This window comes from Aegilops tauschii, chromosome 2, assembly GCF_002575655.3.
Source record: "Aegilops tauschii subsp. strangulata cultivar AL8/78 chromosome 2, Aet v6.0, whole genome shotgun sequence".
In the NCBI taxonomy this organism is placed as follows: Eukaryota; Viridiplantae; Streptophyta; class Magnoliopsida; order Poales; family Poaceae; genus Aegilops; species Aegilops tauschii.
The window spans coordinates 333,932,870-334,004,958 of record NC_053036.3 but is presented as its reverse complement, the minus strand read 5'-3'; positions in this window follow the sequence as shown (position 1 = coordinate 334,004,958).

Sequence of the window (72,089 nt, the reverse complement as noted above, 5' to 3'; positions counted from 1 at the left end):
CACGGTGGGCGCCAACTGTCGTGGAATTGTCACGCAGATGTCCTCGAGCTAGGACTTAGTCGTGGAGCCATCGCTACTAGGAAGCTTGAAGGGGTTATCCGGGAGAAGGAACACGAGGATTTATACTGGTTCGGCCCCTTACTGTGAAGGTAAAAGCCTACGTCCAGTTTGAGGTGTTATTGATTAGGGTTACGATCGCCAGGGAGCTAAACAGCTATGCCCGGCTTTCGATGAGATTGTTGTCGTTCCTAAACCGCTGCCGGGTCCTCCCTTTATCTAGGGAGGCTGACGCCCAGCAGCCCTTAGAGACCCGGCCGGCTCATAAGAGCGTCCGGCTTGGACTCTAAACAATACTTGCCTTACACTACAAGTCTACTATAACAATGATAGTAACTACGGGCTTTAAACCATAGCCGGGTCTCAGCCCATCTCTGGCCCATCATCTTAGAACTTAACTCCGGGCTTCTGGCAATGACCCTTAGAGTAACCCGGCCCTCCTGGCGGGTGACTCCAAGGTCTATATCCTCAACAACTTGTCTGAAGTCTAACTAAGCAAAATGTTTGCCCAAATCCTTTCTTAAGAAATACAACAGGAAAGATGTATCGCTTGAAAATTTATTGCATGATGCAGGTTATGATATTGTTTCGAATCCAGGATTTTAAATTTCAGAAAATCAAAAAGTGACCAGAAATTCATGAAACTGAGCATGGTCACGTGATATGGCACAAATATTCCTACATAATGTTTTTCTTCAAATTGAGACAAGCTGCTTATGAGAAGTTGCACAAATGAAGAGCCAAGGTATTTTGGAACAAAGACCTGTCACATTAAGGCGAACGCTTTCACTATTGAAACCGTGGGCGCTTCTCATTGGCAGGTGCCGTCCGAGCAAGCGTGTGAGTCGATAGGAGGCGTGCGAGCAGACCTCTGCGCCGGCTGATAGGGAGGTTTGCGAGCAGACCGCTATGCAGGCTCACCGGGAGGCGAGCCCTTTGACCAGGCTCCGCCGCCCACCTTCGTCCCAACTTCTCCCACTTTTAATGTCGCCGGCGCCGCAGTTTAAAATCAACCCCGCACTACCCGGTATCACTACAATCTTCTCTCTTCCCCTCCGACTCTCCTGTCGTCTACCTCCAACCAGCCTGACCTAACTGCACGCCATGCCGCATCACGATGGTCTGCCCTTAGTCTTCCAGTTTCCTGAGGAAGACACCCAGCCGGAGTCTCAAGAATAGAAGGCGCTCTGGGAAGAGCTTGAACCGGCCTTGCGGGAAGACGTCGCGCCTGTCCCCGCTCCCGTTCTGGCTCCCGTCGCCCCGACTGCGCCAGCACCCATCCCCATGGCATTGATGGGCTGGGAGCCACACATTGTCGCCAAGCTTGATGCCGCGGGGTTCCACGAGGTCCCCGCTGACTTTCACGCTCCCGTGCACCTGCCAGCGCATGCGCCTGAGCGTGCACTGACGTGCGCGCCTGTGCCGGTGCCCGTGCACACGAATGTCTCCGCCGCGCCGTTGCCAGCGCCTGTCCCCACGCGGCTGCCAGTGCCCCCCTCAGCGGCATGGACTGCCGTCGTCGACCGATTCCTTGCACCAACGCCAGTCGCCTCCTCCCGCCAGTTGACTCGCTCCTAGAGACCGAAGTCCAGAACATTGTGGCCTTCCTTGAAGCTAGGGCCAACGTCCAGGAGTACGCCAACCACGGCGCAAGACGCCGCTGTCACTGTCGGTCAGTGGCCCGACGACACACAGAGCACGGCAGATGAGCCGCTTCCCACCGCAAGACGCCTCCACCGCCGCCGCGTAGTCTAAATTTCCCATGAAAAACTTTCGGATTGCCATGCTTAAAATCCAAACGTTTATCATTTCCGTTTATTTTAGATCGATCATCGTATGAATGTAAAGTCGGAGTTAGAATGAATGAAATCTATGGTTTGATCGATTGAATGTTCTGCTAGAGCCGTATCAAATTAAATATAAAATGTCATCAAGCCACATGTATTCCTTCTCATCCAATGACCTAGACTGCTTCAATGTCCAGCGCTCAACACGTTTAGCGTGCAGTTAATTTCATGCCAAAAATAGTGCTAATCACATAATAACACGCAAATAATATCCTACTTAATATCTGCATGCACTTAATATACTTCCAAATTAACGTGCATTGCATGTACACATTGACTAGTACTACTAGTACGTGAAACCGGTGCCGTAACTTGTGAATGCGTCCAGATATGGTCAACGGCAACATCGCCCGCGAGTTCTTCATGTTTGCCCGTGCGTCTAAACGCAGAAGGGGAGGAGAGAGAGGGAGCACATGGAACCCACCAGTAAGTGAAGGCGAATAGTATGTGCTAACGAGCCGGTCCCACTAATGTACTAAAAATAATATTACATGTTATCCATTAAATAGGCTGTGGTAATATAAAAACATTATATGAACAAAGGGGGGGTACAACAAACATTGTTGTTCTACTTATGTTGCCTATTGACGTGCGGCTTGAAGGCCGTGGTTGCATGTTCGATCCCCATCCTTTATTTTTTAATTTGTATATGGGTCCAAATTTGTTTCATGACAGGTGGGCCCCTCGGTGTGTAGTTTGTAGCACTTTAATTTGTGGGTCGAAATTTGTTCCATTCTAGGTGGACTATCGGTGTGTAGTTTTGTAGCTTATTTTTAATAATTAAAGAGAACAACAGAGTTTTTTGCAATAATACCATGGTGCGACGTTGAAGGCGAGAAAGGACGTGCGAGAGAGCGATGACCGAGCCAAGAGGGAAAACAATTGGGGGGAGGTGCGGGGGTTGCAACCGTGTTTGGATTAGTTCTGGGCCGAATGCTACGAAAATATAATCTAAACCCACCAGAATAAAATGCCTACACAAATTAATCCAAGGTTGGAGTCCCCCTCGCAATGTAAATAGCTCCGGCTTTGTGAGGGATGGAGAGGTAGCTTCAATTTGTGGAAGATACGGCGTGAGAAAGCGAGGTCAAGCGAGAGACATATAGATAGAGAGACAAAGTGAGTGTGGTCCGACATTCATTGAAAAGATATATCTGATCTGGAGAGATATTGTACGATTGAGCCTTTGGGAAGGGCGAGGGCTGTAAGATAGAGATTAAGAGATGATCCAGTCACAGACATGTAGATATATTTTGTGTTTGGGAGGAACCAAGGTCAATCGAGTACATATATAAAGGGAGAGAGATTGAACGAGTGTGGGTCGTTGTGCGATTGAAAGAGTGAGACGGGTTGGAGAGAGTGACCTAGATAGACAATATGCGTGAGAGAGTATATAATATGAATATGTCGAATTGGGCTCAAAATGGAGATATATCGTTTGTGTCCGAGAAAGAGCTAGGTCAATCGAGACATACAAAGACAGAGAGAGAGAGAGAGGGAGAGAGAGAGATTGAGCGAGCGTGGCCCGCCATGAGGTCGAAAGAGTGGGGCGCTTGGATGGACTGACCTAGATAGACAATCTGCGTGAGAGAGTATAGAGTGTGTCGATCGAGGCCCGAACAGGGAGATATATCATTTGTGTGTGAAAGAGAACGAGGTTAATCGAGACTCAGATAAAGATAGCGAGATTGAGCGAGTGTGGCCCGCCGTGCGGAAGAAAGAGTGAGACAGTCTCGAGGGAGTGACCTAGATAGACAACGTGCGTGTGTGCGCACGAGAGGTTGGGGGGCTAGATAGGCAATGCATGTATCTAGCGAGAGAGGGTAGGAGGGAGAGAGAGAGAGCTCGGCATGGGGTGCAATGGCGGGTGTGTGAGGTAAATACATTTGGTAATAGAGTGGAAAAAGGGGGTTGTGTAGTTGAGAGAGCTAGAGATCGAAACATGGAGAGAAAGAAAGAACGTGTGTTGGAAACCGATAGCTTCCTAAGGTGGTTAGGAGAAGAAGCTGACCGATACAGGAATTATGTAGCGTGTGTGCCGAGGGGGGGTGGGTGGGGCTAAAAACAACATTTGAATGTAGATAGTACGAGACTTAATATCGATGTTTCAATTCGGTGTACATTGTAAGATTTGAACCAAGGACCCTGCATATGGGTAATTATTTTGAATTAGTGCCATACTAGGTTTGGAAAAGTTGATATTAACTCGATTGTTGTGCTATTTTGTAGGTCATATGTTTGAATCCATCCAAAGTTTTCTCACTACCATGGTGTTCATCATATACATATGAATTTGTATGAAAAAAGTAGCGTGGATACCGTGAAATGTGAAATCCACGTCAGAATTGGAGATCACTATGTGACACACACTCTAATTCAAATAACTAATTATGTGACACACACTCTAATCCACGTTAGTGTGGATACCGTGGGTACCGTTTCGATTTTTTTCAAATAACTCCTCCTTAATTAATTTATAGTATCTCGTTTCAAATGACTACTTATTTGCAAGATTTGACTTGTCACACGTTTCCCACTACAGCGCATACTGAGGAACCCCGAAGCCACTGGCAAGATAGTTGAATGGGCGCTAGAGCTGTCAAGCTTTGGCTTTGAAGTATGGAAGTACCTCAACCATTCAGAGCAGAATGCTGGCAGAGTTCATTGCAGAATGGACGCCCACTCCAAATAAAGAAATACCAGAGACAGTTATCCCCAACAAGGAAGCGCCTCAGGAGTGGATCATATATTTTGATGGTGCTTTCTTGTTGTAGGGCGTTGGAGCTGGCGTGCTTCTTGTTGCGCCCATCGGAGAGCATCTCAAGTATGCGGTTCAAATGCACTTTCCCCGGGAGAAGACCACCAACAACACTACTGAGTATGAGGGGCTCCTTGCCGGGCTCAGAATTGCGGTGGAGTTAGGAATCAAGAAATTGATTGTCTGAGGAGACTCAGAGCTCGTGGTGAGACAAGTCAACAAGGATTACCGGAGTCCATTGATGGAGGCATATGTAGTGGAAGTGAGAAAGTTGTAGGAGCACTTTGATTGATTACAAATAGAGCATGTGCCACGTGTAGAGAACAATATTGTTGGTCATTTGTCAAAGTGCGCTGCACAAAAGCTCCCCGTGGGACCAGGAACTTTTGTCCTTCACTTGACTCAACCATCAGTGTCCCCTTCAATGATGGCCAGAAAAAGGAGGAATTTGGACTCCATTAAGTATCTCCCAGCAGAGCTTCTCTAAACCGCTGGTAGAGAGGCTACTGGGAACAACTCTACTTCAGTTAGTGAGCAGCACCCTCCCGCGAAACAACAAGTTCTTGCGGTCGAGGTTAGCGCTCCCACAAACGAAGAGGTGCCGCTAGTCCTTGTTGTTGAGCCTCAGGCTCCAACTTGGGACGCAGCACATATTCAACTACCTTCAAAGAGGAGAGCTTCCCAAAGAGCAAGAAGAAGCTGAAAGAGTAGCTCGGCGGTCCAGTATGTATCAGTTTGTCGATGACACTCTGTACAGAAAAAGGCCAAATAGTGTGAAATTGAAGTGCATTTGCCGGGAAGATGGGCAAAGGCTGCTAGCATAGATACACAAGAGCGTGTGCGGCTCCCACATTGGATCAAGAGCCCTGGTTGGAAAAGCTTTCCGACAGGGTTTCTACTAGCCCGCAGCCCTCTAGGATGCAACTGAGCTAGTGACCAGATGTCAAGCCTGCCAGTTCCACTCCAAGAACATCCATTAGCCAGCTCAAGCTCTCCAGATGATCCCCTTATCCTGGCCATTTTCAGTGTGGGGGCTCGACATCTTGGACCCTTCCCCCGTGCTACCGGGGGCTTTGAATTTTTTACGTTGCAATCGACAAGTTTACAAAGTGGCCAGAAGTGGAGCCAGTGAGGAAGGTAACCGCACAATCAGCTATCAAGTTCTTAAAAGGATTGGTGTGCCGATTTGGAGTACCCGCCAGAGGAATCACTGATAATGGCACCCAATTCACAAAGCCGCGCCTTCATGCAATACATCCAAAACCTCGGAAGCTAGGTCTCCTTTGCCTCTATTGCTCATCCCCGGAGAAATGGACAAGCTGAAAGGATGAATGTTGAAGTGCTGCGTGGACTCAAGACAAGAACTTTTGATAAGTTGTAGAAGTGCGGCAGACGCTGGATCGATGAGTTGCCAGTTCTTTGGTCCCTCCGTACGACACCAAATCGAGCCACCAGCAGACTCCCTTGTCCCTAGTGTATGGGGCAAAAGCAGTGCTCCCCACGGAACTCATATAAGGGTCACCTCGAGTACTTGCCTACGATGAAGTAGAGCAAGAGCAGCTCTGGCATGACGATGCCATGCTCCTTGAGGAAGATCGTCTCCGGGCCGCTATGTGTGCTGCACGCTAGCAGCAAGCCTTGCACCGCTATCATAGCCACAGGATTCCCGCCCGGAGCCTTGTGGAAGGCGACCTTGTCCTTAGGCGTGTTCAATCTGCCAAGGGTTCCAACAAGTTGATGCCGAAGTGGGAAGTCCCTTACAGGGTAGTATGAGTCACCAGACCTGGCGCAGTCCGTCTAGAGACCGAAGATGGCACTAAGGTGCAAAACTCATGGAATATTGAGCATCTTCGCAAGTTATACCCATAAGGCGCGACTGTCGGGCTCAGACCCGGCAGCCACCTTTTGTAAAAGCCTTGCCGAAGCGCATGTAACCCTTTGTACAAAGCCAGGCACAGACCCTGTGTAAAGATAATAAAATGAAGCGCTGGCGCCTAAAATTTGCATGCATGATTATTTTAGCATAGTTCTGCTATGATCATTTAGAAAGGGTTGTATGCTGCTATTTCCCCCTGTACTAACTACAGGGCCCCTGCCCTGGATAACATCTCAAAGAGGAGAAGTGAAGAGCAAGCTTACATATCGGGCCCCGACAATGCAAAGCAGATAAGTTCCCTTTAGACATCCATAATGTGTCTCTGTGTGGAAAACTTGTGCGTAAGAAAACCTTGTCGCCCTCGAACACTTGTGCTCGCATCTTTTGATTTGAAGGTTACTTCAGTCAGGATGGTCGCAGTAGCATTTGGTAAAAAGGGGTTGACAAGGGGCCGGTCCTCTTCCATGCTCCTATATTACCGGGCTAAACCCTGCGGTAACAACGGAAGGGACCGGCAAGATATCCTGCCAGAGAACCTTGTTTACTTGAGAGTATAGACGAGTCGTTCCTCTGCATGGGTATGATACATGCACAAGTGCTCGGCAAGCTTATCGTTTTTCATTAATACGCTGATAAACAAGTACAAACATTGGAGAGTACAAATATGGTTGAAAAGATTACATATTTAAGACTAAAGCTTGGCAAGAGCCTACATGTTTTAGATTGAAAAAAGTTAAGTGTCCCGTAATCCCTTTATTGTCCCTATCCTCCTAGGGGCTACAGTGGGAGGTGAAGAGGGCAAAAGGAGTGCCTGGGAAGAAGCCCGGCCTGACCACGTCAGGGCCCGTGGGACGCAGTCTGGCAAGATCGGGAGGGTGCGGACGAAGGCGATGGACGGAGAGAGAGGCTAGGCGATGCCCTGGTCACCACTGCCAGGACCAGTGAAACACGGCAGGAGCGGCACCGGCAGGGAAGACGAAGCTGGGTCCTACTGGAGGAGGCGGACACATCCACACCCAACACCCCGACAAATCGCTCTACCACGGGAAGAAGACCCAGGTGCAGATGATGGTGATGTCGGCGCCTTGCTGACGGTGACGGTGCGGTCGGTGCTCAGCTGGAGTCCGAGCTGCCGTCCTCCCGCCCAGCGCCGTCGTCATCGCCGTCATTGTCCTCTTCGTCGCTGTCGCTCGAGGAGGAGCTTTCATCGTCAGTTGAGCTCTCCGTGTAGCACCCTAAGCGAGCACCGGAACGCCTGAAGACCTTGATGGAGAGCAAGTTGGCCTCCATTAACTTAAAATGGAGAACGTGCCCTGCTGCCAAGCTATGGGCATGAGCAAAGGTTTTCCAGCCACGCCGGAGGAGCATAGCATGAGGCTCGGGGAACTCCACATCGGCCCGCATGCTGCCATTACAGCAGCCCCTCATGTGCAGCTTCAATCCTAGCGGATGTTCTACCTCCATCACCCTTGCGAAAGGGGTAGGAATACGAAGGCGGCTGCGCAGAGGCCCGCGTAGCTTGACGATGAACTCCAACGGCAGGTCCCCGACATGGCCTTCCAATGGGGCCAAGGCAGCTACGGGAGGAGCGATCAGAGCACCACCACGCCCTCCTCGGCGCCAAGCGCCGTGACGGCTGCGCCCATATCCTACAGTGCCACCTCGTGCGCTAGACTCTGCCCCTGCATCCCCAATTGGGGGAGGGAGGCGCTACCCAGAAGAGACCCTCATTGCCACTGCTGGAGCACTACCACGTCCTCTTCCCCTCACCATAATGGAAGAAGGATGCGGGAAGGAGAAGGAGGAGATGTGGGTGTGTGGGTGAGCCCCCCGTTCACGCCTCCTTTTATAGGGGAACATGGTCGGGAGCTGGCACCTCACCACCCAGGAGGCAAATGCCCCACTCCACCAATCCAGTCCCTCGGCGTCGCTGACAACATCCATAATCGATCACCACCGTCCTGCACCTATCCACGGTACTGAGCTTCCTGCCATGTCACTCATTTCCGTGCCTTATGCCTCCGCCACCAACCCTGCGCAATGCATGCACCGTATGTGGCGAAAACGGCAGGAGTAGTGGGATGAGTAAAATGGCAGTTACTTCCCCGTGAGAGTGGGCGATCCACGGGCCACTACGTGGGTTACCCCACGTCGTTTTGCACGACCCACGGGAAAACCGGAAACTAATTCATTACAGGTTAATGAAGAAGCAAGGAAGATATTAAGAGAAACATGAATCCCATTGTGGTTTGGCCAAAGTGTGCGCCTGTGTATTTGTTTGGGACCTACCCCAATGATGCCAGGCGACAAGTATATGGGCCAGTCCCCGGGGCTCCTGTCGGTGCAACAAACATTTACGTTTGCTGCCCAGACATATACACAGGCATGTAGCATTGCATGGCTACACCAACATGAGAAACAAAACCAAGCCAGGAGGACCACTCTTGGTGACATCAAGGAGCAGATCAAGAAGACCAAGTCAAGACAAGACAGTAGAGCATCACCTTGGGAAGGCCTCTCTTGCTGGGCAGGAGAGCCTGGTGGGGTTGAGGCCACCCTAGAGACAAGTCCAAGATTTCCCCGGCAGGCTTGCCGGGCGAGACAAAGGCGAGGACTCCCCACCAAGGCACCACCGCTCCATCACACCACAATGCAAATCGCTTATCAATGTGGTGTCGAGCCCCCAAGTGATTAAGTGGCTTCCACTAAGCATGTGGCAACCCCATGGAAGACAGATTACCCTCATATGACACCCGTCCAGAGGCGTGTTGAACAGATAAGTAGAAGCTGATTAAGCGGCACGGCAGGCTTGCCGAATTTCGCCCTCAGCATGACACCTAAGAGTGAATTTAATGCACTTTCTCCTAACTGCCAGAGTTAGGTATGATAGCACTGTTAGCTATCTAATCACTAGATAAAGACTGTTTTTCCACTGTGGTTACCCCTTAAGCTATAAGAGGAGGTCCAACGCAACCTAGCAAAGGATTCAGACCCTCTTGTACGTTTGTACGCGCGTAGGTGCCCTCCCCGAGGCCACTTTGCCGGGCTTGAGCGTTGGTTGTTCATCATGTTCCTCCATCCAATCCACCAAAGCAGGAATAGGGTTTTACGCTTCCTAGCGGCCCGAACCTAGGTAAAAACCACAAGTGTCACCACCGTCGTGTTGTTTCATGGCCTCCGCTCTTTGTGCAACGTGATCTTCCCCTTTGCCAAACCACGAGGGACCGATGGCCCCATAGCTGATCGTGTTCACCCACGACACCAATATATCTATAATTATTTATTGTGCCATGCTATTATATTATCCATCTTGGATGTTTTATATGCATTATTATGCTATTTTATATCATTTTTTGGGACTAACCTATTAACCTAGTGACCAGTGCTAGTTGTTGTTGTTTTTTCCCATGTTTTTGTCTTTTACAGAAAATCAATACCAAACGGAGTCCAAACGAAAGAAACTTTTTGACGATTTTGCTTGGACTAGAAGACACCTAGGAAGCTTCGAGAGGAGGCCAGAAGGCCAAGGGTGAGCCACAAGCTCACAAGGCGTGCCCTACGGGGGCGCGCCCTATGAGCTTGTGGGCCCCCTGTAGCTTCTCCAACCCTAATCTCAGCTCCATAAATACCCAAATATTCCCCATATACCAGAGGGCACACTAAAAAAACTTTTCCCCCACTGCAAGCTTCTGTCCTCATGATATCCCATCTTGGGGCCTTTTCCGGTACTCTGCCGAAGGGGATTCGATCATGGAGGGCTTCTACATTAACCTTGTTGTCCTTCCGATGATGTGTGAGTAGTTTACCAGATACCTATGGGTCCATAGCTACTAGCTAGCTGGATTCTTCTCTCTCTCTCTCTCTCTTTGATCTTCAATACAATGTTATCCTCGATGTTCTTGGAGATCTATTCGATGTAATCATCTTTTGCGATGAGTTTGTTGAGAACCGATGAATTGTGGATTTATGATTAGATTATCTATGAATATTATTTGAGTCTTCTCTGAATTCTTTTATGCATGATTAAGATAGCTTTGTATTTTTCTCTGATCTATTGATTTGGTTTGGCCAACTAGATTGATTTTTCATGCAATCGGAGCGGTGCTTTGTTTTGGCTTCAATCTTGCGATGTCTCCTAACCTAGTGACACAAGGGGTAGCGACGCACGTATTTGTATTGTTGCCATTAAGGATAAAAATATGGGGTTTATTTCGTATTGATTGGATCTATCCCTCTACATCATGTCATCTTGCTTAAGGAATTACTCCGTTCTTGTTAACTTAATACACTAGATGCATGCTGGATAGCGGTCGATGTGTGGAGTAATGGTAGTAGATGCAAAATCATTTCGGTCTACTTGTCACGGACGTGATTCCTATATTCACGATCATTGCCTTAGATATCGTCATAACTTTGCGCTTTTCTATCAATTGCTCAATAGTAATTTGTTTGCCCACCGTATGCATTCTTTCAAGAGAGAAGCCTCTAGTGAAAACTATGGCCCCGGGGTCTATTTTTATCATATTATTCTCAGATCTATAAAACCAAAATCCCACCAATACCTTGCTGCAATTTATTTATATATACTTTATTTTGCACTTTTATTTATCTTTTATACCTATCTCTATCAGATCTCATCCTTGCAAGTAACCGTGAAGGGATTGACAACCCCTTTATCGCATTGGGTGCAAGTATTTGTTTGTTTGTGTAGGTGCTATCATTGGAGACTTGGGTGTTCCTCCTACTGGATTGATACCTTGGTTCTTAACTATGGGAATTACTTATCTCTACTTTGCTCCATCACCCTTTCCTCCTCAAGGGAAAAACCAACGCAACCTCAAGAAGTAGCATTGCCAATTTCATTGTTGATCATAATGCTTCCGGTAATATGAAGCAATGCTGATGTTTTAAAATTTCTACTATCCTTGTGTGATTGCCTTGAAGATAATGAAGATGCTTCTTTTCATTTGTGTATTTTTCATATCATGTTATTGACCAGTAACTGTTTTCTTTCTATCTTTTTGTGCAGATAGGGACATCCATTTCACCTCGTTGGTATTGTGACCTTTTGGTGAACTGCACAAAAAAACTTTGTTTTTTTAAAGAGTGTCTTGTGTAGTTCTACTAAAATGTCACATGGGCAACGTCTCTCGATTTTAGTGGAACTTCACAAAGGGTGATTGGAGTTCCTAACCTCTTCGGCTAACTCTGCCGGTAATCTTGTGCAATAGTTTATTAGCCATTGCAATATTAGCCTTCACCATCACCACAATGGCACTTTATTTTAGTGGAACTGCACAAAAGGATAAGCAAATTCTAGTTGCACCTTGCATGAGCATGACATCCAACCTTAATGTTGCTCAATTTTAGTGCTACTAATAAAGAAGCTGATAGCTCATGAGACCTAGTACTTCTTGCTACCTGCATGATGCAAACATTGCTTCATTTTAGGTGAACTGCACAAAAAGGTGGAATGAATTGAATCATCCAGTGGAGCTGCAGGTTCACCACTTGCATAAGGCATACCCAGGAGAATCGAATCCTAAACTGGCTGAGTCCATCATGCCTACCATTGTGGCGGCGTAGGGCCCCTTTCTCAGTTATGGTTCCCATGACCGGATATGTTCCTTGTGGGTTTATTTTGACTCTGCATCCAGCTAGTGATCTTGTGCTACTGTGGCATAACTATGGGAAAGAAATAATGATATTTTTTTGCATCTTAATTTAATGCCACTAATAATTTGAGGCAATATTGTTTTGTCACTGCTATTGCCAACGATAAATGAAGTAATAATACATTTAAAATAGAGCTACTTCTACTTCTTGAGCTTACGTTGGTTTTTCCCTTGAAGAGTAAAGGGTGATGCAGCAAAGTAGAGATAAGTATTTCCCTCAGTTTGAGAACCAAGGTATCAATCCAGTAGGAGATAACGCACAACTCACCGAATACCTGCACAAACAATCAAACAACTTGCACCCAACGCGATAAAGGGGTTGTCAATCCCTTCACAGATATTTGCAAAAGTGAGATCTGATAGAGATAGATAAACAATAAAGTAAATATTTTTGGTTTATAGATCGGAAAGTAAAAGATTGCAAAATAGTAGATCGAAAACTAATATGTTGGAAAACAGAAACTTATATGATGGAAAATAGAAACTTATATGATGGAAAATAGACCCGAGGCCATAGGTTTCACTAGAGGCTTCTCTCAAGATGGCAAATAATACGGTGGGTGAACAAATTACCGCCGAGCAATTGATAGAAAAGTGCAAAGTTATGATGATATCTAAGGCAATGATCATGAATATAGGCATCACGTCTGTGTCAAGTAGACCGTATTGATTCTGCATCTACTATTATTAGTCCACACATTGACTGCTATCCAGCATGCATCTAGAGTATTAAGTTCATAAAGAACAGAGTAACGCATTAAGTATGATGACATGATGTAGAGGAATTAACTCAAGCAATATGATGAAAACCCCATCTTTTTATCCTCGAAGGCAACAATACAATACGTGCCTTGCTGCCCCTACTGTCACTGGGAAAGGACACCGCAAGATTGAACCCAAAGCTAAGCACTTCTCCCATTGCAAGAAAAACAAATCTAGTTGGCCAAACCAAACCGATAGTTCGAAGAGAATTACAAAGATATCAAATCATGCATAAAAGAATTCAGAGAAGATTCAAATAATATTCTTAGATAAGCTGATCATAAATCCACAATTCATCGGATCTCGGCAAACACATCGCAAAGAAGTATTACATGGAATAGATCTCCAAGAATATCGAGGAGAACATGGTATTGAGAATCAAAGAGAGAGAAGAAGCCATCTAGCTACTAGCATGGACCCGTAGATCTATGGTAAACTACTCACGCTTCATCAGAAGTGCTATAGAGTTGATGTAGAAGCCCTCCGTGATCGAATCCCCCTCCGACAGGGTGTTAGAAAAGGTCCCGAGATGGGATCTCACGGGTACAGATAGTTGCGGTGGTGGACATGTGTTTTCGTGGATGCCTCTGGTGGTTTGGGGATATTTGGGAATATATAGGTGAAAGAATTAGGTCAGGAGGGTCACGGGGGGGGGGGGGGGGGCACAAGGGTGGGGGGCGCCCTCCGTCCTTGTGGCCGCCTCGTGTCTCCTCCGACTTCATCTCCAAGTCTCCTGGTTGTCTTCTGGTCCAAGAAAAATCATCGCAAAGGTTTCATTCCGTTTGGTATTCCTTTTCTGCGAAACTCAAAAACAAGGAAAAAAACAGGAACTGGCACTGGGCTCTTGCTTAAATGGTTAGTCACAAAAATAATATAAAATAGCATATTAATGCACATAAAACATCCAAAACAGATAATATAATAGCATGGAACAATAAAAAATTATAAATACGTTGGAGACGTATCAGGCATCCCCAAGCTTAATTCCTTCTCGTCCTTGAGTAGGTAAATGATAAAAATAGAATTTTTGATGTGGAATGCTACCTATCATATTTATCCGTGTAATTTTATTTATTGTGGCATGAATGTTCAGATCCATAAGATTGAAAACAAAAGTTTAATATTGACATAAAAACAATAATACTTTAAGCATACTAACAAGGCAACTGTGTCTTCTCAAAATAACATGGCCAAAGAAAGCTTATCCCTACAAAATCATATAGTCTGGCTATGCTCCTTCTTCATCACACAAAATATTCAAATCATGCACAACCCCGATGATAGGTCAAGCAATTGTTTCATACTTTTGACGTTCTCAAACTTTTTCAACTTTCACGCAATACATGAGTGTGAGCCATGGACATAGCACTATAGGTGGAATAGAATATGGTGGTTGTGGAGAAGAAAAAAAGAAGGAGATAGTCTCACATCAACTAGGCGTATCAAAGGGCTATGGTGATGCCCATCAATAGATATCAATGTGAGTGAGTAGGGATTGCCATGCAACGGATCCACTAGAGCTATAACTTTATGAAAGCTCAAAAGGAAAATTAAGTGGGTGTGCATCCAACTTGCTTGCTCATGAAGACCTAGGGAAATTTGAGGAAGCCCAACGTTGGAATATACAAGCCAACTTCTATAATAAAAAATCCCCACTAGTATATGAAAGTGACAACATAGGAGACTCTCTATCATGAAGATCATGGTGCTACTTTGAAGCACTAGTGCGGTAAAAGGATAGTAACATTGCCCCTTCTCTCTTTTTCTCTCATTTTTTCTCATTTTTTTCTCTTTTTTGGGCCTTTTTTATTCTGGACTTTTCTCTTTTTTTCCTCACATGGGACAATGCTCTAATAATGAAGATCATCACACTTTTATTTACTTACAACTCAAAAAAATACAACTCGATACTAGAACATAAAATGACTCTATATGAATGCCTCCGGCGGTGTACCGGGATATGCAACGAATCAAGAGTGACATGTATGAAAGAATTATGAACAGTAGCTATGCGACAAATACGATGTCAACTACATGATCATGCAAAGCAATATGACAATGATGATGCGTGTCATAATAAACGGAACGGTGGAAAGTTGCATGGCAATATATCTCGGAATGGCTATGAAAATGCCATAATAGGTAGGTATGGTGGCTGTTTTGCGGAAGGTATATGGTGGGTGTATGGTACGGGCCAAAGTTGTGCGGTATTAGAGAGGCTAGCAATGGTGGAAGGGTGAGAGTGCGTATAATCCATGGACTCAATATTAGTCATAAAGAACTCACATACTTATTGCAAAATTATATTAGTCATCAAAACAAAGTACTACGCGCATGCTCCTAGGGGGATAGATTGGTAGGAAAAGACCATCGCTCATCCCCAACCGCCACTCATAAGGAAGACAATCAAAAAATATCTCATGCTCCAACTTTGTTACATAACGGTTCACCATACATGCATGCTACGAGACTCACCAACCTGAATACAACTATTTCTCAAATTCACAAGTACTCACTAGCATGACTCTAATATCACCATCTTCATATCTCAAAAGAATCATAAGGAATCAAACTTCTCATAGTATTCAATGCACTTTATATGAAAGTTTTTATTATATCCCTCTTGGATGCCTATCATATTAGGACTAAATTTACAACCAAAGAAAATTACCGTGCTGGTTAAAGACTCTCAAAATAATATAAGTGAAGCACGAGAGTTCATTAATTTCTATAAAATAAAACCACCGCCGTGCTCTAAAAATATATAAGTGAAGCACTAGAGCAAAATTGCCTAGCTCAAAAGATATAAGTGAAGCACAAAGAGTATTCTAATAAATCACGATTCATGCGTGTCCCTCTCAAAAGGTGTGTACAGCAAGGATTATTGTGGCAAACTAAAAAGCAAATACTCAAATCATACAAGACGCTCCAAGCAAAACACATATCATTTGGTGAATAAAAATATAGCCTCAAGTAAACTTACCGATAGACGAAGACGAAAGAGGGGATGCCTTCCGGGGCATCCCCAAGATTAGGCTCTTGGTTGTCCTCGAATATTACCTTGGGGTGCCTTGGGCATACCCAAGCTTAGGCTCTTGCCACTCCTTATTCCATAGTCCATCAAATCCTTACACAAAACTTGAAAACTTCACAACACAAAACTCAACAGAAAATCTCATAAGCTCTTTTAGTATAAGAAAATAAATCATCACTTTTGGTACTGTTGTGAACTCATTATTTATTTATATTGGTATAATACCTACTGTATTCCAACTTTTCCATGGTTCATACCCCTAATACTACCCATAGATTCATCAAAATAAGCAAACAACACATAGAAAACAGAATCTGTCAAAAACAGAACAGTCTGTAGTAATCTGGCTAGTTCGAATACTTCTGTAACTACAAAAATTCTGATAAACTAGGCCAACATAGGCAATTTTTATCAAAATCTTGTTTAAAAAATTCAGAATTTTATCACGCTTCTGTGATTTTTAACAATTCTGGGACTGGCCTCAAAAGTTTCTGTTTTTCAGCAAGATCAAATCAACTATCACCGTATGCCATCCCAAAGGTATTACTTGGCACAAACACTAATTAAAACACTAAAACACAATTACTACAGAGGTAATAATGTGTAATTTATTCAAGAACAGTAGCAAAACAAAAAACACAAAAATAAAATTAGGTTGCCTCGCAATAAGCGCTTTTCTTTGAAGGCTTTTAGCCAGGCATCGATAACTTTAATGATGCTCACATGAAAGACAAGAATTGAAGCACAAAAATAGCATCATATAGCATGTGAAAATCACATCTAAGTCTAACATACTTCCTATGCATAGGCATTTCATAGGAAAACAAATTAGCAAGACAAGCAAGATCTAGCATATGCAAGGAAGAAGAAAGAAACAACAGTAATCTCAACATAACGAGAGGTAATTTAGTAACATGAAAATTTCTACAACCATATTTTCCTCTCTCATAATAATTACATGTAGGATCATAATCAAATTCAACAATATAGCTATCACATAAAATTTTCTCTTCGTGATCCACATGCATGCAAAGTTGACACTTTTCCAAAATAGTGGGATTAACATTAACTAAAGTCATGGCCTCTCCAAACCCACTTTTATCAAAAATTTCATAAGATTGATCATACTCCAAAGTAGTGGGATCATTATTACCTAGAGTTGAAACTCTTCCAAACCCACTTTCAATATTATTTCAAACACTATTATCAATATCATATTCATCATGAGGCTCAAATAAATTTTCAAGATCATAAGAAGAATCACCCCAATCATGATCATTACAATATGTAGTGGACATAGCAAAACTAGCATCCCCAAGCTTAGGGTTTTTCATATCATTAGCATAATTGACATGAATTAAATTTATAATAACATCATTGCAATCATGCTTTTGATTCAAGGAATTATCAAGTATGGGTGCAATAGCAATAATCTCATGTTTAGCATAAGGAATTATAGCAAATTCATCTCCATAAATATTGGCATCATGGCCATAAGAATAGCAAGCATCATGTTCATCAAGGGATATTTCAATCAAATCATCAGAATCATAATTATCTATAGATTCATGCATATCATCATTTTCTTCCAAAGCAACGGTCATTCTCTCCATAAATTCTTTGACATAGACATTATGAGGATAGTTTTCATAGCAATATTTAAGTATGTCATAATTTTTAGATTTGTAGAGAGTAATATCATACTTTTCAATCAAAGAAGCAACTTCATAATCACCCTTAAAGGCAATAAATTCTTCAATTTGTTCGGTATCATAACTATAAACACCCTTTTCATAAGAAGATAAGATTTCATTATCATTAAACTCACATAGGTAGGGAAGGTGTTTTTTAGGGTTCTTAGAGCAACAAGTAAAATCACAAAATTCACAAAGATTCCAAGCATAGCATAACAAACAATTTATTTGATTCCATAAGAGCTTCCCTTTTTTCAGACAAACGATGACACACAAAATGAGCATGCTCATCTAAAGATTTTCCCTCAACTAAACTAGTTGGGGTTTCAGCACGAGCACACTTGGATCGAAGATGATCCAGGTAGAAAACTTTGAGTGGATCCATATCAATAGATTTTTAGCAAGCAAAATAGGAGGCACATGGAAAACACAACCAAACATAAGATCGAACGAAAGAAGGGCAAAGAAAAGAGCAAATCTTTTCGGAAATCGTTTTAGAAGTGGGGGAGATGATAGAGGCAAAGGTGTCCCGTCTTTCGATGAGATGATGAATATCGCTTTGATGGAAGTCGACTTTGACGATCCGACTACGAACGTGCGAGGACGTCGCGCCTTAGCAATCGCTAAACCAACTCCGAGAGGTTATCGACCACGCCGGAGCACGATCAACCTGACCACGAGGGTCTGTTTCCTGCGAGCAAACGAAGAACAGGCAAGAAACTGAGATTGCAATCTGGATATTGCGAATATAAGATGAAAGCTTTATTGATCAAGGTGGGGTTCTGTGACGCCTTTGTCTGGTCGCTGAACACAAACGAAGTACGCGAAGTTGCAGCTATGGCGAACTTTTAATCTAAACAAAACCCAAAGTCTAAACGACGCCCTAAGGGCTGTATATATGGAGGAAGAGGGGGGGAATTTCGTGGCCCTTGAGGAAGGGGTCCGAAACCAACCCTATCTCTTGTTTCCCCACACATACGGACTCTAAAAACAGCCTATACTTATGTATTTCGAAATTACATGGGCCTGGCCCAATAATAAGGTGACGCAGCACCTAGAATAGCCTCTGGACGAAAGTTATGAAGTAGCATCTTGTATATTTCGTCCAAGGCTTCATGCACGCATTATGGTGGCTTCAACGTCCTGAAATCATCACTTGTAACTCCGTTCTTGTTCCCCATGCGCATGCCATCATCTCCATGCTTGTTCTTGCTCCAATGTTCATCCTTCTCAAAGCTAGGCCCTTCATTTGTAAGCAAAACAAATGTATCCAATTTAGGCAGCATCATATTCTCATGAACATTAGAATCATTAGCAAGAAACGAAAGTACCTGGTAATTTAATTGGCGTGCGCGAGCTCTAGTAATTGGTCCAGTATGTATAGCAGCAGGGACTGTGGGTGTAATAATTGTATTGATGTCCTCATCAGGAGAGGAAAACGAGAGGCGAATGGTGAATAATGTAATGCAAGAGATGAGAGTTTATGATGGGTACTTCGTATGTCTTGACTTGGCGTAGATCTCCCCGGCAACGGTGCCAGAAATTCTTCCTGCTACTTCTTGAGCTTGCGTTGGTTTTTCCCTTGAAGAGGAAAGGATGATGCAGCAAAGTAGATGTCGGATGTGGGGTTCCGACAAACCTTTAAGGTTCAAACACTGGGGTTCGCGCGAAGTATTTCCCTCCTACCGATCCACGCCCTAGCTCGCTAAGATCTCGCGGACGAACTCAACGAACTCGCAACACAAAGAGACACGAGATTTGTACTGATTCGGGCCACCGTTGTGGTGTAATACCCTGCTCCAGTGTGGTGGTCGATGGATTGCCTCTTGGGCTGATGATGAACAGTATAGAGAGAAGAACAGCCTCCTGAGGTTGAGGTGTTCTTGTGCTTGGTGACTTAGCGGGTGAGAGCTGGATGAACTGCTCCATGCCCCTACTGTGGTGGCTAGCTCTACTTATATAGGCCCTGGTCCTCTTCCCAAATGTTGAGCGGGAAGGGAGCCAACAACGGCGGGCAAATTTGAAGGGGGACAGCTAGTACTAGCTATCCTGACAAAAGTGGTCTTCGCCTGCGAAAGGCTCTGGTGGTGACGCCGTCTTGGGCTCCACGATGACCTCCGTCTTGCCGTCCTCCTGGTCTTGGTCTCATTGCACCGATATAGCAACCTTTGCCTGATGCCTCGGTACTCCTCGACTGCGCTGGCCTCCTTAGCACCAAAGAGGAAACAAGGGCGCTGCACGCGCTGGCGCCCGCCTGGCGCCGATCGTCATGGCTCACGTCATGAGAGCCTCGTGAGGTTTGCCCCACCTTGATATCTCTGCTCCTCGTGAGGAGGTTTGCCCCTGCCTGACTAGGCCACTCCCGAGGAGGTCTTGCGTCGCCCGCCTCGCGAGGCTTGGCCCCTCGCGAGGGTCTTGGATGCCTTGTTGATGAAGATGGGCCGTACGGCCTGCTGACTTAGCCACGCCGTGGGCCGCAGGCAGGCAAGTCTGGGGACCCCCGTTCCCAGAGCACCGACAGTAGCCCCCGGGCCCAAGGTGCGCTCGGGCTTGGCTTCGCGGAGAAGCCAAGGGTCAAGTGCGGAGCACCGCGGGCCCCAAAAGCCTGCGGCCTCGGTTGCCGCGTGGCGGTTGATTGGACGTGGGCGTCTCCGCTTCCCCATGCTGCCTCGGCAACTGCATGACTTGACAAGTCCCTCCGACATGCAAGGAAAACCATCATTACCTGCGATCGTGGGAGGCGCCGGTTGGCCTTCTTCCATTGTAAATGGGGAGGGGGCGGAGCCCCCGTCGCCCATCTCTTCCCCGCTTGCTTGCTTCTTCCCCCTCGCTCCATTGCTTGCAGTGCCACCGATGGCGCCACGAAGGAAGTTCTCTGCCGCCAAGAAGGGAAAGGCCCCTCGCGAGGAACCCGGCTCCCTGGCACCCAAGCGCGGACGTGGAAGCCCGCGCAAGCACGCCGCGACCCCCCGTGGCCCACTGTCGAGGCGGCGCCACGGCACGCGGAGGGGGTCGTACCAACCTTGGCGGTCCAGTCGACGAGGGGAGGCATGCTATGGTGGCACGCCCCCCCCCCCCATCCGCGCTTCCATATGACGGAGGCGTCGCCGAAGTTTGTCGTCTGGTCGGAGAACCCGGCCGGCAACTGGCTCCAACTTCCGCGCTTCTTCGCCGACGAACTGCCGGCCTCTGGCCCAGGCGGACTCTGGTTGCAGGCGGATGTTTGCTGCAGCAAGGCCTCTTCGGATGCGGTCGAGACTTCCGCCGCGGGCAACGTAGCCCTGGCCCGCGGCTGGCAGACGTTCGCCCGCGCGCGCGGCCTGGGCAGGCGGTGCACCATCCACTTCAAGTACGATGGTGGATAGACCCTCTATGTGAGGGTGTTTGGGGAAGATGGTCGCCGCGCCGGGTGCTGCCCCGAGGCGAACGACGGTGAGGAGGTGCTCGGCCTTGGGGACGGTCGCGACGAGGATGAGGGCGAGCCTGTCCTTGGCGGCAACCGTGTCTCGTCCAGCTACGGCGGCTCTTCCTCCGGCGACAGCTCCAGCAGTGGCGGGTACGACCAACCACCGCGCCGCCATGCCCGCTTTGAAGGCGGCAGTGGGTCATCTCGTCGTCGTGCCTCCGTGAAGCGTGAGGAAGGATCTGGCTAGGCTCGGGGTGCCGCCAAGGGCCTGCCTCTGCGGATCACTGCGGCGTCACTTTGGTTTTACTCTTTTTCCTGCATCAAGAATGAGACCAGCATGGGCCTAGGGGGGCGTGTACCGAACTATGGTTCCTCGGTTATTGCACTATGCGTGTTGTTCCCGTGCCGTGTCGTTATTTTGCGCAAAGATAACTTAACCTGGTTTATTCAGGACGCCCTCTTCCTCACGAGGCGCTTATTTCCTCGTGTCCATTCCGCCTTGGTGGCCTGCATTCGCTCAGGAACTGCAAAAACTCATTAGGAAGTGCGTTAAAAGATTCGCCGTTCACCCTGGCCCTGACCTGGGGCTTTGTATCGCGGTACCCGAGGGGCACGGACTAGGAGAGGTGCGCCAGCTTTTAGGCTCGAACGAGGGTGGCTCGCGAGAAGGCAGAGAGGAGAAAAAATGCTCGCGAGGGCACCTGCCTAGCCCCCTCGTGAGGCATGCGAGAGAGAGAACACGAGCAAACCCGAGCCGGAAAAATGCAGTGAGAGGCGAGGGAATCAAATCAGCAAGAAACGCCAAATGTAAACTTCGATTAAGGAAAAGCGAGCCAACTACAGAAAGCAAATGAAAAGCCGCATCTGGCACCTAATCTAGTCTTCAAGTCTTTTCACCAGCGCGGAGCTAAGTGCTGCCACTAGGCGTGGGCGGGAGCCCCAGGGCCTGAGGCCGGCGCTCCTGAGACTTCGGGGCGTGTATAGCCCCAACTCATTATTACGTGAGAGTGTCATGGGTGGCGATTCTTCACAGGCACCGGGCCTTCTTCACAGGCTCTGGGCCTTTCTTCACAGGCTCTTGTCCTTGCTTCATGGGTAGAACTTCCGGAGGTGCTGGATGTTCTAGGCGTTTTGGATAGGTACCCCGTCTTGTGTCTCCAGGCGCACGGCGCCTGGCCTGGAGATGTGGACGACCTTGAACGGGCCCTCCCACATTGGTGAAAGCTTATGGAGCCCTTCCCTGGAGAGGACCCACCTCTGGACTAGGTCACCCGTCTTGAGTGTCCTAGAGCGGATGTTGCGACAGTGGTATCGCCGCAGTGCTTGCTAGTATCTTGCCGCCCTCAGCGCAGCTTCGCGACGACGTTCCTCCCCGAGCACGAGATCGATCCCCCACGTGGCGTCTTGCTGCGTTTCGTTGAACGCCAGGACACGTGCGGAGTGATACTTGACCTCGTGAGGAAGGACTGCTTCAGCTCCGTAGACGAGGAAGAATGGAGTCTCGCCCGTTGGCTTGGTGGCGGTGGTTCAGATGGACCACAACACGGACTGGAGCTCGTCGTGCCAGCCCCTACCGCAGGCCTCCAGCTTCTTCTTGAAGGTCCTGGTCTTGAGGCCCCTTAGGACCTACACGTTAGAGCGTTCGGCTTGACCATTACTCCTTGGGTGGGCCACCGAAGCGTAGCAGATCTGTGTTCCAAGGTTAGCACACTAGGTTTTGAAGAGGTTGCTAGTAAACTGCGAACCGTTATCTGTGATGATGCGGTTGGGGACCCCGAAGCGGCTCATGAGGCCCTTGATGAACTTGACAGCAGAGCCAGCTGGGATGGTGCGGACGGCCTCCACTTCCGCCCACTTGGTGAACTTGTCGATGGCGACATAGAGATAGCGGTAGCCCCCTGGCGCCCGAGGGAACAGGCCTAAGATATCCAGCCCCTAGACCGTGAATGGCCATGTGAGCAGGATAGTTTGGAGGCCCTGAGCAGGCTGATGGATTTGCTTGGCGTGGAACTGGCAAGCTTCGCAGGACTTCACCAGCTCGGCTGCGTCGTTGAATGCTGTAGGCCAGTAGAATCCATTGCGGAACACCTTGCCGACGAGGGTTCGTGACGACGAGTGGTGTCCGCAGTTCCCGCCGTGTATGTCAATCAACAACTCCCTTCCTTGATCGCTGGAGATGCAGCGTAGCGTGACATCGTTCGGTCATTTCCTGTATAACTAGTCGTCTTGGATACAGTATGCCGTGGCTTGCCGGGCCACGCGCTCCGCGTCCTCTTCCTTCTCCGGCAGCGTCCCGTGCGTCAAGTACTCCTTGAATTCCTTGGTCCAGCGTTCTTCCTGGGGCTCGAGCGCCAGGAGCAGCCGAGCTCCTAAGGTTGGGCCAAAGGCTGGGGCTCCCGTGGCCGGAGGCTGTGGGAGCTCCTCCCGAGGCTGAGTCGTGCTTGAAAGAGGTGGCGTAGCTGATGGCTTGAAGAGCCGCTCCTCAAAGACGCCGGGCTCCTACGGTTGCCGCATGGATGCTCTCCTGGCGATGTCGTCGGCTTCCTTGTTGGTGCCCCGGGGCACGTGCTGCAGCTCCAGGCCCGAGTACTGCTTCTCCATCTTGCACACCTCCACGAGGTAGGCCTCCATGTGCTCATCCTTCGGCTCGTACACCTTGTTGGAGAAGTTAATGAGGAGTTGCGAGTCGCCTCTGACGGTGAGGCGCTTCACCCCTAGGGCCGCCGCAGCCCTCAGGCCAGCTATGAGGCCTTCGTATTCTGCAATATTGTTGGAGACCTTCTCGCCGTGCTGAAAGCAGAGTTGCACGGTGTAGTAGAGCTTGTCCTGAGTGGGCGAGATGAGCGCTACTCCAGCCCTCGCGCCCTGGTGCGCGAAGGCGCCATCGAAATACATGACCCAGCCGTCTGGAGCCTCGCCTCCTGGGTAGGTGGACTGGTCTTCTCCCTCCTCAAGCGTCGGGGCATCCGTCCATTCCGCCACAAAGTCAGCGAGCGCGGCCCCCTTGATGACCCTGGTAGTGCTGAACTCCAACTGGAATGCTTGCAACTCGATGTTGCACTCAGCGACCCTTCCGGCTGAGTTAGGGCTCCTGAGTACCCTCTCCAGTGGGTAGGCTGAGACGACCTTGATGGGGAGGCCCTGGAAGTAGTGTCGCAGCTTGTGTGAGGCCACCAGGAGTGCGAGCAGGAGTTTCTGAGGCATGGGGTAGCGTGCCCTCGCGTCCCGCAGTACGGTGCTGACGAAGTACACCGGGTGTTCGACGAGGGTCGGCACACTACCGAGGCTTGAGTCCTGCAGAGATCGGGGCATATCCCGAGGTGGAGGGGTTCCTGAGACCTGACTATCCTAAGGAGCTTCTGCGATGTTGCCCTGCTGAGCTTGGTCTTCCACCGCTGATGCCCTTGCTGCACCTTCCTGAACCTGCGCCAATTCAGCTCCTGCTTGGCGCAGCGCGCCCTTGGCTTGGCGCTCCTCCCGAACCGCCACCAGCGCTGTGCTGGCGGAGTACGGGGTGGCGGCAAGGTGGAGTACCAGAGGCTCGAGAGGCCGTGGTGCCACCATCACCGGGGGGCTGGTAAGGTATTTCTTGAGGTCTTGGAAGGCCTGGTCGGCCTCCGGGTCCACTCGAACGGGCCCTTTTCTTCATGAGCTTGAAGAAGGGTAAGGCGCGCTCTCCTAGTTTGGAGATGAAACGCCCTAACGCGGTCACCCGCACTGCTAGCTTCTGCATCTCTTTGAGGGTCTGTGGTGGGCTCATGATCTCGATGGCCTTGATCTTATCTGGGTTTTCCTCGATCCCTCTGTGGGATACGAGGAATCCCAGCAGCTTGCCGGAGGGGACGCCGAACACACACTTCTCCGGGTTAAGCCTCAAGTTCACTTGGCGCAGGCTCCCGAAGGTCTCCTCCAAGTCTCGAATCAATGTCCTCGCCTCGCGAGACTTGACCACTATGTCATCGACGTAGGCCTCTGTGTTTCTCCCGAGCTGTCGCCCCAAGGCGATGTGCATCACCCGCTGAAAGGTCGCGTCCACGTTGCGCAGCCCGAAGGGCATGCAGGTGTAGCAGTACACCCCACATGGTGTCAGGAAGGCTGTCTTTTCCACATCTTCCACCGCCATCTTGATCTGATGATACCCTGAGAACGCATCCAGGAAGCACAACAGGTCACACTCGGTGGTGGAGTCGACAATCTGGTTGATGCGCGGGAGTGGGAACGGATCTTGGGGGCATGTCTTGTTAAGGTTGGTGAAGTCGACACACATCCGTTCCTTCCCGCCTTTCTTCGGCACTACGACGGGGTTCGCCGGCCATTCGGGATATCAAACTTCTCGGATGGCACCTGCCGCCTCCGGCTTGCGTGTTTCTTGAACGATGAAGGCCTGCTTCTCAGTGGATTGCCGTCTTGCTTGCTGCTTCACGGGGCGTATGTTGGGGCATACCCTTAGATGATGCTGGATCACTTCCCTCGGGACCCCTACCAGCTGATTGGGCTCCCATGCGAATTTCTCCTTGTTCGCGCGCAAGAACCTCACCAAGGCCTCTTCTTGTCCCTAGTCAAGGCCGGCTCCTATGGTAAAGGTGGCTCCTAAAGACCCGTCCTTGTTGACTGGCACCTGCTTGGTTTCCACCTTGTCTTGGGTGAACAACTGCTTCTTCTTTGTAGATGCGGCCTCCTTGGCCTCGGGGGTACCGGCGCCGGCGGGCTGTGCTGCTGCCGCGGTCTTGAAGGCGAGCCTGAGCGCCGTCATAGCCTCTTTAGTGTCCCCCTTGATGGTGAGGACGCCCTTGCTCCCTGGCATCTTCATGAGGTTGTAGGCCGAGTGAGTCGCCACCATGAACTGAGCGAGTGCCGGCTACCCGAGGATGGCGTTGTACGAGAGACCGATGCGGGCGAAGTCGAAGTCCACCAGCTCGGTGCGGTAGTTGTTGCGTGTGCTGAAGGTGACAGGGAGGCGGATCTGCCCCAGAGAGTGGGCAGCTCCACCACCCACTCCCGAGAAGGGCTTGCTGAGGCCGAACCGCTCGAGCGGCACGTGAAGGAGGCTGAAGGCTTCTACGGAGAGCAAGTTGAGGCCAGCACCGCCGTCGATGAGGGTCTTGGTGACGGCCACGTTGTAGATGGTGGGCTTGTAGAGCATTGGGAGCATTCCGGAGCCGGCTGTGGAGTCGGGGTGGTCTTCTGAGCCGAAGGTGAGGTCGGCCTCTGGCGCAGCCCAACCCGGTGGAGCCCCCGGGCGCTTGGAGGTGGCCCCGATCTGACGGAGGAACGGCTCGATGTGGCGGTCTGAAGGTGGTGCTGGAGAGCCGCCCAGCAGGGCCGCGACTGCGTGGTGCGCCGGCCCCTCGTAGCAAGCGGCGAAGAGGTCGCAGAGTTCCCCCCCAGGAGGCCACCGTGGATCCCGGGAGGTTAAGCAGCCAGGCGCGTGGCTCGCCGGCGAGGGCCATGGGGAACCATTTGGCCTTGATCTTGTCGTTGCCCAGGACTTTGAGGATAGCCTCCTCGTACGCCAGCAGGAACGGCGTCGGGTCTGTCGCGCCGTCGTAACATGGCGGCATCTCTGGCTTGAACTTAGTCGGCCACCACACTCGCCGTAGGGCGGGGGGCCAGGGCTCGGTACCCAGACGCCCCGCTGTTGGTGTCGGCCGCAGAGGTGGATGGCGGGGCACCTGCCATGGGGGCGAAGTGCGGCGGCGCTGGGCGCAAGTTGGTGGAGAGGAGCTCCGGGGCACCCCTACCTGGCGCGCCAAATGTCGGATGTAGGGTTCCGGCAAACCCTTAAGGTTCGAACACTGGGGTGTGCGTGAAGTCTTTCCCTCCTACCGATCCACGCCCTAGCTCGCAAAGATCTCGCGAACGAACTCGACGAACTCGCAACACAAAGAGACACGAGATTTATATTGGTTCGGGCCACCGTTGTGGTGTAATACCCTACTCCAGTGTGGTGGTGGATGGATTGCCTCTTGCGCTGATGATGAACAGTACAGAGAGAAGAACAGCCTCCTGAGGTTGAGGCGTTCTTGTGCTTGGTGACTTAGTGGGTGAGAGCTGGATGAACTGCTCCATGCCCCTACTGTGGTGGCTAGCTCTACTTATATAGGCCCTGGTCCTCTTCCCAAATGTTGAGCGGGAAGGGAGCCAACAACAGCGGGCAAATTTGAAGGGGGACAGCTAGTACAAGCTATCCTGACAAAAGTGGTCTTCGCCTGCGAAAGGCTCTGGTGGTGACACCGTCTTGGGCTCCACGATGACCTCCGTCGTGCCGTCCTCCTGGTCTTGGTCTCGTTGCACCGATATAGCAACCTTTGCCTGATGCCTCGGTACTCCTCACCTGCGCTGGCCTCCTTAGCACCAAAGAGGAAACAAGGGCGCTGTGCGCGCTGGCGCCCGCCTGGCGCCGATCGTCATGGCTCACGTCACGAGAGCCTTGTGAGGTTTGCCCTGCCTTGATATCTCCGCTCCTCGTGAGCCTGCCTGACTAGGCCACTCCTGTGGAGGTCTTGCGTCGCCCGCCTCGCGAGGCTTGGCCCCTCGCGAGGGTCTTGGATGCCTTGTTGATGAAGATGGGCCGTACGGCCTGCTGACTTAGCCACGCCGTGGGCCGCAGGCAGGCAAGTCTGGGGACCCCCGTTCCCAGAGTGCCGACAGTAGAGATAAGTATTTCCCTCAAATTGAGAACCAAGTTATCAATCCAGTAGGAGACAACCCGCAAATCACCGAATACCTGAACAAACAATCAAACAACTTGCACCCAACGCGATAAAGGGGTTGTCAATCCCTTCACGGTTATTTGCAAAAGTGAGGTCTGATACAGATAGATAAATGATAAAGTAAATATTTTTGGTATTTTTGGTTTATAGATCGGAAAGTAAAAGATTGGAAATAGTAGATCGGAAACTAATATGATGGAAAATAGACCCGGGGGCCATAGGTTTCACTAGCACTACTAGGAAAAGGCCTGCTAGTGGCGCACCTGTTTTGCCTACTAATGGCGCACTACAGGTGCGCCACTAGCATCACGCCATTAGAATTTTTTACTAATGGCGCACCACAGGTGCGCCATTAGTACATCAGACGGTGCGCCATTACTATCTGACTTAGTAATGGCGCACCACATAGAAGTGCGCCATTACTAACATTTTTTTCAAATTTTTTTTAGAAATATTTTTTTCAAATTTTCTACAAATATTTTTTCGTTTTTTTCTTAATCTCGGGTCACTATGGCTTAATCTTGAGTCAATATGCTTAATCTCAAGTCAAATCGCACTCCGTGGTCAAACTTCCCGAAAGGTCACCCATCCTCACACTACTCCAGCTCAAGCACGCTTAACTTCAGAGTTCATTCCAACCCCAGCACCAGCTCACTTAACAGGCACTTGTTGATATATCTAGCATATCAATCCTATTAAACCTTGTTGATGTCTAGGACTTTGTTCATGTTCATGAGTGTGATGAAATTTTGAAAAAATATTTCAAACTTCCCGGTCATATTACATATCATATTTTGAAAAAAAATCCAAAAAAAAAAGTTTTTTTGAAACCAATTTTTTTCTGTTACTAGTGGCGCACCTAGCAAATGGTGCGCCACTAGTAAGTTTGATTTTTTTTCATTTTCCCCCCTCTAGATCTTAAAAGCCCCGTATCTTTCATTCTATTAGGTTTTTGGGGATTTTTAAGATGTTGAATGGGGTTCCCCCCGTTCAATTCGTATGTAACTTTTCGAGTAGATGATTTTTCATATAAAAAACTTTTTAATCCGAGTTCGTATGCAAAAGTTATGCCCATTTTACAAATTCCAGAGAGATTTTGCAAATAAAGTCGAAATTCATATTTGTAAATTTTCCCAACAACTAGACCACATATCACATGGGAAACTTATTTTATTTTATTTTTTTGACATTTCCATCATTTTCTTTTATTTTTTCTAAAACTGAAAAGGCGGTCCACAGGGGGGTGCATTCGGTGCAATTTTTGGGCAAAGTTAGTAATGGCGCACCGTGGGTGTGGTGCGCCATTACTAGTTAGTAATGGCGCACCACACCTACGGTGCGCCATTACTAACTTTGAAAAAAAATAAAAAAAATTGTTAGTAGTGGCGCACCGAGGGTGTGGTGTCCCCTCGTGCGCCATTACTAGTTTTGAAAAAAAAGTAAAAAAAATTGTTAGTAGTGGCGCACCGAGGGTGTGGTGCGCCATTACTAGTTAAACTAGTAATGGCGCACTATCCCCTGGTGCGCCATTACTAGTTTTGAAAAAAAATGTTAGTAGTGGCGCACCGTGGATGTGGTGCGCCATTAGTATTTGGACACTAATGGTGTACCAACACATGGTGCGCCATTAGTATATAGTAGTGGTGCACCACATGTGTGGTGCGCCATTAGTGTCCATATTATCTATAGCCCTTTTCCTAGTAGTGTAGAGGCTTCTCTCAAGATGGCAAATAATAAGGTGGGTGAACAAATTACTGCCGAGCAATTGGTAGAAAAGCGCAAAGTTATGACGATATCGAAGGCAATGATCATGAATATAGGCATCACGTCCATGTCAAGTAGACCGAAATGATTCTGCATCTACTACTATTACTCCACACATCGACCATTATCCAACATGCATCTAGAGTATTAAGTTCATAAAGAACGGAGTAACGCATTAAGTAAGATGACATGATGTAGAGGAATTAACTCAAGCAATATGATGAAAACCCCATCTTTTTATGATCGATGGCAACAATACAATACGAGCCTTGCTGCCCCTACTGTCACTGGGAAAGGACACCGCAAGATTGAACCCAAAGCTAAGCACTTCTCCCATTACAAGAAAAACCAATCTAGTGGGCCAAACCAAACCGATAGTTTGAAGAGAATTACAAAGATATCAAATCATGCATAAAAGAATTCAGAGAAGATTCAAATAATATTCATAGATAAGCTGATTATAAATCCATAATTCATCGGATCTCGGCAAACACGCCGCAAAAAAGTATTACATCGAATAGATCTCCAAGAACATCGAGGAGAACATGGTATTGAGAATCAAAGAGAGAGAGAGAAGAAGCCATCTAGCTACTAGCTATGGACCCGTAGGTCTGTGGTAAACTACTCACGCTTCATCAGAAGGGCAATAGTGTTGATGTAGAAGCCCTCCGTGATCAAATCCCCCTCCGGCAGGGTGCCGGAAAAGGTCCCTAGATGGGATCTCACGGGTACATAAGGTTGCCACGGTGGAAAAGTGTTTTCGTGGATGCCTCTGGTGGTTTGGGGATATTTGGGAATATATAGGTGAAATAATTAGGTGAGGAGGGTCAAGGGGGTCCCACAAGGGTGGGGGCGTGCCCTACCTCCCTGGGCGCGCCCTCCATCCTTGTGGCTGCCTCGTGGCTCCTCTGACTTCATCTCCAAGTCTTCTGGTTGTCCTCTGGTCCAAGAAAAATCATCGCAAAGGTTTCATTCCGTTTGGACTCCGTTTGGTATTCCTTTTCTACGAAACTCAAAAACAAGGAAAAAACATGAACTGGCACTGGGCTCTAGGTTAATAGGTTAGTCCCAAAAATAATATAAAATAGCATATTATTGCATATAAAACATCCAAAACAGATAATATAATAGCATGGAACAATAAAAAATTATAGATACGTTGGAGACATATCACCTACCGTCTTAGCTACCATTTCGTTTCAAATGTAGATAACTTGCAGAAGGCGTACCTAGTAGAATCAAGTCCATGTGCACTTCATCAATCACATAGCATGTTCACTGAACTAGTTGAGTCCATCTCGAGGTGACGCAGGCCCCTCTCTCCCTCGCGGCATGGTGGGCGCCATAATTTTAGTTGAACTACACAAAACAAGAGATTAGAATGAGTCAATGCTCCTCCTTCTACTGCCAACTGAGGTTGTTGATACATGTCAATGAATCGCCTTCATGGCAAGATATGGGGACCTAAAGAAGAACTTGATCTTCCAAAGTCATCTCACACAGGTCAGTACTGTCCTTTATCCACATGATTGTGCTTTGTCATACTTTGCTAATGTTGTATTTTTTAATGAAGCTATTCTATCACAATCTTTTCTTCTTCTGAAAATAAAGTTGCTTCAACTAGTGCCACTATTATAGTATAATCGTGCTCTTTCTTTATCTGTGCTCATAGGGATACTGAACTATAGATGTTCGGATGGTCAAAAGCATTCGTTAAGTTCTTGGGTTGTATGACATGGCTAGCGAAGGTGGATTTAATCCCGAGTTTCACTTTATCCAAAGGCTCTGAGTTCCATGCATGTCTGCATGCTAAGCATCCTTGTAAGCCTCACAAGCCTACAAAGGAAAGACACCTGCCACCACTAGAGCTCATATGTTCAGATCTATGCAAGATGAAAGGTGTGTTGACTAAAGGTGGAAAGAAATATTTCATGGCGTTGATTGATGATTCCACTAGATTCTTCTATGTGTATTTTTCAAATACTAAGGATGAGGCTCTACACTACTTCCAAATCTATAAGGCAGAAGTTGAGAACCAACTTGAAAGAAAATAAAGCGAGCCCAGTCTGATCGTGGTGGAGAGTAGCGACCTGCTTATTGGAAGTGTTAGTGCCACAAATGATGCAGAACATTTCATCTGCCAATGTTTGACCTGCATGGCCGTAAATAGGACTGGTTTCAATGTTTCAGCAAATCCTTGAATAAAATTGCTTACATGACGAATCGATCGATTTTTATTTATTTGTTCACATTCTCACAACATTTTAGTTGTACAGTAACTATTGGCTCTGGTCCGTGAATCATTGAGATGTGTAGGCATCTTTGTTGTACTTATTATTTGAATCTTATGGGTTGGTTGTGAATCTTGCAAGCTGGGAAATATGGCATGATGATGTAGAGGACAACAACCATAACTTGTTATTTAAACTTGGTAGTATTGTAAGTGTGAAAGTGCGGCAAATAAGCTGATCATGTGTGTCCTGAGAATAATAATTCTAATTGTTTTGCATGTTGATCCTATGGCACTGATAGAATGAGCCAATGCTTTTCTTGTTTTAAGAATAAAATTTAAGTAAAGCGAATAAAATTTAAGTAAAGTTACACGCTCATGATCAGACGTGTGGCCGGAATAGGTTTCTCGGCTTCCAGACTGGTTTAATGGAGGCATTTCAATGCGTCGAGGAGGCGTGTTCTTACGGGCGAGGGAGGAGGGGTAGTAACTACTGCCACCCGTACTGTCGTGGGGGAAGCACGATCACCTACGGGGCAGGGCCGCCACTTTGTGGTTCGGCAAAGGGGACGATCACATTGCACAAAAGACCAGAAACAACAGGATAGCGCGGCGATGGACTAATCTCTTTTACCCAAGTTCGGGCCTCTTGGCAGCGTAAAACCCTACTCCTGCTATGGTGGATTGATCTGGAGGAACACAAAGACGCGGAGTGCTCAAGCCCGGCAAGTGTGCCTCCGGGAGAGCAGCTACGCGCGTACAAGTGTTGAAGGATCAAAGATTCGAACCCTTTGCTAGGTTGCCTCATGCCTCCTTTTATAGGTTAAGGGGCGACCAAAGTGGCAAAAAAGTCATTCATGATTAGATAGCCAACAGTGCTATCATACCTAACTCTGGCAGTTATGACAAAGTGCATTAAATGCCCTGCTAGGTGTTGTGCTGAGGTTGAAGCCCGGCAAGCTTGCCGCGCCGCTTATCCATTTGCCTCTTACTAGAGTGACACGCCATTTGGACGGGTGTCAATAATGTTAATCTGTAACATCCCAAATTTTCAATTTGGAATCTTATACATTAGACCATCATTGCATATCATATTTTATTGCATTTTGGTTTGATCCTAGAAATTCTACGCAACTCAAGGACCCACGGAGAGAGTTGGGAATTTCGTAATTTTCATATTTGAGTTTTTCTCAAAATTTGAAAAGAGGATCGTTTGATTTTAATTATTTTCTCTTCGAGTATTTCTTTTATAAAAATAAAAGAGAGAGAGGATAAAATGACTTCCTCAAAATAAAGAAATATTGGAGGTTTTAATATTAAAATCAAATTAAGATTTTTGTTCGGAGTTTTGTCACTATTTTATTTGAATTAGGAAAAATATGCGTTTTTCAAAATTGCATTAGACCCAAATAAATGTTCACCTGGTCCGGCTTATTTTTAGAGGACGGGGAAATTTTATTTCAAGATTTTTGGAGTCAGTTAATATTTCTTTTATTCGTTTTTCTACGTGAAATAATTAAAAAATGAAACCGACTTTGGGCCGTGTCCGCCCGGGACTCCGCCGGGGGGGGGGGGGCTTTATAAGCCGCGAGGCCCAGCCGCCGCCATAGCCCACCCGCAACCCTAGCCCCTCCCGAGCCGCCGCCGCCAGCGCCGCCGCCGCCCTGCCGCGCCGCCCGTCCCGAGCCCGCCGCCGCCACCGTTCCGCCGCCGCCACCATTCCGCCGCCGCCGCCGCCTCGGTTTTCGCAAGAAAACCGATCGATTTTTTTTGAAAACCCTAGATCCGTTTTTTTAGTTTCGGTTCGGTTTTTTCCGGTTTAGTTATTTAGCGAACGTTCGTCCGTACGTTCGTTTTAACAAACGGTTTTCGCCCATTAGCCGCAGATAACGAACGTTCGTTCGTTAGTCTATTCATCCGCTTTTCTTTTTCTCGGATTTTCCGCGATTATTTTCGATCGCGATTTCTGATCCGATTTTCGTTTTAGTTTACTTTTCGCTCGTTTATCGGAATCAGGCGATTCAAGCGCCTGGAGTTTCTTCTTGAAACCGTGTTTCTGTTTAACCAACTTAAACAAGTTTTTGCTATTGTAAAAATTGACTTTAGTCCAGATTAGTAAACGAAGCTTGTTTCTTTCGCAGTTTGAGTTTCGTTGCTTCGTTTGATTTGATTCTTTTTGCAAACCGGAGTTCTTAAGTTGAACTTTCTGTTTAGATCTCTTATTTGAGTTTTACCCATGCAACTTTGCTTGATTGATTATTGTATGTTTGTTTGTTTGCGATAGAGTACCCGGAGTGTGAAGCGTGCTACTACGAGTCTCTAGGTTTCGCGGATCATCAGCAAGGCAAGTAACACTTTGATCATAACTCTTTACTACCCAGTTTTATTGCATTAGATCAATCCACAAAAAATTGCATGGTTAGGATCTAATTTAAATTGTGGGTTTGGGAAGTAGATGAGGTAGTACCTATTCACCTGTTTATTATCAAACCTATGGGAGTTACTTCTACGTCGCTTATATTGCTATGCTATGCTCGTAGACGTGGTTTGGGTTTGAGAGTATTCATGGCAGATGTGAGTATTGTTAAGTAATGGTTAACTTAAGGTGGCAACTTTAACACACATCTGGGTGGATTGAGGCACCTAGGGAACCCAGTGATTGCCTGTATTTTTGGAAATCCCGGGGTACCGTGTGATTCTCCTATGGACTGCCTCCCACGCTCAAAGGGATCATGAGGTTATTCATGCTAGAAACTTCCGTGTGCAGCCACAAGCCATTATGGGCTCTGGCATAGTTGAGTATGTTGTGTGACCTCTTTCAGTGGTAGGCTAGCCGATGTAGGGGATGTAGGTGGTACTGTCTACCCAGAGTAAAGAGTTAACCCTTCTGAAAGACTGTGTCTCGGTCATCCGTTTCTCAAACACCATGTAGTGCGAGAAATCCAACGGAGGAGATCGAGTCTTGTGGGGAAAAGTGCGCAAACCTCTGCAGAGTGTACAAACTAATCTTGATTAGCCGTGTCCTCGCTTATGGACATCTTGAGTATCTGGTTCTTGGATTATCATGTGGATCTCATCACTCTTAATTATAAAAATTTGATTGGGTTATTTAATTACTGTTAATTGGGATTGAGATGGGGTTTACCATTCTCAATGTTTAACAACCACCATGATAGTTAAATAAAATTCATTCCTTTGTTGCAGGGAAAAATTGGCTTTCCGCAAAACATATTTAACCATACAGCCTTCATCAGCCATTTATGCATGTAGTGATAGCATTATTCTGTTCATTACTCTTTTGTGCTACTTTGCCAGCATATTCCATGTGCTGACACGTTTTCGGGCTGCAACGTATCATGTTGCAGACTTTTAAGACGACGAGTAAGGTGCCTTAGGTCGTGGTGTTTCACTCAGTGATGCCGTTGGAGTTGATGGACTCGCTTTATTTTCCAAGCCTTCCGCTGTTATCGTTTTAGATCGCCTTAAGCCATATTATTTTGTAATAAGTTCTCTTCTGAGACATTCGATGTACTAAGTGTGTGATTGCTACTCTGTTATAAAATCCTTCAAGTACTGTGCGTGTCAGCATTACCGGTCCAGGGATGACACCGATGCACAAAGATCAGACTGTTTGAGGTCTGGTCGCTACATAATCTCTTCTCCAATAGGTTGCCATGTACTTGACCGGTTCCACCTAGCGACTTGTGAGCTCGACACCGGACCAATTAGTTACTGGCATACGATGAGGTGGAGTGGTGGCGTCTTGGTGGAAGCTTACCGGCATGGAGCCTGTCGGGCTCTGTCTTGTGGTCTTGGCGGCCCCGGAAGCTTTGCTGGGGCGCTTTGGATTTGGCGCCCAAGCATAGCTTCGACCCTGCCGAGCTTGCCTGCTCGGCAAGGGAGGCCTGCCTCGAAGATCCTCTGGTTACTTGAGTCTTCTTAATGAACTCCTTGGTCTCACGAAGAGTGGTTTCTCTGGCTTATCTTCAGTACTCGCCAAGGCACCCTGCCGGAAAGGCTGCAACTATCCGTGCACAAGTCAGCAGTACTAGGGACCCCGTTTCTAGTGCACCGACAGGAGCCCCCAGGCCTGGCCCATACGTGCGTCCTAGGCGTCGTTGGGTTAGGCCCAACAACGTGCCCAGACACACATGGCAAAGGAAAACTGCCATGATCTTTTACTGCGATCCATAATAATGACAGTCCTGCAATCACACGTCCAAACTGCGCACTAACCGTGGGTCGGGGGAGCGTGGGTGCCGCTGCAGTTACCCAACAAGGCGCGTCTGTGGCGGGCGCGGCTAGGGGAAGCGGTGACGAGCCAGCCCCCTCGCGCTTTCCCCATAAAAGGGTAATTGCGAAGGGGCGTTGCTATTCCACTACTGCCCACCCCTGTTCCTTCTTCTTCCTTTCGCCAAGAACAAACCGCCTTCACCGCCACAGCGGCACTAGCATTTAATCTGCTCAAAGTTCTCCTCCTCCCCGAGCCCTGGATGGTGCCCGAGGTAGCCGCTTCGAAGGCAAAGAAGGCGGCTAAGCGGCTTGACCCCAAAGCAGAGCAGAAGAAGAGGGATTTGGAGGAACCGGAGAGACAACGGAATGAGAATGTCGTCTTCACACCGCCCGCCTTGGCCGCCAATAGAGGTATGCCTCCATGTGGGGGAAAGAGACTGACGGCCATGGAGCCCCCAAGGTTCTCCCTTTTGGCCCCACGATCTTGAGCAACTCTTACCCCTTTTTCTGCGCATACTTCTATTGTGGATTGGTGCCACCATACTCGGATTTCTTCCACAAGCTAATCAACTTATGGATTCCGATTGCTCGACTTCACCCCAAATGTTGTGACGTGTATGAGTCATGCCCAAATGTTGTTTTCGCACACTTCCGCGAGAACTTTGTTGGAGTCATTCCCAGTGTTGATCTGTTCCACCACTTCTTTGACCCGCGAGTTGAAAATGATGCGCTGTCTGGAAGCTTAAGATGGTTCCCAAGGGGAAAGAAGAACCAGAGAGACTACATTATTGGACATCTCCATGGTAATTGGGAGGAGTGGAGAGGAACTTGGTGTTGGATTCAGGAGGAGAACTTCCCGGCGTTCTGCTTGCCACGTACAAGGAAGATTGACCGGGATTATAGATGGAAGAAGCTTTCTACCAGCGAGAAGAAGCTTCATCCAATTTTGAACAGGGTTGCCCGCCTGCGGGATGCCATCCTAACCATAGAAATTGTTGGGGCTGACTTCTTGCGATGCTGCATCGCCCTGCTGCAGTAGAGAGACAGGCCAACTTGGCTGTATCAGAATGTCGCGGACATAATGCGGTTGTACCCAGGCCATTTCTGCAACTTGACGGTGCTAGGCCACTCCTGGCTTTGCCAACAGTTGTTCCATAAATTGGGCACTTTCCATTTGCCGTCCAAGGTTGTGCCGCTGCACATCAACACAGAGAGGAGAGACATCTTGGCATGGATGCCAGACTACTCTGCTGCTGGGGTCAAGGAAAGATGGGAATTGCCCTCTTTGTCGGATGAGAAGAGGTGGGCTTCTGAGCTAGTGGAGAAGGCCGAGCAAGAGGAGCGTGACGTGGTTAAGGAACCACGGAAGAGGAGCAGGCATACATCGCCAGAAGACTTGCAGAGGCCCGCGGGTCAGCACTCGCAAAGCCTGCGGTCCTTGCCAAGGACACTAAAGAAGATGTAGAGGAAGAAGAGGATGATGAAGACGAGGGTGACGATGAGGAGCCCACTAAGGAGGGACGGGAAGGGCCTGCCCGGGATGAGGCTGCCGGGGAGTAAACGACAGAGAAGGCGGAAGAAGAAGAAGACTTCCAGGACAGCGGGCTGCCACACCGCCTCCATAGTAGGGGGTCCATGAAGATGTGGGTACCCACAAGTCTCGATCTGCCTCCGTGGCAAGGAAGTCCACTTCCAAGACTGGGAAGCAAGAGACGATACGCCGGCAGTCCGTCCCGCCGGTCAAGCTCAAGCTCCCATCTTACTGGGAAGAACTTCCCAAGGAAGATGAGGTTCCGCCCCCTCCAAGCTCTCTGCCACCAGCCATCAAGAGGCCCAGGGAGTCTCCACCGCCATCCCAGTATAAGATGGACATGCTCATCGAATATGATGAAGAGTAAGCAATTCCTTACTTCGTCATGTCTCAATTTATTCCACTTGTTTTACCCATTGATTCTGATCTGTCCACTTGTTGTATCAGGGAGGAAGAGACGCTCACCCAGCGGGCGAAGCACACCAGTGTATCGGTGACATACAGTTCATCGTCAAGGGTTGGGTAGGAGGTATTGGTGGACGACCCCGTGGACTCCAGCCCACAGACCATCCCCCTGCATCAAGATATACCCCCGCCTCAGCCAGCTGACACAAACATTGAGGACCACTCTTCTGATGAAGGGAAGGAGGCAGGAGGGGAGCACCAAGGTGAAGAGGACCGAGAATCAGATCCCGCCAAGGGTTCCCCGTCAACCACCATTTTGGGGAGCACTTCTCGGGCAAGAGTCTCCACCGGCGACATTATTCACACCGGTGCCTCTCCAACGACGGGAATCGTCGAGGGCCATGTGCCAACAACGTAGGTTGTTGGGTGTGGGGATGCCCCCGCCCAACAAGTGCAGCCAGGTAACCCTTTTACCGCAAAGTTGCTTCCACAAGAATCCTTTTCCTTTGGTTTCTATTAGTAACTGAGACCTCATTCTCTCTGTTCTATCTTGTCTTGTCTTTCTAGCTCCAACTCTCCCCGCGGAAGGGGATGAGCTCATAGAGGTTCCCGGTATTGTCAAGGCCGTTGCTGAAGAGGCCACCAAAATTGCCGCCTCTGAAAACCCCGAGCGCACTGATGGTGACATCGAGGAAGTAGATTTGGCAATGGAGAAGGCCCTCGTTAAACGATATGACCCCATGAAGATGGATGTGGACGTGGCACAAACCATAGACCCCGCAGTCAGTACTTGTTGAACCACCAGTGTCGGTGGCCCCTCCATTTTTGCCCACTAGCACAGACATGGTGCCCTTCTAGGCTATCCTTGGATCCCCTACCTCGTCCAGCACCGCAGAACTGAACTTCGAGGAGGAAGTTGCACGAATCTTACTCCCCTTGGCTCAAAGATCCATAGATGCTGAGGACATAGGCAATGAGCAGAAGTACTATGCATTCTTGCAAACCATGCCTGTCGGGTTCAAAGATGCCCAAGATAGGTACGACAAGAGGTGGAATCATATTGAGGAAAAAAGCAAGCCTTGGGATGTGGCCGACCGGCAACTGAAGGAGAAGGCAGAAGAGTTGCGCACATGGTACAACAACAGATCTCGCGAACTCAGGAACCAAGAGGAGAATATGGCTGCTGCTGCCGACAAAGCAAGAGCTCATGATGGCAGGCGGACGGAGCACGAGGCGCCGTCAACGCCAAGGCCAAAGATCTTGCTGCTCAAGAACAAGCTATTGCGGCCACTGTCCGTAGCAAGGATAATGAAATTGAGAAACTTGTGAGGCAGTGAACCAAGAGGCTAGAGGATGATCAGTAGAAGGCCTTTGAGGCACAAGCTTCACATCATGCCACGAAACTCAAAGAGGCCGTTGATGAGGCTATAGCTGCTATCACCGCCAAGGCAGAAACGGAGGCCCAGGCCAGCAAGCTGAAGGAGGAGCTGGCCACCAGCCGTAAGGACATCAAGGCTCTTAAGACCAAGGCGCAGAAAGCAGCCGACACCTTAGCTGAGCTACAAACATAGCTCTCGTCCAAGAGCCAGGAACTGGCCACTGCTGATGGTGTGGTCCAGGATCTAAAATCCAGGCTTGTCGGGCTAGAGCAGAACCTTGAATCTTACAAAGAGCGGGAGAAGAGTTTGTCGGAGAAGCTCACTTATATAGAGACTCTCCGGAAGGATGTTGAAGATGCAATGCACAAGCTGCAGAAGATGTACTTCCTCTGGACAGAGGAGTTGGTCAACACAACCGAGCGCATTTCTTTCCAGCTTCTAGTGATGGAGATGAAGAGCTGGTGTTTCCCTACTTCTTTGCATGAGGTCGCCAGCGCCACACTGTCCCAGTTCTTCAACGGCTTGATCTAAGAATTAAAGAAGTATCATGACGACACGGATGCAACTTTCGTCAACGAATCCCGGATGTTCGCACGTGATACGCTCCACACCGCGCTGGTCAGTCTGGATTGCCGCAATCCAAGGCTCGACGTCTCCAAGTACTTCAAGAAGTAGTCGTCGAACACAGACACTTCCTTTGCCGAAAAAATTGTCGCCTCGTCTCCGACAATGATCTCAAATCCCCAGGGTTTAGGGAGTCCGTACCCATTAAGCTAGTCTTCGTGTGAGCTTCGCTGAAACAAAGAAGACATTCAACCTTATATTAAGTCTTTGCTATTCTAGGGATGTAATAGTACTTCTAAATAGATGTATGAACTGATGCTATCCTTTTAGTTTATTTTTCCCATTAATATCGTATGATTGTGGACCCTATGCATGCTGGGAGCTTGCCGGGGCTGACACTAGCCGCGACATTTTGGAGGTGAACCCCTAGCAGCCTGCGAGCATAGGCGCCACCAGCAAGTTTCCCTTCGACGTTTTCGATGCACCACCTGAACAATTGAGCAGAGTCAAAACAGACAAGGACGTAAGTGATCATGGAAGAGTCCCTTCGTGTTGCGTGTCCTCCATAAGAGTGCCAGGGCTTGAACTAAAGGGTTGCAAAGAATGAATAAAGATTCCGAAACCAAGAAGGTTTCACAACTTATCTTTTCTTAATCTTGTGATCGTCGCTGTTGCGGACACGCGACCCCCATCCCTTTTCTCGCGGAAGCCTCACCTGCGGAGGTCAGTCTCTGATCCACATGCATTGTGGTTGCAGCATACTACGACGCGTGGTGAGGCTTGCTGGGGGGAACGAAACTTGCCTTGTCGCGGTCTCCTTCTGCAACAGCGTTGCTTTGCAGGGTTGGGCGGTGATCTGATGGGTTTACCGTGGCCCGCGGTACGGCAAAACGTTCACCCCCGTAGGGCGAATGCTCGCGTAGTCGAGCGCGGCTTATCGACGAGCGAATCATCCACGACTGCATTGATGTTGCCGGGTTCGACGCTCAAAGGGTGTTGGGCGCACACCAAATGGAGCATGTCGCTCTGGTGGCCGGACTTGCCGTAGTGTGGGTGTGAACGGGGACTACACATCCGCTCAGCCCGCACCACTATTGTGGTCATCACCAGAGGGTCGAGGGATCTGACAAACTATGGCATGCTTGTCGCCAGCGCTGCCATGGCAGGTGCGGCCACAGCATCTCCGGTACTGGCTGCGCCTCCCGTGGCATCCGCATCGTCTGCCGGAGTGGCGTTGCCTGCGCCATCCACAGGCGAATTTTGTGGAAGCTTGGACTAGGATAACATGGCTGTCATGGCACCCCAACGCTGTGGTTGATGAAGAAAGTCGACGTGCTGGCTACTGCTTCAAATTCGCACAAGCAACCATCCCCCTACGTGGCGCGCCAAAGATGTCGTGGGGGAAGCAAGATCACCTATGTGGCAGGGTCGCCCCTTTGTGGTTCGGCAAAGGGGACGGTCACATTGCACAAAGAACAGAAACAACATGACAGCGCGGTGATGGACTACTCTCCTTTACCAAGGTTTGGGCCGCTTTGCAACGTAAAACCCTACTCCTGCTATGGTGGATTCATCTGGAGGAACACAAAGACGCAGAGCGCTCAAGCCCGGCAAATGTGCCTCGGGGAGAGCAGCTACGCGCGTACGAGTTTTGAGGGATCAAAGATTTGAACCCTTTGCTAGGTTGCCTCGAGCCTCCTTTTATGGGTTAAGGGGTGAACAAAGTGGCAAAACAGTCATTATAGCATGATTAGATAGCCAACAATGCAATTATACCTAACTCTAGCAGTTAGGACAAAGTGCATTAAATGCATTGCTAGGTGTCGTGCTAAGATTGAAGCCCAGCAAGCTTGCCGCGCCTCTTATCCATATGACTCTTAATAGCATGACACACCATCAGGACGGGTGTCAACACTACAAAAAAATACACTTCCGTGATGATACGTGTTTGCCACAGTAGGTGAAGTTTTCTGTCATGCATGTACATCTGTGACAATTTTATGACAGAATCAAGATAGTCATACCTCTGCTGTCGTAGAAGTGTTCCATGACAATACCAAAATTATCATCACGAAAGTGTCCACTTCCATGACGATAAATGGCGCGTCAGGGAAGTGTTTTTGTCAAGGGTAACCAACACGTGGCATCCACCATAACAGGTCCCGTTAAGCTATCATGTCTGGTTTTGGATCCGATAACCCATTAACAGCCTGGACCAATGGGGATTACCCATTAACAGCCTGGACCAATGGGGATTTTCCACATGCAAAATTCTCATTGGCCGGAGGGAACACGTGTTGGATCACCGCTGGGACAGATGTCATCCACTCATTGGGCAGGAGGCGCCTATGATACGTCGACACGTTGCATGGCCCAACAGAGGCCCATTCCGGTGAAAAGGCCGGCCCGTTTGACTTGGTCAAAAGGTAATGGCCGGCCCACAGAAAGCCTGTTAACGACATGTTCGTATATAGCCCATTTACGGCCCGCTAACCTCCGGTCCGTTACGGCCTATCGGAATTAAGCCCAGTAGCTTCATCTGGGCCGTCCAATATGATTCTAGCCCATTGTAACTTCCGGCCCATGTATAGCCCATGATGTCTTTCGGCCCATATGAGGCCCTTTGTAACTCTGGGCCCATTAAAAGCCCGAGATGAAATTGGCCCATAATGAACAGTTCATCGCTTTATACCCATTAACGGCCCATTATTCCGTCAGCCATTTCCAGCCCGTGTTAACTTTGGGCCTTCTAAGGGCCCATTTATTCATGGGCTCAATTCTAGAGTTCGGTTAGTTACGGTCCGTTAGTGTCCAGTTTTGTTTGTGGGCCAAATTCAGCCTGTGGTTATATTCGGTCTGTTTGTGGCCCGTTAACCCGTTGGGTTGTTTTCACAGGGTTATCAAATACGGCCTATTAACGGCCCGTTATGGTCCACGGATAGTACGGCCCATGTTTGGCGAAATGATTATACGCCCCGTAGAAGGCCCATGGATCCTACGGCCCATAGAAGACCAATGGATCCTACGGCCCGTAGAAGGCCAATGGATCATACGGCCCGTAGAAAGTCCATGGATCGTATGGCCCATAGAAAGCCCATGGATCCTACGGTCTGTAGAAGGCCCATGGAGCCTACGGCCCGCAGGAGGCCCATGGTTACAACAGTCTGTGTGTTGCCATGGTTATTGTGGCCTAGTTACCAAAAATAGGTTATTGTGGCCACAAAAAAACGCAGAAAAAGAACTGCAGTGACTACAAGCAAACAATTAAACAAGACAATAAGGAAATAAAAAATACGAACTCTCCCTCTCCCTCTCCTAGGCGACTCCTAGGCGACGCCTAGGCGCCCACCGCCGGGGGCCACTCCGGCCCCGGCGGCCACCTCTCCCGTCACTTGTCACTCCGATGATGGCAGCCACTTCACACATAGGAGGAGAGGGGCAACCATGGATCCACCTATGCTCAACTTTGCTCGAGGTAAAGATTTTCAGCGGTCTATGAGGCAAAAGTTTGGTCATCCTGTGGTGTTTTCTCCTGGCTTTTGCCAAAGGGAGTTCACTATGGTTAGTATTACTCTCCAATCCTGTTTTGGTGGGTACCCTCAAGGGTTTCGTGTTCTTCACCTCAAGGATAGATCTTTCAAGTTCTCAGTAGCTTCTAAGGCTATGGGTTTTGAGATTTACAATCAAGGTCATGTGGTTGAAAAAGACTTTGAATTGGTGTTTAATCTCTGGGGTGCTGGGGGTCCCAATTGGATTCGTGAAGAACAACTTTTTTATCGTGAAGAAGATGCTTCTTGGACTTAGGTTACAAGTGGATCACAACCAAATCGGTCACCGGAAATGTCTCTGGTGATCATCGGCGGCAGTCGATTTTCGCTCGCCTGGAAAATAATCTGGAGTCTAGTAATAATGTGGCTCAGGGCACTAATGAGGCCATCATGACGGATCATAACACTTCAGGCGAGGGTCACGCAACGGTTTTTTAGGGCGGCAATTTGGATATTTCAAACTTCCAGTGCTACGCATGTGGTCAACGGGGCCACTTTGCCAAAGATTTTAATGAGAAAAGGCTGACTGGGCTTTATCCGTTTCTGCGGTTTGATTCTTTCCCCAGCCTGCCAGAAGAGGCATGGGCCCCTGGTGCGGTCCAAGATTGGTTTATGTCTGTTGGCTCGGCCCGCGACCCTCCGATAGTTTCCTCTTTTAGTGAGATGTGTTTGGGATCTTTCCCTAATTTTCAGCCTCGAATAGCACTTGCCTCCTCAACTTCTCCATCGTCTTTGTCTGCTTCTCTACAATGCAGAAACCCTGCTCCAGTCACGTCAAGTTCCCTTGCGGCAGTGCGTGCTTGTGGGTCTGCTCCGATGGACAACATTCCAATCGACCCGCGCCCCTTTGTGCCCCATGGCTTTGATATTCAGCAGATTGCGGGGCGCAATGAGGTTGCTCGGGTGGTGCTTCCTCATCGGCCTCGTCGTCATGAGGACTGGGCGATTGCCTCCATTCATCCTCTCTCGGCCGATGCGCCTTTCGCCAATGTAAGAGACGTTCAGGAAGAGCTCATTGTTGTTGATAAGCAGATGGGTTTAAGGGATATTCAGAGGTGTCCTTTCGGCGAAGCTTATGTTTGCCTAACCAGGGTCGGAGATAGGGATAAGCTGGTTCTCGATAGCCCTCAAGAATTTGGAGATGTTTTTATCTCTTTTGTGAAGAATGATGAGGGTAGAAATCATAGGAGAGTTCACTTCAATAGGACTGTGTGGCTTCTGCTGACTGGGGTTCCATTTGATTTTCGAAACACAGAAGATTTGGCTACAGCTGTCAGTAAATTTGGCCATTTGATCTCTTGGGACAAGGAGGATGAGCACATGGGACGTATTGTTATCAAAGCTAGAGTAATGAGCTTGGATATCATTCCCAAAAGTTTGAGATGTTCTGAAGGGGATGAGTTTGAGGAGGATGGTTGGTCATCTTATGTTGAAGTTCTTGCTAGTGAACTCCTTGGTGGAGACCCAGCTGATAAGGATCCCATTCCCCCTGACCATGTTGATCCTCACCCTCTGCCAAAAAATGTTGATGTTGCTGTTGGTTTTCATAATGATGCTCTCAATAATAACCAAGATGACATTCATGCTGAGGATAACTGGGAACAATGGAAATTGGGAAATGCCACAACAAGATAATCACAATGCTGCTCTTGATGACCTTTTAGATGTAGTTCAGCAAGAGGAAATGGCCTGGGCTGATGGAGAGGAGTTGTTACCTGCTGCCAGCAACAGTAGTTTATCCTCTGGCATGTCTTTCTCTAAAGGGGGCAATTCAAATTACATTTCGGGGCTCATGCTCATATTGTTTTGCCACCTCCACCTGCAAATGTGATTGCCAATGGTCTACAAAATATCATTCAAGCTTATCAATCTGATGATTAGGAGCCTATTGTGCCTGTGCAAAATGCTGCTTCTCCTCCAAATGGTGTTGTTGTAGTGCAAAATGCTGCTTCTCCTCCAAATGGTGTTGTTGCAGTGGATGTTGTGCTTGCTCCAGAAGAAGTTGTTGCAGTTCAGAATATCAATGTTGCAGAGAACTTATTGACTGGAATTATTGCAGTGAGTGCACAAGAAAACACTTCTGGGGTACAAGATAGCTTGGAAAATCTCTCTGCTCCTATGGAAGGAAAGCCTGAGCCTACTGCTACCTGGGAGGCTTCTATCCAAGAGAAAATACCTAGTCTGCCAACTGCCTTGGATACAGGTACTTCATTTTCCAGTCCTGCTCACATCAATACCACAAGGGGAACCCTTGAACCAGTGGCCAACATTGGGGATCTGAAACTGGGCTTCAAGGTAATTGGGTTACACAAATTAATGAGCATTTCAATGGGGAACCTTCACTTCTAGGTCTTAAGTATATTCAAATAGCTGCATCTGGTTATAATGATCATGTTATGTCAGAAGAAGGTCTTCTGCTGTGGAAGAAACATTTCCAAGAACCTATGGAAAATAGGACTGTCTTCTCCACAAGCATTCCAGTAAGTTGATTCAACTTTATTGTTCACCTCCTAATGACACCTGATAAGTTTTAATGGATAGTAAACATGTTAAAATCTGTCACGTGGGAACTTTTTACTGAGGTTGAGGGCAAGGATAAAGCTTTGTTGTTCCACATACCTGATAAATGTCCTACCTCTCATGCTCACATTTGTCAGGCCACTGTTATGGACAAGCAGCAGACACTGGACAAGGATAAAGAAAATATTGGTATTGCTGCCAATCAACAAGATGCTGAATCACAGGCTCTGCTGCAACCTTTTGGGCCTGACAACCTCAGGAGAAGTGGCAAAACTACCCTGGTTGAAACTAAGGTAAGGAGGAGTGATAGAATTAAGAAAGATAATGCTGGGTATAAGAGAAGTTCCTGCTCAAATTTAAAATGCTTACCCTGCAATGCTATCCCTCTCACTATACAAAAATCAGTTGTTAAAAATCTCACTGCCTCTTTCTGTAAGGTTGCTGAGGGGGAGTTGGAGGACAAGCTAGCCAAGAAGCCAAGAAGAAAGCGGGAGGAAGTGTTGGTCAAGGTGCCCTTGGCCAAAAGGGAGGGAAATGGTCCAAAGTCTCCCTGATGACAGTACATCTGCTTCTTAGTGTTGGATGGAGGGGCAGTCTTGTTCGCTCCTCATGTTATCTTTTGGGAATATTTATAAGTGGTGTAATTCTGGATGCTGTCCTGTTGTGGACTATGACTATTTGGTGTTGTACTACCTAAATGGAACTTCTATGATACATTTATGTTGGCTGATGTGGTTTTTATGTGAGGTGATGTGGCTCATGTGGCTGTGGTTTGATCAGTTAGTAGTAATTTTAGATCAAGTGCTGGTGCTTGACTATTGGTTGGTGATATTCACAAGTTTCCATGACTAGCACAAATAGAAGTTGCAAGACTCTTAATTGGAACATTAGAGGGATGAATTCTGAAAATAAATGGTTGGCCTTAAGGCATAAAATTGATGAGAGTGATTGTAACATTCTTTCTCTTCAAGAAACTAAGAGAGAAACCTTTGATCTTGCTTACTTAAAAAAAATTGTCCCAATAAAATCAACAAATTTGTTTTTCTTCCATTTATTGGGGCATCAGGTGGACTGCTAATTGCTTGGAATGGTTCTATGTTTACTGGAGAGGTTATTGCTCAAAACAAATTCTCTCTTTCCATACAATTCACTAGTCTGCTCTCAAACCAATCTTGGATACTCACTAACATCTATGGACCCTGTGTACCACAAGACAAAATTGAGTTCATTGATTTCTTATGGGAGATTTCAACTTTATTCGATCACCTCTGGACAGAAACAGACCTAGTGGAGATGTTAATGATGTGCTGATGTTCAACGAAGCTATTAGTAACCAAGGTTTAGTGGAACTGCCTTTGCATGGAAGACAATTTAGTTGGAGTAATATGCAACAAGATCCTCTTTTGGTTAAACTTGATTGGTTTTCTTACCTCTACTTCTTGGATGACCACTTTCCCCAATACTACTGTGCTTCCACTAGCTAAGCTATCTCTGATCATTTGCCTTGTGTGATTAAAATTGGTACTGCTATCCCCAAAGCAAGAGTCTTCAGATTTGAAAATTACTGGTTGCAACATTCAGATTTCAAGCAAGTGGTGGCTAATGCTTGGAATATTCCTGTGGGTAATTTGGATGCTGCCAGGTGCTTGAGTGCAGAATTCAAAAATCTCTGGAGAGCTTTGAAACACTGGTCTAGATCTCTTTCTTACCTTAAAACTCAGATTGCTAAAATTAATGAGGTGATCTTCCTTTGGGACTTTTTTGAAGAGTTCAGAGAGTTGGATACTCATGAATGGAACTGCAGGATAATTCTTAAGGAGCAGTTGTTAATTCTATTGAGAAACCAGAAGATTTACTAGAAGCAGAGGGGAAAATTAAGGGTGTAAAGTTTGGAGATGAAAACACCAAATTCTTTCACACAAAAGCCTCAATTAATTATAGGCATAACCACATTGTTGTTCTCCAGAATGATGACCAAGTGGACATATCTGACCATGCAGGAAAAGCTGCAATTTTATGGGAAGCTTTTAAGAAAAGAATGGGGACTTCTCAAAAAACCACCATGCATTTTGATCTGGAATCTTTATATGGTCAGCAACCAGATGCTTCAATCTTTGAAAACTTGGAGTTACCTTTCACAGAGGAAGAGGTCAATGTTGTGGTGAAAGAGCTTCCATTGGACAAATCTCCAGGTCCAGATGGCTTCAACAATGAATTCTTTAAATCATGTTGGGATATCATAAAAGGGGATGTGCTTAAGTTAATTGCTGATTTTCATGCTGGACAACTTTCCCTCGAGAGCATAAATACATCCTATATCACTCTTATTCCCAAAAGTGGCACACCTCTGACAGCAAATGACTTTAGGCCAATTTCTCTACTCAAGTGTTGTCTCAAACTCATCACCAAACTGTTGGCAAATAGACTGCAGAAAGTAATTCTCCAACTGGTGCACATTAATTAGTATGGTTTTCTTAAAGAAAGAGCCATCCATGACTGCTTGGGATGGGCCTATGAGTATCTTCATCAGTGCCACAAGTCCAAAGAAGAGACTATTGTGCTAAAGCTGGATTTTGAAAAGGCTTTTGACACCATTGAGCACCAAGCAATGTTGGATATTTTGAAAGCTAAAGGTTTTGGGGACAGATGCATCAATTGGATCAGAATGTTGTTCTCCTCTGCCTCATCATCTATTATGTTGAATGGTGTGCCTGGGAAAAAATTCTACTGTCTTAGAGGAGTTAGGCAAGGGGACCCACTGTCTCCTCTCCTTTTTGTCCTTGCAGTTGATCCGCTCCAGTCAATATTCAACAGGGCTATGCAACTTGGTTTGCTTTCCTCACCCCTTCAAGTGGATTCTTGCCCTGATTTTCCTATAGTCCAATATGCAGATGATACTCTGGTTCTTCTGCAAGCAAATGCAAAGCAACTTCCCTGTCTCAAAGCTCTACTCAACACTTGCTGATGCCACAGGACTTAAGGTGAATTATAGTAAATTAAGTCATGTCCCAATTAATGTGCCTGAGGAGAAAGTGGAGATTTTGATAAATAATTTTCAATGTTAAAGGGAATCCTTTCCTTTCCAATACCTGGAGACACCACTAGGCCTTCACAAACCTTCTGTTGAGCAGTGCCTTCCATTAGTTACAAGATTGCAAAAAAAGCTTGTGGGATTGTCATCATTTATGACTCTGGCTGGTAGACTACTGCTGGTTAAATCAGTCTTAAACTCACTTCTGATCTATTTTATGGGTTGCGTTGATGTCCCTGCCACGACTAAATCTCAGGTAATCAAATATTTGAGGCACTGTTTGTGGAGAGGCCCTGATCTTGAAGACCATAGACCTGCAATGGTGGCTTGGAATACTGTCTGTAGACCAAAAGATCAAGGGGGCTTGGGAGTGCAGGATATTTTTGTGCAAAACAAAGCTTTGCTGCTTAAGAATCTTCATAAGTTCTATAACAGGCATGACATTCCTTGGGTAAATCTGATTTGGGAATCATATTACAACAATGGCTCACTGCCAGGAAGTAGTTGGATTGGATCATTCTAGTGGAAGGCCAACCTTAAGCTCATTGACAATTTTAAATCCTTGGCAAAATGTAATATTGGGGATGGAAGAAGTGCTCTCTTCTGGTCTGACCTCTGGCATACTGCTTGCTTACATGATATGTTCCCTCATCTCTTTTCTTTTGTGAAAAGCAAGGACATTACTGTACACTCAGTCATTCACACAGAATATCTCGAGGACCTGTTTCATTTTCCTCTGACTGTGCAGGCATTTGATGAGTTTGAATCTATGGAAGAAATTTGCATATCCTTAAGAGATTCTAAATTCCTTGATTGTACTGATACTTGGAGTTACATTTGGGGGAATGAGCACTTTTCTGTGGCTACAGCTTATAGATCTATGATGGGAGTTAAAATTGTTCCCTAGCAATTCAATTGGATATGGAATAGTTCATGTCAACCCAAGCATAAGAGGCTCCTTCATGATAGGCTAAACACAAGGAATTTATTAAGGAGGAAAACATTTCACCTGGACAGTTATAATTGTGCTGTGAACAACTGCCAGCAGGAGGAAACATTACAGCACCTTGTTTGGACCTGCCCCTTTGCTGCTCAATGCTGGGACCTGGTCTGTCCCTCAAGACAAGCCAATGTTTCAGTTCTGGAAGCTTTTGTTGACATAAAATTGGGAGCCTTTCTTCTTGGAAATTATTATCCTTGCATCTTGGGCCATATGGATTTCCAGGAATAACCTCATTTTCCAAGCCATTCTTCCTAGCATCCAGAGGTGGAAAGCCACTTTCTTGGAAGAACTCAACTTGCTTAGATTTAGGATTAAGAAGAGTTATGTCAGGGCTTATTGCTCCTGGCTGGATAATGTGGCTTCGTAATTTTAGGTGGTTAGCCCTTTTTCTTTTTTCAGTTTTCTTTTTGGCTTACCTCAAGCCTTTTGTATTATAGACTTTGTCATGTTTGCTCTTTTCTTTTATAAATGAAAAAATGCAGTGTGGTTTTGCCCTACTGTGTATAGTCAAAAAAATAAGCAAGCAACTAACGCTAGCATATTACAGCTATTACACATATTACATCCACTGGGCATCAAAGTTCGCCATCAGTGCAAATATAGGGAACAAAGCAGCATATTACATACACTGGCCATCAAAATTGGCCACCAGTGCAAATAAACGCGCCAGCTAAACAAGTCCATAAATGAAACAACTTCAGAAGAGCTCAAGCAATGTTATCCTGGGTATCCACCATGCTGGCGATAAGCTTAGCAAGCTTATTAGCTTTGTCCTGTTCGGCGCTAAAATCCTCCAACGCTTCCTGTTGCAACAGAAAGTATGCATCTGAATGCTCCAAGGACTTCCGCAGTCCTTCCGCTTCTTGTCGCAGTACAGCTGATCGATGTCTTTCAGCTTGTAGTTGAGACTCAAGAAACCGAACTGATTCACACAGTGAGTTTGAATAGCTTGTGCAAGCGGTAGTGGCCAGTAACTCGAACAGTAAACGAAGACAAGACTTTGGGGTTGTCTCACTGTCTTCAAGATAGTTTTCCTTCGCTGTTTTATCAGCTTTGTTGTAGACCAACAAGGATGTCTCACTATCCTGAGCCTTATCTGCATTACTTCCTTTACCTTTGCTTAATAAGGCACTCTTCCCCAATATTCTGTTAGCATTCTAAAAGAAGAAACAAGCAGACACATAACAAGTTTAGCATGTACTAGTATATGAAACTCATTTCGGTGAACCAGTTCATTAGTAAGGTAGACAAGATTAAACTACCAAGTCTTCTATTGCCAAGTAGTACATTATAAAAGCATCAAACAAACATATATCTATGTCCTATGGTCACTGCATTGTCTTGCCAAATCAAAATAGAGACACGGTTCAAATCATATCAGTTCAAGAGAAAGCAGCACTGAAAGAATACAAAGCGTGGGAAACTACACGACACAACAAGATTTCAGATGGGTACCACGGGTCTACACGTACAACAACACTATTGGCTCTGTTGTCATGCTAGTAATGTGCATGATATGAGAAGTCAACTGTATACACAATTGAAATTGAAATCAATAGAGCTATTTATAAGAGAAAACCTTTTAAAGAAACATGCGTAAACATACCTGTTGTGCCATTGGAGTTTCAATTGGATCATTCAATTTAAAAATAAGTTTGTATGAGTAAATACAGTGATACAAGAGCAAAGCAGTACGCATGATAGCAATGTAATCTTAAATGAGAATAGTTATTCTTCAGGTTTAAGCACTTTTTCTACATGAACAGAGTACAGTAAGACGCAAGCATATAGTACTTAAAAAATGAGATCATAAACCTTACCACATTCTTGGTTTGGGACCAGTACAGAACAAGGCATTCCCAGTCATCGTACAGTAAATGTGTCTCAGGAGAACGTAAGGGAATTTGATGATTTTCTTTGCCAGTGAAGTACGTTTTCTTCAGGTAATTCTGATGCTGCCACCAAGCATTCTTGAAGATAGCAGAGGTATTAACACAGTTACCTCATCCTGAGTTTCCAAATCGGTCCTTCTCTACAGAGAAAAATGGGAAAATTTGTTGTATTATAACCATCATGGAGGTAGAATGTATGGGACAAAGCAAAGTAATTGCCATGAATAACATTACTTACACATAACTCCTAGACAAACACCTGCAACTAGCATTTTCCTTCATCTTCAGTACAATATTTCCATGATGGGAAGATACACACATAGGATTTAACAACATCAAATGCGATAGATGCTAAACTATGAATGGCTGGTTGTGCTTCCTCCACAGGAATAGGCGTACTAACTGGTGGATTTCAGGTTCGCCATGGTAGTAATGGCGCTTTGGGCACTGGAGCTGCCTTACTAACTGCTCTTGTCTGGGAGCTCTGTGGTGGAGATGGTGCTGTGTCAATAGGAACTGGGTTACTATCTGCTGGGGTTGGGGTTAGATTGGGTGAAGCTAGTTCTCTGTCCATCGCAGTCGGGGTACAATCTGCGAGAGTCTGTGTTATGTGTGGTAGGGTTGGTTCTTGTGCATGTACAACCGGGGTGCTATCTCCACCAAGAGGTAGCGTTGTTTTATTTGAAGACTGTGTTTTTACTCCGGTAGATACTGCCATCACCCGCTCCAATTCAAATGGCTCATAAACAGGAAACATAGTTGAATGTACAGACATTGTATGAGAGATATATGCAATAGATAGTGTGGAAAAAAGAGGGCATGAAATAGTTGACATGTATATTGTTTAACTAAAACGGATAGCATGACATAATTTCACATATATGATGTCTATCTAAACTGGATAGCATACCATAACATAATTCAAAGATATGATGACTAACTATATAGGATCGCATGACATAATTTAGGTACATGTTATCTAAGTAATCAGGATCGCATGATTTAATTCACATATGTGATTTATATGCTAAGCAGAGGGCATTCACACACTACTAGAATCAGCTACTTTGCCATCTGCCAGCTCTTTGCCGTCAGCTAGTAGACGGCAAAGAAGCTCTTTGCCATCAGCTACCCAAAAGCTGACGGCAAAGAACTGGCTGATGGCACCGCTAGCTGACGGCAAAGATTCTTTGTCGTCTGCTAGCAGACGGCAAAGAGGGAGGGGGCCCCACTGACGAGCTGCTTTAAAAAAACTTAACGGCCCCCCTCTTTGCCGTCTGCTAGCAGACGGCAAAGAGCAAAAGAGAGGACGACAAAGGGGGCGGACGGCAAAGATTTAACATATCTAATGGCCGCGCCCCACCCTGCCCTGTTTCTCTCCCTGCTCTTCACACGCGCGCCGCCGCCCCCACCACTCGCCGCCGCCCGGTCGCCCCACCACCCCGCCGCCCCCCCGCCCCGTCGCCACTGCCGCCCGGCGCCGTCGCCCCACCACCCGACGCCCCACCGCCCCCCGCCCCGTCGCCCCCGCCGCCCCGCCCCCCTCCCCCGCGCACCACCGCCCCGGCCCCCCGCCGCCGCCCCAGGCCGCCCCGCCCCCCCTCCACCGGCCACCTCCTCCACCGGCCCTGCCCCAGGTGAGCTCTACCTCCTCTTTTTTTCCTTTTTTTTTCTGTTTTTTAGTTTTAGGTTTATGTTTAGTTTAGATTTAGTTTTAGTTTTAGTTTTAGGTTTAGTTTTAGTTTAGTTTTAGGTTTAGATTTAGTTTTTTCCTTTTTTTCTATTTTTTTAGTTTTAGGTTTATGTTTAGTTTAGATTTAGTTTTAGTTTTAGTTTTAGTTTTAGATTTAGGTTTAGTTTTAGGTTTAATTTAGTTTGAGGAAAGAAGAAGAAGAAGAAGAAGAAAAAAAGAGGAGAGGAGGAGAAGAAGAAGAGGAAAAAGGAAAGGAAGAAGAAGAAGAGGAGGAGGAGAAGAAAAAAGAAGAAGAGGAAGAAGAAGAAAAAAGAGGAGAGGAGGAGAAGAAGAAGAGGAAAAAGGAAAGGAGGAAGAAGAAGAAGAAGAAGAAGAAGGAAAAAAAGGAAGAAAAGGAAGAAAAGGAAGAAGAGGAAGAAGAAGAAAAGGAAAAAAGAGGAAAAAAACCTGACCCGACATGGCACCCCGACCCCGACCCGGCACCCCGACACGACACCCCGACCCCGACACCCCGACCCCGACACCCCGACACCCCGACCCCGAGCCTGACCCGACACCCCGACCCCGACACCCCGACCCCGAGCCTGACCCGACACCCCGACCCCGACACCGACACGGCACCCCGACCCCGACCCGGCACCCCGACCCGACACCCCGACCCCGAGACCCCGACCCCGACCCCGACACGGCACCCGACACTGACACGACACCTCGACCCCCGACACCTCCCGAAAAGGTGTTCTTTGGCCTTCCAGAGGCCGACGGGGTCATATATTTGTGAATTATTAGTTAGGTCATATATTTTTCGATTTTGTTATGAAAAACATCATATATAATTGTGTTGATCGGGTAGTTTTAAATGTGCAGTTGTTTCATCGCTGCGAGGTTTGGTGTTCGACGACCTCGCCGTGCGTTTGACGAGCTCTGCCCCTTCGTTCATGGGTGAGCACAAATGACATGTCCTCCTCCCCCATTAATTATTTGATCTATTCTGATGAAACTTGATAGCTAGCTATATATGTGTCTTGAATCATCAGTATGCGTAACCAATATGTGTCTCCCGTTCGAAAGCGTCATAGTTATAAATATGCATGCATTTGCATATTTATAACCTTGATTCTTTCGAATTGTCCAACGCTATCCATGGACAGCCCGAGTATGTTTAGATTGGGTTCGTTTTCCCATATGCTTTGCTCCGGATCCGATGCATAAATTTCGTCAGTGCCTCCCCTGTTGTTCTCCGGGTACACATCCTCTCTGTTTATTGCAGAGACGTGTATCAGGAGAATAGCGGGGAGGTGCTGCCGAAATTTTGCTAGGATCCGGAGCATAGCATGGGAAAATGAACCCAATCTAAACATACTCGGGTGGGATTAGGACCTATCATTAACTATTAGAGTGTAGGTTGCATGGACGTAATAAAATTGACAAAGTAGATCAACTGATGAATATATACATGGTGAATTATATATATATATATATTTGTTGTGTGTCTAGTAGCTCTGAAAGTCAAGATGAGTGATCGTGCGTGGATGTACACCGGTCACACTGGTCAGAACAAATGGAGCACTGAATGGTTCACAAAAACCAAGGGGTTTGTGCGAGCCGCATTTGCAAATGGCCAAAGGAAAACCTGGTGCCCCTGTTTACGGTGCGACAATTGGGAAAAGAGGACAGAGGCTGAAATGGGCAAACACCTGCAGAAGAGTGGTTTTACGCCCGATTATACGGTGTGGACATTTCATGGTGAGTCTGCCCAACGTGACCGAGCTGAGGTGGATCGTCGTCGCACCGACGAGCATGGTACCGGGATGGAAAACATGGTGCAAGACTTCGATGATGCTCGGGATTCGGACGAGGAGATGGAGGAATCTGCAAAGGCCTTCAATGAAATGTTGGAGTCTTCAAAACGTCCGCTCCATGAGCACACTGAGCTTTGTCAGTTGGATGCCATCTCGCAAGTAATGGCTCTGAAAGCTCAGTTCAACTTGGGCAGAGAATGCTACGATGCAATGATGACAGTATTTGGACGCTTTCTACCCAAAGGCCATGTAATGCCTGCAAACCTGTACCAGTCGGACAAAATGCTCCGTGCACTGAAGATGCTCTATGATAAGATACATGCCTGTGAGAAAGGATGTGTCTTGTTTAGGCTTGACTATGCGGACTTGAACTATTGTCCCATTTGCAAGTCTTCCAGGTATGTTGTGGTAGACAACGGTATGGGTGAGAAGACACAGACCAAAATCCCCGTTAGTGTTCTTCGGTATATGCCAATCGTACCAAGACTTCAACGTCTTTTCATGGTCGAAGAGACGGCCAGACAGATGACATGGCACAAAACGGGCAAAAGAACCGAACTAGATGCAGATGGGAATCTGATGATTGTACACACATCGGATGGTGTTGCGTGGAAAAAGTTTGATGAATTACATGGTGACAAAGCGGCAGATCCGAGGCATCCTCGAGTCGGCATCAACACGGATGGGTTCAGTGTGTTTGGTATGACGGCAGCCCAATACAGTTGTTGGCCCGTATTTGTCTTTCCACTCAATCTCCCCCCGGACAGATTATGCAAAGAAAGAACATTTTCCTGACGTTGATAATTCCAGGGCCCAACTATCCGGGGAAAAATATGAATGTGTACATGCAGCCGCTTAAGGACGAATTGCAAGAAGCCTGGGATAATGGGTTCAAGACATACGACGCCTATAGCAAATGGAACTTCATAATGCGTGTCTGGTACATGTACTCGACGCATGACTTGCCGGCGTATGCGCTATTCGTTGGCTGGTGTGTGCATGGAAGGTTCCCGTACCCCACATGCAAGGGAGCTCTTGAGTTTCGTTGGCTTCAGGCCGGTCGCAAGTTTTCTTGCTTCGACATGCATTGACAGTTCCTGAATCCTCGCCATAAGTTCAAGAAAGACAAGAAGAACTTCATCAGAGGTAGAGTTGTCAAAAACTCTGCACCACCTGCATTGACAGGCCAACAGACCCTGGATCAGTTAAACGCTCTCGAGCCAGATCCAGAGCATCCAGGGTACTTCAAGGGGTATAATTCTAAGCACGCCTGGACTCACAAAACATGCTTATGGGATCTGCCTTACTTCAAAGACCTCCTTTGCCCACACAACATCGACGTGATGCACACTGAGAAGAATATCGCCGAGGCACTTTTTGGTACATTGTTCGGCATAGATGGGAAGTCAAAGGATAATACTAAGGCTAGAGTCGATCTGGAGGCGCTATGTGATAGGCCGTTACAAAACATGAAAGAACCGAAAGGAAAGCAGAATTGGACGAAGCCAAAGGCATGGTTCAATCTTGGAAGGCCAGCTATGAGGGAAATTATCTTGTGGGTGAAAATGCAGTTGATGTTCCCCGATGGGTATGCAACGAATCTAAAGAGGGGAGCTAGTCTTGATAAATTGAAGATATTTGGTCTCAAGAGTCATGATTGGCACATATGGATTGAGCGGGTAATGCCGGTGATGTTGCGTGGCTTCATCCCTGAGGATGAATGGCTAGTACTGGCAGAACTCAGCTATTTCTTCTGTGTTCTTTGTGCGAAAGAACTATCGCCTGGCGTGCTAGAAGAAATGGAAGAGTTGGCACCAGAGTTGATCTGCAAGTTAGAGAAGATCTTTCCACCGGGCTTCTTTAATCCAATGCAACATTTGATTTTGCATCTCCCGACCGAGGCAAGATTGGGGGGCCCGTGCAAAATCGTTGGTGCTACCCAACTGAGAGGATGCAGAAGACGCTTCGACAAAAATGTAAAAATAAACGTAGAATTGAAGCATCGATGGCTGAGGCATTCATCACTGAGGAGGCGGCAAACTTCGTGACAGCACACTACGAAGCCAAAAATCGTCATTTGCATAATCCGAAGCCTCGGTACAATGCTGACGACCCTAAAAAGGGTGGATCCAACCTCAGCCTATTCAAAGGGAATCTCGCACCAGCCAGTGTTTCAAATCCAGTATCTTTGGATAACGAACAATGGCGGACCATTTCGTTGTATATCTTCAACAACCTGATAGAAGTGCGGCCGTACATCGAGTAAGTTCTCGGTACATAGTTTTGCAACTTCTATTTCCTTTGAACTGCTCTTATTCCTGGATATTTCATATAGTCAATACGTCGCCTTATTCTCGTATGGAGTGGTGATCCAAAAGGATTCTGTCGAAGGGTATGAGCTTCTCGCAAAGCAAGGAGGCGGCTATCCTGGTTTCATCTCTTGGTTCAAACAAACGGTAATTTCTATTAGACAATTTCAAAGCAAGGAACCTGGCTCTGATTCCAACTTGTAACGCCCACGATGCGGCTATATCTCCCACGTGTCGAGGCACGACTTAGAGGCATAACCGCATAGTGGTTTTGTCGCAAGAAGGGTCATCTTCACACAATCCCATGTAATGAACAAGAATGGGATAAAGAGTTGGCTTACAATCGCCACTTCACACAATACATAAATATCATCATACATCATCCAAAATACAAACATATAGACCGACTACGGTCAAAAACCAGATGAAAATAAGACAACCCCAAATGCTAGATCCTTGATCGTCCCAACTGGGCTCCACTACTGATCATCAGGGAAAGACACATAGTAACAACCACGTTCCTCGTCGAACTCCCACTTGAGATCGACGCCATCATCTGCACTGGCATCGTCGGCACCTGCAACTGTTTTGGTAGAATCTGTGAGTCATGGGGACTCAGCAATCTCACACCCGCGAGATCAAGACTATTTAAGCTTGTAGGAAAGGATGGTGCAATGAGGTGGAGCTGCGGCGGCAAAAGCATATATGGTGGCTAACTTGCGCAAATGAGAGCGAGAAGAGAAGCAACGGAACGGACGTCATCTAGCAATGACCAAGAAGTGATCCTGAACACCTACTTACGTCATCCATAACACAGACCGTGTTCACTTCCCGGACTCCGCCGAGAAGAGACCATCACGGCTACGCACGCATTTGGTGTATTTTAATTGGGTCAAGTGACAAGTTATCTACAACCGGACATTAACAAATTCCCATCTGCCTCATAACCGCGGGCACGGCTTTCGAAAGATAATACCCTGCAGGGGTGTCCCAACTTAGCCCATCATAAGCTCTCATGGTCAACGAAGGATAAACCTTCTCCCGGAAAGACCCGATCAGTCTCGGAATCCCGGTTTACAAGACATCTCGACAATGGTAAAACAAGACCAGCAAAGCCGCCCGAATGTGCCGACAAATCCCGATAGGAGCTGCACATATCTCGTTCTCAGGGCACACCGGATAAGTCAAGCTACGAGTAAAACCAGACCTCGAGTTTCCCCGAGGTGGCCCCGCAGGCTGCTCGGTTCGGACCAACACTCGAAGGAGCACTGGCCCGGGGGGGTTAAAATAAGATGACCCTCGGGCTCGCGAAAACCCGGGGGAAAAGGCTTAGGTAGCAAATGGTAAAACCAAGGTTGGGCCTTGCTGGAGGAGTTTTATTCAAGGCGAACTGTCAAGGGGGTCCCATAAATCACCCGACCGTGTAAGGAACGCAAACTCAAGGAACATAATCCCGGTATACAGTAACTAGGGCGGCAAGAGTGGAACAAAACACCTGGCATAAGGCCGAGCCTTCCACCCTTTACCAAAATATATAGATGCATTAATTAAATAAGAGATATTGTGATATCCCAACATATCCATGTTCCGACATGGAACAAACTTCAACTTCACCTGCAACTAGCAACGCTATAAGAAGGGCTGAGCAAAAGCGGTAACTTAGCCAAACAACGGTTTGCTAGGAAAGGATGGTTAGAGGCTGACATGGCTAAAATGGGAGACATGATATAGCAAGTGATAGGTAGCGGGCATGGTGATAGAGCGAGCAACTAGCATAGCAAAGATAGAAGTGATTTCGAGGGGTGGTCATCTTGCCTGCATGGTTCTCAGAGTTGTCGAAAGCTTGATCCTCGTAAGCGTACTCGACAGGTTCCTCGTTCACGAACTCGTCTCCCGGCTCTACCCAAGACAAGAACACAAACAAACGGAACCACAATCAACAACGAGGAATGCGCAAGCAACATGATGCAAAACATGTATGATATGCAAGATATGATATGTGATGCATATGCGAGCTCCGGAAGGAAAATGATGAACATGGCAATAACTTGGCAACCCAAGCATGCCACTGGAAAGATGAGATGATTTCGGTCGAAATCGATATAAAGATCACCGGAATCGGATGCACGGTTTGCAAATGGCAAGCAAAACAAGAATGACACGAATCTGCGATAAACAGCAAGATAGCACTTAAAATGCAACAAGTAACAATGCTACAGCACCCCAACATAGCAACAAAGCAGTAAACTACAGGAGATGCTTAACAAAAGATGAACACTGAGCTACGGCTAGTTCACAACATATCAAGCTCAAACAAGCATGGCAAAAGTGCAAAAGATTACAGGTTCACAGACTTAGCAGAAAACAGAGCATGGCAGAAATATTAATATGTAGGCCTCTTTGTGAGCTTGATGCACTCAATACAGAGCAATTCATGACAAACAAGCATACCTACAACAAGATGGCATGTTTATGAAGTTATCCATGGCAAGAACAATTGCATAGCATGTATGGATCAACTACAATAAGCTTGGCAAAAATGCATATCATGTTAAGAATCTACCAGAAATATTTTATAGCAAAAGTAGAGCAAGATTGAGTCATGCTATGGCACTCCATAATTGCAAACAATTGCAGGAATGGATACAACTATAGCTACAAAACATCCTTACTGAACATCTCCAAAATATGCATGGATCTCTCTGTATTATCAAATTTACATGGCAACAAAATTACAGCAGACAAAGACTTAGAGAAAACACTAAGTCCCTGAAATCAGAAATATTACGGGGCCTACTTTGCATGCTTGTGATAGTCACCACAGAGATTACAAAAATACATGGACTATACCACTGGAAAGATGGCATGGCATACTTCAAAACACATGTAGAGCTCATGCTCAAAAGATGCACAGATTTAATGATACAAAAATGACAAATCTCCAAGTTCTGTCAAGAACCAGAGAATAACAGCAACTAGCCCTCTTCCAACGAAGATTTGGGCATCAAGATGACCTCTAATGAACATGGTGCAATTGACCAAAATGAAGAGCATCACGAGACGAACAATTTGACAGATTATACGCGCGAATCGGAGCTACATGCAAGAAGTTACAGAGCTATGAACAGAGGCATATGCAGATGAAATCTGGGGACTTGGAAGAAATTTGGGGGGGTTCGAGAGAAAGTCAACGGGGGCAACCATACCAGATCGGATCGAAGGAAGCTACAGGAGCTCGGGCCGGCGACCGAAGAGACGAGGGCCGACCCGCCGGAGGAAGAGGAAGGCGCCGGGGGAAAGAGGAGCGGCGGCGGCAGCGGCCGGTGGCCGGCCGCCGGCGGCGACCCGCGGGAGACGCCGGGCGGCGGCGGCCAAGGCGCGCGGCGGCGGCCGGCGAACAGGCGGCGGTGCGGGTCGGTGGAGGAGCGCGGGCGCGGGCCCGACGGCGGTGGAGGCGGCGGGACGGCACGGGCTCGGGCGGGCCTCCCGTGGGCCGAACGGGCCGCGGCGGAGGGAGGTGGCCGGCTGCCACGTGGCGAGCGCGGGTTGGCTGCGGCCGGTGCGTCCGGCCGGCGGCGGACGTGTCCGGCACGGCGCGAGGAGCGGGTTAGGGTTTGTCTGCGTATGTAATTCGGGATGCCCACGTATAAATAGGTAGAGGGAGCTAGGAGGCTCCAAATGAGGTGCGGTTTTCGCCCACACGATCGTGATCGAACGACCTAGAGCATGGAAGGGAGTTTGGTGGGCTTTGGGCTGGTTTTGGAGGGGGTTTTTGCTGGACACTCAAATGGACTTTGCGGATGACCGGTTAACCGTTGGAGTACCAAACGACCTCTGAATGGAACGAAATTTGACCGGTAGTCTCCGGGTGGTATAATAAGACCACTTGACAAGCCTCGGTCCATTCCGAGAGAGTTTGACACATGCACACGAAAGAAAACAAGAGGGGTGCACCGGAGGAGATAGGAGCGCCGGATTGGAAAACGGACAACGGGGAAAATGCTCGGATGCATGAGACGAACACGTATGCGAATGCAATGCACATGATGACATGATATGAAAATGCATGACATGACAAAATACAAAACGAAAGACAAAACCCGACAATGGAGGGAAAAACATATCACATAGCCGGAAATGGCAAGAGTCGGAGTTACAAATATGGCAAGTTACATGCGGGGTGTTACAACACTCCACCACTACGAGAGGATCTCGTCCCGAGATCTAGGACTGAAAGAACTCCGGATATTCGGAACGGAGATGGTCCTCACGTTCCCAGGTGGCTTCCCGGTCGGAATGGTGCGACCACTTCACTTTCAGGAATTTGATAGACTTGTTGCGAGTCTTGCGCTCAGTTTCTTCAAGAATAGCAACGGGGTGCTCGTGATAAGACAAATCTTCTTGAAGGTCAATCTCTTCGAAGTCGATAGTGCGCTCAGGCGTCTTGAAGCACTTGCGGAGCTGTGACACGTGGAACACAGCGTGCACGTTCGCGAACTTGGAAGGAAGCTCAAGTTGATAGGCGAGGTCGCCTCTTTTGCCAATGATCTTGAAAGGACCCACGTATCTAGGGGCAAGCATCCCTTTGATACCGAAGCGACGAGTGCCTTTCATTGGAGAGACGCGGAGGTAGACATGGTCTCCGATCTCGAAAGCCAAATCACGGTGCTTACTATCATAGTAACTCTTCTGGCGCGATTGCGCGGCTTTGAGATTATCACGGATGACTTTACACATTTCTTCAGCTTCAGTGATTAAGTCATTGCCAAGAAGTTGGCGTTCACCAGTCTCTGACCAATTGAGAGGAGTACGACACTTTCTGCCATAGAGAATCTCGAATGGGGCCTTGCCCGAACTCGCTTGGAAGCTGTTGTTGTAGGAGAATTCAGCATAAGGAAGACAATCTTCCCATTTCATGCCAAAGGAAATGACACAAGCCCTGAGCATATCTTGAAGAATTTGATTGACTCTCTCGACTTGGCCACTAGTTTGAGGATGGAAAGCTGTGCTGAAGCGAATGTTTGTGCCCATGGCCTTCTAGAAGGAGTCCCAGAACTTAGAGGTGAAGAGGCTTCCACGATCAGAAGAAATCAATTGTGGAATGCCGTGCAAAGAGGCAATTCTGGAGGTGTAAAGCTCTGCCAGCTGAGCTGCTGTGATGGATTCTTTGATTGGAAGGAAATGAGCCACTTTAGAGAGCTTGTCAATGACAACAAAGATAGCATCATTTCCGCGCTTGGACTTGGGAAATCCAGTCACGAAGTCCATTTCGAGATGATCAAACTTCCATTCGGGGATAGCAAGAGGTTGGAGGAGACCAGCTGGTCGTTGGTGTTCTGCTTTCACTCTTCGGCAGACATCACATTCATTCACGAATTGAGCAATTTCTCGCTTCATTCGAGTCCACCAATACGACTGCTTGAGGTCATGATACATCTTCGTACTTCCAGGATGAATGGAAAGGAGAGAATTGTGCGCCTCGTTCATTATGACTTTCCTTAGATCACCTTTCGGAACCACAATCCGGTCCTCGAAGAACAAAGTGTCTCTGTCATCAATGCGATAGCACTTGTATTTGGAAAGACCCTTGTCGATACCACGTTTCACCTTCTTCACCATGGCATCAAGGAGTTGTGCCTCACGAATTTGATCTTCCAAAGTAGGAGATACAATGAGGTTGGCAAGAACGCCTTGAGGAACAACTTGGAGATTCAGCTTGCGGAAGGCCTCACAAAGATCCGGTTGGAAAGGCTTGAGAATTAAGCTGTTGCAATAAGCCTTCCTGCTTAAGGCATCTGCAATGACATTAGCCTTGCCTGGTGTATATTCGATACTCGGATTGTACTCTTGAATCATTTCGACCCATCGAGTCTGCCTAAGGTTGAGGTTGGGCTGAGTGAAGATATACTTGAGACTCTTGTGATCGGTGAAAATGTCCACTTGTCTTCCCAACAAGAGATGTCTCCACGTAATCAATGCATGGACAACTGCCGCCAACTCAAGATCGTGAGTGGGGTAGTTCTTCTCGTTGGGCTTCAACTGCCGAGAGGTATAAGCCACAACTTTCTTCTCTTGCATTAACACAGCACCGAGACCTTGGAGAGAAGCATCAGAGAAAACTTCATACGGCTTGGATTCATCAGGAGGAGTCAAGACATGAGCTGTGACTAGTTTCTCTTTGAGAGTGTTGAAAGCAACGTCACACTCAGGAGACCAGACATAATTCACATGCTTCTGTAGGAGGTTGGAAAGAGGCTTTGCAATCTTGGAGAAATTCTCAACGAATCTTCGGCAATAGCTTGCAAGACCCAGAAAACTGCGAAGCTGCTTGACATTTTGAGGAGGTTCCCAATCCAGAACTGCAGACACCTTCTCGGGGTTAACAGCGATGCCCTTGGCAGAGATGATGTGACCAAGGAAAAGAACTTCATCGAGCCAAAACTCACATTTGGAGAACTTCGCATAGAATTGATACTCTCTGAGCTTGTCGAGCACCAATCACAAATGTTTGGCATGATCCTGCTTATTCTTGGAGAAGACCAAGATATCATCGAGATACACCAGAACGAATTCATTGGTATAGGGGTTGAAGATGAAATTCATCATCTGAGAGAACACCGGAGGAGCATTGACAAGGCCGAAAGACACGACAGTATATTCATAAGAACCAAAGCTTGTTCTGAAAGCTGTCTTGGGAATATCTTCTTCACGAATGCGAATCTGATGATAACCCATACGAAGGTCAAGCTTCGAGAATACTTTAGCACCTTTGAGTTGCTCAAATAGCTCATTGATGTTGGGAAGTGGATACTTGTTCTTGATTGTCTTCTTGTTCAATGGACGGTAGTCGACACAAAGTCGGTCCGTGCCATCCTTCTTCTTGACAAAAAGAACACCACAACCCCATGGAGAAGAACTCGGTCTGATCAAACCCAGACGTTCTTGTTCATCGAGCTGTTTCTTCAATTCCTTCAGCTCGTTAGGTCCAAGCTTGTATGGACGCTTGCACACGGGTTCAGTGCCAGGCTCTAGTTCGATAACGAACTCAACTGGCCGATGACGAGGCATACCCGGAAGCTCTTCTGGAAAGACATCTTGATACTGGCAAACGACTGGAATTTGAGAGATGGCATTCAATTCACCCTTCTCATTGAGAGAGAAAAACCGAATGGTTTCATCACGAGCGGCATAAATAATCACATCCTCAGACGAGTGTGTCAATTGAATTTCCCTGGCAGCACAATCAAGTTGAGCCTTGTGCTTAGAAAGTCAGTCCATCCCGAGAATAAGATCAATATCCGAGTCACCAAGAACAATTGGAGAAGACTGAAATTTATAGTCGCACGATACCAACTTGTGTTTCCGAGGTAACCTGGCTCTGATACCAACTTGTAACGCCCACGATGCGGCTATATCTCCCACGTGTCGAGGCACGACTTAGAGGCATAACCGCATAGTGGTTTTGTCGCAAGAAGGGTCATCTTCACACAATCCCATGTAATGAACAAGAATGGGATAAAGAGTTGGCTTACAATCGCCACTTCACACAATACATAAATATCATCATACATCATCCAAAATACAAACATATAGACCGACTACGGTCAAAAACCAGATGAAAATAAGACAACCCCAAATGCTAGATCCCCGATCGTCCCAACTGGGCTCCACTACTGATCATCAGGGAAAGACACATAGTAACGACCACGTTCCTCGTCGAACTCCCACTTGAGATCGACGCCATCATCTGCACTGGCATCGTCGGCACCTGCAACTGTTTTGGTAGAATCTGTGAGTCACGGGGACTCAGCAATCTCACACCCGCGAGATCAAGACTATTTAAGCTTGTAGGAAAGGATGGTGCAATGAGGTGGAGCTGCGGCGGCAAAAGCATATATGGTGGCTAACTTGCGCAAATGAGAGCGAGAAGAGAAGCAACGGAACGGACGTCATCTAGCAATGACCAAGAAGTGATCCTGAACACCTACTTATGTCATGCATAACACAGACCGTGTTCACTTCCCGGACTCCGCCGAGAAGAGACCATCACGGCTACGCACGCATTTGGTGTATTTTAATTGGGTCAAGTGACAAGTTATCTACAACCGGACATTAACAAATTCCCATCTGCCTCATAACTGCGGGCACGGCTTTCGAAAGATAATACCCTGCAGGGGTGTCCCAACTTAGCCCATCATAAGCTCTCATGGTCAACGAAGGATAAACCTTCTCCCAGAAAGACCCGATCAGTCTCGGAATCCCGGTTTACAAGACATCTCGACAATGGTAAAACAAGACCAGCAAAGCCGCCCGAATGTGCCGACAAATCCCGATAGGAGCTGCACATATCTCGTTCTCAGGGTACACCGGATAAGTCAAGCTACGAGTAAAACCAGACCTCGAGTTTCCCCGAGGTGGCCCTGCAGGCTGCTCGGTTCGGACCAACACTCGAAGGAGCACTGGCCCGGGGGGGTTAAAATAAGATGACCCTTGGGCTCGCGAAAACCCGGGGGAAAAGGCTTAGGTAGCAAATGGTAAAACCAAGGTTGGGCCTTGCTGGAGGAGTTTTATTCAAGGCGAACTGTCAAGGGGGTCCCATAAATCACCCGACCGTGTAAGGAACGCAAACTCAAGGAACATAATCCCGGTATACAGTAACTAGGGCGGCAAGAGTGGAACAAAACACCTGGCATAAGGCCGAGCCTTCCACCCTTTACCAAAATATATAGATGCATTAATTAAATAAGAGATATTGTGATATCCCAACATATCCATGTTCCGACATGGAACAAACTTCAACTTCACCAGCAACTAGCAACGCTATAAGAAGGGCTGAGCAAAAGCGGTAACTTAGCCAAACAACGGTTTGCTAGGAAAGGATGGTTAGAGGCTGACATGGCTAAAATGGGAGACATGATATAGCAAGTGATAGGTAGCGGGCATGGTGATAGAGCGAGCAACTAGCATAGCAAAGATAGAAGTGATTTCGAGGGGTGGTCATCTTGCCTGCATGGTTCTCAGAGTTGTCGAAAGCTTGATCCTCGTAAGCGTACTCGACAGGTTCCTCGTTCACGAACTCGTCTCCCGGCTCTACCCAAGACAAGAACACAAACAAACGGAACCACAATCAACAACGAGGAATGCGCAAGCAACATGATGCAAAACATGTATGATATGCAAGATATGATATGCGATGCATATGCGAGCTCCGGAAGGAAAATGATGAACATGGCAGTAACTTGGCAACCCAAGCATGCCACTGGAAAGATGAGATGATTTCGGTCGAAATCGATATAAAGATCACCGGAATCGGATGCACGGTTTGCAAATGGCAAGCAAAACAAGAATGACACGAATCTGCGATAAACAGCAAGATAGCACTTAAAATGCAACAAGTAACAATGCTACAGCACCCCAACATAGCAACAAAGCAGTAAACTACAGGAGATGCTTAACAAAAGATGAACACTGAGCTACGACTAGTTCACAACATATCAAGCTCAAACAAGCAGTTAACTACAACTATAGCTACAAAACATCCTTACTGAACATCTCCAAAATATGCATGGATCTCTCTGTAGCATCAAGTTTACATGGCAACAAAATTACAACAGACAAAGACTTGGAGAAAACACTAAGTCCCTGAAATCAGAAATATTACGGGGCCTACTTTGCATGCTTGTGATAGTCACCACAGAGATCACAAAAACACATGGACTATACCACTGGAAAGATGGCATGGCATACTTCAAAACACATGTAGAGCTCATGCTCAAAAGATGCACAGATTTAATGATACAAAAATGACAAATCTCCAAGTTCTGTCAAGAACCAGAGAATAACAGCAACTAGCCCTCTTCCAACGAAGATTTGGGCATCCAGATGACCTCTAATGAACATGGTGCAATTGAACAAAATGAAGAGCATCACGAGACGAACAATTTGACATATTATACGCACGAATCGGAGCTACATGCAAGAAGTTACGGAGCTATGAACAGAGGCATATGCAGATGAAATCTGGGGACTTAGAAGAAATTTGGGGGGGTTCGAGAGAAAGTCAACGGGGGCAACCATACCAGATCGGATCGAAGGAAGCTACAGGAGCTCGGGCCGGCGACCGAAGAGACGAGGGCCGACCCGCCGGAGGAAGAGGAAGGCGCCGGGGGAAAGAGGAGCGGCGGCGGCGGCCGGTGGCCGGCGCCGGCGGCGACCGGTGGCCGGCGCCGGCGGCGACCCGCGGGAGACGCCGGGCGGCGGCGGCCGGCGAACAGGCGGCGGCGCGGGTCGGTGGAGGAGCGCGGGCGCGGGCGCGGGCCCGGCGGCGGTGGAGGCGGCGGGACGGCGCGGGCTCGGGCGGGCCTCCCGTGGGCCGAACGGGCCGCGGCGGAGGGAGGTGGCCGGCTGCCACGTGGCGAGCGCGGGTTGGCTGCGGCCGGTGCGTCCGGCCGGCGGCGGACGTGTCCGGCGCGGCACGAGGAGCGGGTTAGGGTTTGTCTGCGTATGTAATTCGGGATGCCCACATATAAATAGGTAGAGGAGCTAGGAGGCTCCAAATGAGGTGCGGTTTTCGCCCACACGATCGTGATCGAATGACCTAGAGCATGGAAGGGAGTTTGGTGGGCTTTGGCTGGTTTTGGAGGGGGTTTTTGCTGGACACTCAAATGGACTTTGCGGATGACCGGTTAACCTTTGGAGTACCAAACGACCTCTCAATGGAACGAAACTTGACCGGTAGTCTCCGGGTGGTATAATAAGACCACTTGACAAGCCTCGGTCCATTCCGAGAGAGTTTGACACACGTACACGAAAGAAAACAAGAGGGGTGCACCGGAGGAGATAGGGGCGCCGGATTGGAAAACGGACAACGGGGAAAATGCTCGGAAGCATGAGACAAACACATATGCGAATGCAATGCACATGATGACATGATATGAAAATGCATGACATGACAAAATACAAAACGAAAGACAAAACCCGACAACGGAGGGAAAAACATATCACATAGCCGGAAATGGCAAGAGTCGGAGTTACAAATATGGCAAGTTACATGCGGGGTGTTACAGAGTTGAAGCAATTTATGAACTTCTATTCTATGGTGAAAACCCACCGAATGTCGTAGTCTTCAAATGTTATTGGTTTCAGCCGAAGGAGACTAGAAGGACTCATGAACATATAGGGCTAGTTGAAATCAACCAAAGCACCCATTTAGATGTTCCTGATGTCTATATTACGGCTCAACAGGCGACCCAAGTATTCTATCTACCGTGGGCCTGCCAAACTAATCCAAATCTGAAAGGTTGGGATGTCGTTTATGAAGTGCCGCCACGTGCTAGACTATCTCCCCCAAAGAAAGAGGATTATGAACCTCACATTAACCCAGACACATACGAAGGAGAATTCTTCCAAGAGACACGTCTTTCCAAAAAGCGTTTCAAGAACCGCTATACTTCACCCCAAAACATTGAAGTAGACAGCGACAGTGAATCCGACATCACCCCAGAGGAGGAACAAGAAGAGCCGGAACAAGAAGAGGTTACTGCTGCGGATGACCTGTCATTGCTTGACCGATTACGTCAAGGTGGCCTTCCACATGTTGATGCCACTGAACCCTATGAGCCCGTCATTGATTATAGTGATGATGATGATTATGCATTTATTGATGATACTGATCGAGATTATTAGTAGTGTCAGGTATTAAATTTTTTTATGTTGTACTTGATGATGATACACTTAAGTGATACACATATTATTATTCATGTCGGTCTTTTTTTATGTTGTACTAATTTCGTTTACTATTTGTCATGGCAGGTGTTGAAAGATGGTGGGCGCTGGTCGGGAGCGCGCCAAGGCCCCTTCTTCGTCGGCGCGTGGTCTGAGGTCTTCCATTCCAGACGCACCTCTCTGCCGAGTGTTGCTGGACAGTATGGCGACACTGCCGGGCCCTTCTTCGTCGACCGCGGTGCCCAGCAGGGGACGAGGTAGGAAGAGAGGAGGTGGGGCACGTGGTCGCGGGAGAGGAGGTAGGGTGACTGCTACGGCGCCTTCCTCGCCGCCACCCCCAGCTGTTTCACCCGAGCACGTGACTGCTAGGGTGGACTCGTCTGAGGAGGAGGCTACACGGACTCCGGTCCACGAGCCTCCGGTCCACAGGTCTTGGGCCCACGAGCCTCGGGTCGACTGGCCTTCGGCCCACGAGACCCCGGAGGAGCACACGTCCGGATGGGGTACCTGGCCGGATTAGCCCGAGGAGCCGAGTGGCCATGCTGATGAAGGCGGGGAGCCGACTGATATTGAGGAGGAGGGGGGCACCGTCTACCAGCGTGGTGCTACACGGCTCCCGTCCGTGCCGGCGACCCGCGAGCAGAGGTGGTTGATTTTCCCTGATGGGGAGAGGTACGTAAGTGCATTTAATATTTTTGTACCTTCTGCATTCACGTTTCTTCAAATAACTAATGCGTTGGCCTTGTCATGCTGCAGGGGTTGGGACCACCATCATAGTGTCCGCCGGCCCAACTCCGTCCTTGGAGTTCTTTGCCGGCAAAACTTCCCGGGGTTTGTCACGTTGCCTGGTGAGGGTCGGCTTCCAGAGCTTGGATTGAGCTGGGAGCACTACGTGGCTGCCCCGGCCCCGCCGGATGAGATTATCGACGGTGTCGTGTGCGACACGAGGGCAGACATGGTGATCAGAAAGTTCTGGGTAATTTCTCCTTTACACATTTAAAAATCTTCTACTAGCTAGTTATTAATTTTACTAATCAATATTGTCTCATTTGATTGCAGACATTCTACAGGTGTGAGGAGGGATACGAGGAGGACGCGGAACATGTTATCGAGAACGTCTGCAAGCGCCTACTACAGAACTTACGGCACGAGGCTCGGGTGCAGGCTGTTCGAGACTACTACGCCTTGCGTGGTATCAAGAAGACCAAGCCGGCGTGCCGCGATAAGTTCCTGAGTAAGGAGCAGTACATGAAGGTAATTCTTAAGGCCTTCTACTTAAGTTCCTTCATTTAGTAATTCTTAGCCGTAGCGCTCAAGTTTCTATTTGCTAACTTAGGCGCCTTCGAGATGGTGTGCGGATCGGATGGATTGTTGGGAGGTGTTGGTCAATGAGTGGTGCTCAAAGGAATGGCTAGCCCTCCACAACGAGGCCAAGGACAAACGTGCCCAAACTGGGTATGTGGTTTGCTTCATGATTCATGCAATTCATTCATCATGCTAGCTTGAGCCCTTTAATTACTAATTTACATTGTTTCTCTCTTTCAGGCACGCCACAATAAGGTGGATAAGGTGCCAGAGGTGTACGACCTGTATGCCATGGCCCACACTGCCTCTTTCAAGAAAGTCAAGGCTTTCTCTCAGTCTGACCTCGATGATGCAAACAACTTCACCAACATCTCCTCCCACAACAAGCTCGTGAGATATAGAGATGAGGGGAAGGCGAGGAAAGGGGAGGACTTTAACCCGAGCCAAGGTCCCATTGATCCAGAGCTGGTGATGATATCTGGTGGCGGGAGGTCCCATGGCTCCATAGCCATTTGAGATGGACTTATCCGTTGTCCTAGCACTCTCCCGGAGATCATGGCGCGCCAATCGAGCTCCGCTCCTGAGATAAGGCCTCGTGAACGGCCAGTGCAACTCGCCATCAAGGTTAGTGATACGTACTCAGCTATCTTTCTCCATTACATTGTGTGTGCTTCCATCAATGATTACAAAGGGTCATGTGAGTGGTGTTGCAGGCTGCTATACAGAGTGAGAGAGATAGAACGGAGAAACTTCTGGCGGAGGCGGCGGAGAGGCAGCGGGAGTTGGAGGAGAGGACGACAAAGATGATGGAGGAGGAGAGGGCACGGAATGACATGCAGGCAAGGGCCATGTACGAGCTCCTTGTGGTAAGTTTGTTCTGCAGATTAGCCAAAACATTCATGTAGTGTTTGTCTCATTACTAACTAGTATGACTGAGTCGTCAAAACCAAATGTGCAGTCTGTGTGCGAGAAGACCGGTCAGACCGCTCCGCCGATGCCAGTGATTGCTCCTGGGACCACGGTGAGTTTAATTTGAATGGACATTACTTGCTAGTCTTAACATTTGAGTGTCATCATGCTAACAAGACATTGGAAATGATCTTTAGTGCAGCGTAGCTCCAGACAAGCATCGCACGATCCTTCTCCAGCTACCGACACGAGCCAGCCCGCTCCTACACCTCCTGGATCATGGTAAGTTTATCTAGTGTTTTGCTTAACAAATGCATAAAGACCTAGACTTAGCTTTATTTCCTCCAATGCTTACCATAATGACCTAGACTTAGCTACTTCTCTTCCAAAATGACTTAATAAGCTTACTGACCTCCAAAACCATC